The 72,089-nt window shown below is 33.6% G+C and overlaps 2 protein-coding genes and 1 long non-coding RNA gene across 3 annotated transcripts; 2 read left to right on the forward strand and 1 right to left on the reverse strand.

Annotated features, from left to right (window-relative positions):
* Nucleotides 1-5,563: 5,563 nt before the first annotated feature.
* LOC110018984 (U-box domain-containing protein 4-like) lies at nt 5,564-8,150 on the forward strand. Its single transcript, XM_020716498.1, has 2 exons — nt 5,564-5,875; nt 7,045-8,150. The coding sequence occupies exons 1-2, from the start codon at nt 5,613-5,615 to the stop codon at nt 7,910-7,912; spliced, it is 1,131 nt and encodes a 376-aa protein (XP_020572157.1). The 5' UTR covers nt 5,564-5,612; the 3' UTR covers nt 7,913-8,150.
* Nucleotides 8,151-15,749: 7,599 nt separating this feature from the next.
* On the forward strand, nt 15,750-27,034 carry LOC110018968. The gene is made up of 2 exons (XM_020716462.1): nt 15,750-15,968; nt 26,395-27,034. Exons 1-2 carry the CDS (start codon nt 15,807-15,809, stop codon nt 26,950-26,952), a joined length of 720 nt encoding a protein of 239 aa, XP_020572121.1. The 5' UTR covers nt 15,750-15,806; the 3' UTR covers nt 26,953-27,034.
* A 1,688-nt stretch (nt 27,035-28,722) lies between these two features.
* Nucleotides 28,723-37,141, reverse strand: LOC110018886. The gene is made up of 3 exons (XR_002293403.1): nt 36,991-37,141; nt 36,812-36,919; nt 28,723-28,757 (listed from the first exon to the last, which is right to left on the reverse strand). It is a non-coding gene; the product is annotated as an uncharacterized LOC110018886 (long non-coding RNA).
* Nucleotides 37,142-72,089: the final 34,948 nt, after the last annotated feature.

Genomic DNA, 72,089 nt, shown 5'->3' on the forward strand with positions numbered 1-72,089 from the left:
TACGGAAGTAGATGGTGGTCGACGACGGTGAGCGGCGGTCGATGGAGGTCGACGGTGGTTGACAGCAGACGGTGGTCGACCGTGGTCGAGGAGGCTCGGCGGTGGTCGATGACGGTCGTTGGTGGTCGCGGTGGTCGTTGATGGTCGGTGGTAGTCAACGACGATCGACGATGACAGAGATGATGTTGGACTTGAACTCCTTCTCAAAGCCTCAAGTTCTCTCCCAAGCCTCCCCTTCATGTGGAAAAATTATTCTGTGCGGACACCGCATGCAGGCTGCATGCGGCGTCCAATCTCTCCGCTGTCCATCACGGCGGAGATCGGATTTTTTCAAGTTTTTTTTTTAATCCGATCTCCACCGTGATGGACGGCGGAGACCGGACAGCGCATGTAGGATGCATGCGGTGTCCGCACAGAATAGTTTTTCCTTCATGTGAGGGGTGAAGCTCTATTAATAGTGTTTTTGGTGCAATTAATGCAGGAATATGAACCATTTTGATTAGATGGTCCAGAGAGCTTCCCTTGATCAGATGACGTTTGATAGACATTTGAGTGTCTTAACGATGTCGGAATTGAGCAATCTTAGGCCCTTTGGATTCGCCTTGTCGAGACACTTGATTCGACTATGAACTCGTTAGATTCAACATCCGATTGACCTTTCAAATGCCTCCGCAAATCTTCCAAGAGTGGTTTAATGATTTGATTCGGACTTGATCTGACTCGGATTCGACTAGTTTTTATATCATTGGGTCCTTCTCATCGAGCCGGTTAGTTTGACTATAATTTTATTGAAATCAGAGCTCTGAATGACTTTTTATCGAAATTTGAATATTTCTTACTCAAAATATTACCTCGAGATTCGTACTGGATGATAAAAATTTGTTGGTGGGGTATCACTATGTAAGTGAAAAATATGCATATTATTTTAGTATATTTTTGTAAGATTTTTAATTAATGCGTACTCATGCTTATAAAATATATGTACATGGGGAATTTGTTAGCATAAATCCCGAGGAGATCAAAATGACTAAATTAGAAGGGAAAAGACGATGATCAATAATTTGACGAGAAGCTACAAGAACTCATGAAGCAATTTGACTGACTATTGCCAGTCGATCGAAGAACTGCTGATTGACTAGAATCTTGTTTGACTACCCAATGGCCACCGATGCCAACAAGAGACAGACGTCTACACCAATCACCTTAAGACCGATCGGCTACCACTCCCAGTTTTCCAGATCAACGGGCAATCAGTATCCAGACAAAATAGTCAACTCAAACCAGCTAAGTTGACCGACTCAATGTCTTGCTGGTATGAAGGCTTATGCGCACAAAGAGGCCTCAATATCAGCTATGGATATAGAAAGACACCAATAGCATTTAGATTATGAAAATTTGTTAATATTAGTTATGAATACATAAAGGCTTGAATATCATTTATGATTATGAAAATGTGTCGAAGGGGCAATATTGATTTGCAATGCCCCTAATAAGGCAATGCCAAATTTATAAGAATAACAATAAACTGTAACGACCCATGTTGAAGTGGGGGTAAGCATGTATGTTTGTCAATGACCTGTCAATGACCCCTCTATTATTATATATATATATATACACCATTTTTATGAATAAAATACATACTTTTTTCTCTGAAGTGTTCATCGTGTACACTATACTCTCACTCACTGTTTTCTCTCTTCTTCCTTACCCTCTATCCCCATAGTCGTGTTCCAAAGAATAAATCAAAATTAAACAATATACATATTGAACCACATAAATAAGGAATTAGCTTATCAAGTATTATAATATATTTTATATTTCAACACATATATACCTAAGACATTATCCTTGCTCACATTACATAAGAGTCGTCACTCCATTTCCTCGATTACATAAGAGTCGTCACTCCATTTCCTCGATCGATAGTAACATACACAAAATTACAAGTAATATTATAAACTATTGTCTCCTTTCAATTCTAATGCTTATGCATGCTATCTCACTATCAATAACCAATTCTATTAGTTTGCAATCTTGTGAAGGGCCATATTGTGTTATCACTTAATAATGAAGGTGTCATTTATCAAGTAAATCATTATTAGCATATATGCATCCATTATTGTTCATGTAAATATAATTAATTTCACATATCGATGATTTCATATGAAATATAAAGTAACAATAGTTTTTCATGCATGTTTTTGTTTTCTTTTCACAAAAAATATCATGAATACAAGCTTTACACTTTAGTTTTAATGCATGAATATATTTTTTTTATGCTTGTAGCATACCTGAATATTTTCTCATATTCGATATTCATAAAATCCTTATGGAACATAAATTAAAGAGTTCATTTCATGCTCATGTACGGTGATTTTATATATGAATATGAAGGGTTTGATAAAATCTCATTGCATACATTTGTTTTTATATATTTATATATAAGAAAAGTAATTATAGAATAATTCCATAATCTTACAACATGTACAATCATTTATAAAATGTTTAATAACTTTTAGGTAACGAACGTGGATAAGCGAGAAAATAAATTTTAATATATATTTTATAGTCAATTTAGCGTGCATCTTTTACACTTCATGGGTTCTCATAAGTAATACGATCAATTAATTCAAGAGAAATATTCCACATGACACAATACATCTTATAATTCTTCTACTATACCTTTCACATGCCATTGAAATCCATTGATAAATGAATGGTTCACAAGTTTTTAAGCAATTTATATAAAATAGTAACACATCCAATTATATAGGAATTTTTATATGAAAAATTCTATCTTTCAATTTTAGAGTTTAAGATCCTATAAGAAATTGGAAAAATCATTAATTACTTAGATAGATATGCAGTAGCCTACCACATAATGCTAGAAGTTAATCCCAAGATTTGGCATTAAGCAGACTCTCTAAAACCTCTAATGGCTTCCTCCTAAGCTCTCTCTTAATTTCTCTCCATCTTATATTAGATATTATTACCCTCGTTAACTTTGAAAGGATTTTAACATAATCAATAAGAACAAAAGATTCTTAGAATTAATTGTAGAGAAAAAAAAAAATCATGCTATACGAGAAACATTTTTTTTACAGTGATACAATATTCATAAAATTCTATAAATATATTAATAATTAAGTTCATTATGTGGATTCATATGTGATAAAATATGTCTTGCAATTTCAACATTAAATGATTTTAAAATTACAATTGTAAAAGACATGTTCTCGAGTCCTATAATGATTTAATGGATCATACCATTGCTATTACGATGGCACTAATCCACTTGAATTTCAAATACTTATGAAATTCCATGACATGCATGCAATGATATCACATTGATCCATATATTTAAATTCTTAAAATTACATTGATAAAGTCATATTAAAAGAAATTAAATATAATATAACATGTAGATGCAGGATGAAATGAAACGTTTCACTTAAATAAGACAACACCAACAAACAAAAAGAAAGTTAAAATTAGAAGGAGAAGGATGATCACCTAGACACTTACAAAGAAAAGAATAATTGAATGAAACGAGAAGGAACATACTTTTTGAAGAAAGAGGAGGAATTTTTAGATCAGTAGGGAAGGATGCAATGGAGCTAAGGAGAAAGCGAAGAAAAAAGATTGTGGTTGAGTAGGTTCTTCTTTAGTGAAAGAAATATTATAAGATTGAGCATACAATGTGACACTTATAGAATCACACCAAATAAAATAGTAAATCACAAATCCCATCACAAAATCAAAATCGGCATCCAATTGATCTCGACTACCCGCTACTTAATCACTATTTCAACTACTTTGTGAATAAATACAATCATCGACGGCAAAGTTACAACATTCTTGCGCAGGAAAGACCACCCAATTACTACACTAATAGATCTAAGGAAATATAATTTAATATGCTAATACTTAAATCGTGCAAACAAATGGTTTCAAACATGAAGCACATTCGTTCAAAAAAGTTCATAAAGAATTGCTTTCAAACATTCAGTCAAAGGAAATGAAACATCTCTTTTATTTTGTACCGCAACATCAAAAGGTTTGCTAATTAATTTTAATGGAGTCTTTTAACTGAAAAAGGTTCAGCGAGCTGGGATAAGAATGAGAACTTTGGATTATAAACGAAAGTAAAATTTGACGGCAACTTGTTAGGTTCCGCCCTATTGAAAACTTCTTACTGATTGGAGGCTTGGATGCGCCAAGGCCCCACCAATGGGTGGCTTCGCACTCAGCAGCTGAGATGTAGTTTGACTCGGCACTCAATCCCTATAACATATTCAATTATTTCTCATATGTTTGCATACTTCATGCGTTAAATACCAATAAAATTTGGCTTCTTCATAATAACTTTTGTTATGTATGACTCATATATCAGGTAAGGGACAGATGTTGAGAGCGAGCTAGTGGAGCGGATCGGGCTAGCGGAGTGGATTGGAAGTATCTGTCCAATCAGAGGAGTTTCGTTAAGTGGGTTCCGGATGCGGGAGCAACACTCCCATGGTACAATACATGGGTATTTTAGTAATTTTATTTATGAATTTTATGTATATATTTGATGTGTAACCCTATGTGTATGTACTGAATTTTTTCTGTAATAGTGAAATCACCGCTCCCGAGGACGTAGACACAAATTGACGAACCTCATAAATTCTTGTGTTCTTGTTTTTTATTTTCTTATTTTATTTTCAATTTCTTCACTACAAATTTGATAGTAAATTGATTCTATATAGGGTTGTTAATGAATTGAATTGAGTTTTTATCATCTTTTGTTTGAGCCGAAGCTTAATTAATTAATCAAATTTGAGAGGCCGTGCATAACTCATAAATAGGATGAAATTAATTAATATAAAATATAAAAAATATTATTTAAAAATATTTTAATTAATTTATAGTCCAAGCTTTGAAATTTAATATATTTTGAATATATTTTATATTTATATTTTTTTGAAACAAACCGGCTCACGATCTAATAACTCGATCAGGGCTAACTTTGTATTGATTGTTTAGCTCATCAAGCTCAACTCATGAGCCACTTGTCAAGCCAACTTAGCTCACTTAATTCTACGTTTATTTCAACTTTTATATCTTTTAAATGAATTTAATTTTTTTAATCATTTAAATTTAACATAATAAATTTACAAGCTAAACATAAATTGAAAAATTTGGCTCCCATGATGGACTCGTTTACGCCGCGCCCTAGTCAAGGCTGCCACACGTGGTTAAAGCCAGGTGTAACTCCAACGGCTCCCGCTTTCTGAATCTACGGTGGCTTTTTCACAGCCGTTCAAATACCGACCGCATCTAGGAACCACATCCCTCGCCCAGAGTCGGTCGCCGATTTTTTTTTTTTTACCCGATCCAACAAACCCGCAGTCACTATAATCGATTTCTTACCATTTGATTAAAATCCAACGGCTATAAATCCATCTTCTTTCGTTTCGAATAAACATCGCAGTCAGGAGATCGCCGACACGAGCCGTTAGGGTGGCGCGAAGTGTCACGTTTATCGCCGTTACCTTAAACAGTTGTTTTGTATTTAAGAGGCCGGTGAATTGATTCGGCGATTCCAAGGTGTGGATTGCAGAGAGAGAGATATGGAGGCGTGGGTGGCCTTCGAGGATTCCGGCGTGTATGGTGGCGTAGTGGTGGAGCTACTTGAGCGGGTGTGTTCTGTGGACGCGGAGTGCAGGATAGAGGCGGCGAGGGAGATACGATGGTTGACGAAGACGTCGTCGAAGAACAGGAGGCAGCTTGCCGGCGCTGTTGAGGCTCTCGTCTCTATGCTTCGGTCTGAAATTCCGGAGGAAGCTCAGGCGGCAGTACTCGCGCTTCTTAATCTTGCCGTCAAGGATGAAAGGTGAGAATTTGAAACCTTATTGAAAGGGGTGAAGAATATTGAGGTTTCGTTTTCTTTGTTTCTGTGTGTTTACTGAATACTATATGGATCTGTGACGTTGTTGGAAGGAAAAAAAAGCCTTGCTATGTTTTGATTTGAAAAAAAAAGTATAGAGGTTTCGGTATTGAGTTATATGTATTATCTGGTTCTAAAATTGGTCATGATTTGTTGTTTATGCACAAATTTTACAGTTAGTTGGAAAACAGGGAAAAAAAGTGGTTTTATGCTGGATTTAGAAAACGAATTGCTTTTGTTCAATTAAGAAGGGCGTCAATTTGGGAGATTTTATTTACTATTTAGAGTTAATTTTCTGCCGTTGGTTCATTGAAAGTGGGATAAGTTTCAAAGCTATCTTTTTTGAATTACCAATCGTCTTCATCAATTAGTGTTATCCCAAATATTTGCGGTTGGCCTATTTACTATGACTTTATTTTTGGTCGAAGTAAAGTGAAGGAATGAAATTAAGTCCTAGCACTCTGTTGGTTGATTATCTCTCTCTCTCTCTCTCTCTCTCTCTCTGTCGTCATCATCATCATCATCATCATCATCATGCAAACGCAGAATTATATGGAGGAATATCTTCATATAAGAACGATCTTTTATGTCGATAGGAGGAGGGACTCGTATTGATAACTCAAGGAGTGGTGAAAATCGAACATATCCATCTTCATCCTTGGAGTTTAAAAGTGTAATTTCTAAGTTGTTAGATTGTGCTGTGTTTATGTCACAGGTTTTGAATTCAATCCTTATATGTCTATCAGTTCTAATTTGTAAAGTGTCTGTTGTAAAACTAATAAAGTTTTGTTTTTTTTTTTTGCGGTTGTAGAGCTTGAAATTTAATTTTAGTACTTCCTTCTTGGGTTGATGTCCTGGGTTTTATGTATTATTCTATATCCTGTTATCCTTCTAATGTTTTGTTGGATTCGTGCTGAATTGTTTTTTGCAATTTGCTTAGTTTGCTGTGAAGTTCAAGACTTGCCCTTTATTGATGCAATTCCCTTTCGGGTTACAATTTTTTTCCTTTTACATCAGGCATAAGATTTGAAATTATTACAAAAAGGAAGAAAATCCTCTCTATGGAAAAATTCAGCAAATGTTAAACTTAATTTTCTTTTAATTTGCATGTTCAGGAATAAGATCAAAATTGTGCAAGCTGGGGCACTTTACTCACTCTGTGATTTTCTGAAATCATCAGACCCAATTCTGCAAGAATATGCCACTACTTCTATCTACACTCTGTCTGCCTCCTCGATGAACAAAACCCCCATCTGCGCAGCAGGTGCCATTCCCCTGCTCATCATGGTCCTCACAGATGGAACCCCACAAGCCAAGATCGATGCCGCCGCCTCTCTCTTCAACCTCTCCACAGTCAAAGAGAACCTGAGCTCCATCCTCTCATCCCATCCTATTCCACCCATCATAAGCCTTCTCAAATCCATCAAAAAATCTTCCAAAACAGCTGAGAAGTGCTGCGCTCTCTTGGAATCCTTGCTAAGTTTTGACGAGTTAGGCACTGCGGCTGCCTTGACATCAGTCGAAGGCGGAGTGCTTACAGTAGTTGAAGTACTGGAGGATGGCTCTGTGGTAAGCAAAGAGCATGCCGTCGGCACACTATTAAAGATGTGTAAGAGTGATCGTAAAAGATACAGGGAAATCATTCTCAATGAAGGCGTGATTCCCGGACTTTTAGAGCTTACAGTTCAGGGAACTCCCACAGCTCAGGTGAAGGCTCGTGAGATGCTGCAGCTGCTGAGAGAGTCCCCTTACCCGCGGCGGGAACTTCGAGCAGATACACTCGAAAACATAGTGTACAACATAGTGTCTAGAATGGATGGAGATGATAAGGTAGGGTTGAATATGGCGAAGAAGATGCTGGCTGAAATGGTGCAGGTCAGCATGGAGCAGAGCCTCAGGCATTTACAGCAGAGGGCTTTTGTCTATACCCCCTCAGATCTTTCTCTTGGTAGCTGTAGTAATTCTCAGGTTCGTTTGAAGTAGAGAAGAGAGATATTTATGTTACATCTTCTCATCTCTCAGTGTTTTACATATGTTGTAGTAAAAGAAAGGTTAAAGATGCCAGTCCAGGCCATGAAGGTAACTGGTGACTGGTTAGTGTTCATACATAAAGTGTATGGTTACATATGTGCAGGAATTCAGCATAGATGGGATTTGTGCTGAGACCATGTATACAGTACAAAATTTCGTTCAACAATGAAGATTGCAACTTCTTATTTCAGTTTTTTCGTGAATGGAAGCCATGTTTTATAAATTATGATTCTAAATGTGAAAGTAAAATTATTGTAAGAACTAATATTTGATGTTATAATTAATAAAGTTAACTTTTTCAAGTTTATGTGGGGGCTGCCTCAGCTTGGTAAAAATATTATATACAGATTCCGGTTGTATCTAGGCTCCAACAACATTGTGATGCGTGGCATGTCTCCATACAAGTCAGGTACAAAATTTATACTCTCAGGGTATAAATAGGGTACAAGTAGGGTATAAGTTTTGTACCTGATGTACAAGGTACAGGGTACAAAATTTATATCATACTTGTATACTGACGGTACAAATTTTATACTATGTTTGTAACTTGATTTAAATATATCATGCGTCACAATACAATTAAAGTGAGAATACATGTGAATTCTAAGCTTAATATTTTTTTTCTCAGCTTGTGGGGCTCTTGATTGTTCAGGTGCAGCGCAGCACAAAAAATCCGTGCTAATGAATATGTAGCAGGCGCCACGGTCATGCTTCCAGCGCACCATAATATGCCAAAAGAGAGAATTAAAAAAAGATAGAAGAGAGGTATAGGATGAGAAACGGGCTTTGTGGTTGGTGATTAAGCTCCGCATTAGGATATTTTATTCCTGATTTTCTTGTGACGGGCGCCTCCTAAATTTGACTTTCAACTCAGATTTGAGTCATAAGATAGGGAAGATTGGGAAAATCTCAGCTTACTAGTTTTAGTTTTAGATTAATCAGTAATTAATTATTCAATTGAATTAATTATGATAATTAACTTTTTTATTCGAATGGTTGAGATTGTATTGCTAGCATATTAAGATAATTCATTCTGTTAATTAATTAATTACTTAATTATTTATGGTACAAAATTTCAATAAGATTGATTGATTTTTTATTTGAGATAATTATAAGACTTAATCATATGATTAGTAATTAGTGACTTAATTATTCAAATTACAAGATAAATAAGATTAATTTATCTTATTTTATAAATTTTATCATATTAAATACTTTGATTTAAAATTCAATGTACATCTTTAATGTCCTATAGATGATATATATAATACTAATGTAAGAGGTTTAGGTCAAGGGGTTGGATCTCTTTCTTTTATTTATTTTTTTTTTTTCTTTTGGCTCTGCAACTAATTTGAGTGTGATACGCAAGCCAGAAGAAAGCCAACGATTAGGTTGGAAATTATTTGGATTCCTGTTTGGCAAATTTATAATTGCTATTGAACAAAATATAAATTGAGGCTATTTTGGGAGAAATGTTGTGAGAAATAAGGAGACAGAAGGAACAAAATAATTTGTTTTTTAAACATGGAATACTATCATGATTTGATGAAAGCATATTGGTGCAAAAATTATCTTTGTGATTTTATGGACATTTGAGAACACATATTTGGATGGATTTCTTAGTGAAAATATCCAATAATGGCTTAAAAGAGAATAATACAACCATTTTCAATGAACAACTTGAATGAGGATGAGTAAATAAGCGGACAAAGTAGTGGAATAATTTTTAGCCAAAAGCCTTATATTAACAAAGATAAAAAAGAGCTTTGAAAAAATCTTACAATGAAATTGCTTAGAATATAGAATGTTTGAGAAGGATATTACAAGGTTATAATGACATCCAAAGCTTCCATCCAATCAAATAAAAAGACAAAAAAAACTTTGGAAGATGCTTCAAAGCAACTAAACCTATAAGAATGTTGATTTGGTTAGATATTTACCTCAAAGGAGATATTTTGAGATCCATTTTCTTAAATTAGCAAAAAAATGAAACTTTTAGGATGTTATCAATTGTTACTTAAAATCAATAGCTTGAAATCAACGGCTCTATACTTTTTTCCGTAATAAAAAAATAGGAAATGTATAATAGTCATATAATAATTTTTTGTGACATTTATTGAATATAAAATTTGTATATTAAAAGCGTCATTGACATTCAATTCTTTGATCTTCATGAAATTTTATCAAAGACAAGTTAGCAGAGGTAAAATAATAAATTGATATAAGCTATTTATAATTAATTGGGACTTAGTGTATTGATATGTGTAAAGTTTAATTAAATTAGTTAACTAATTATTGTTAATACATTTATTAATTAATTTGTTCATGTTATTTTCCATTTAGCTAGTTATCTCCTCTATCTCTTGAGAGCTATGACCAAAATTTTTTTTTCAAGAGCTATAATGGACTTTTTTGAATACTCCTATTTCTTTATGGATTTGTGATGGGGCTTTTAAAGTGATACTCTTGAGTTGGGATGGCTCCATCGAAGAGCAAATCTTTATAAGGAGTTTTACTATGAATTAGGGTTTAAATCTGTTTGGTTATTTTAATTTGATTAATTAAGAATATTTCGTTACTGTTTCTTCCTTTGTATTTGTGGTAGTTTTGACGCTTGAACAATTTGTATTATCTTTGACCTATTCTCTAAGTGAATATTGAAGTTGGTGAGATTTGATGTTTCTTGTTTTTGTGAGATTGTATGATAAACATTGAATGTGTAAGTTTGCTCTCCATGTACAAGGGGCATGTTTAAGTTTGCTGTTTGTAATCATGTTATTTAGCTTATTCATTCTTCCATATTAGTTAATTGATAAGTCTTTCTATTTGCTTGTTTAAGTAATTCAGTTAACTAATTAGTTTTATGCAAGTTATTTGTTTTCGGTTGCTGCATCTGACATCTATAATCACTTGTAGATCTTAATAAAAATCAATAAATATTAAAAAAAAAGTACAGGTGAAAAAATTTCAAATCAGTCCGATTGAAAATGTTGTTAATTTTGTAGACCATTTGATCTGGTCTTACTGCAAAATTATCAACTAACAGGAGGTTAGCGCAAAATGGTAACAAGCAAAATACAATGAAGCAAAAAACATTACAAAAATAAGAATATGTAAAAAAAGTTCATTTGCACCCACTTTAATAAATCCTCACTAAATTATTATAAGTTAATGACCCAGAGTCCATAGTTGAACTATTTTTTAAAGTATTTAGTTAGATAACTTACACTTTTTTTTGTGTATTTATATAAATTTTTATGTCACAAGAATCGCAAAATCTATCAATCTATCACTCTTAAGCGTACGAACAAATGTGTACTTTAAATTAACCAATTACCCAAAGAATTACCTATTAATAACGTTCGCAAATCAGATAATTTAACTCACATAAATAGCTAACAAATAAAAGCTACTGACCAAAATGTCAACTCATGATTATTCAAATGTGTTGAATGTTGAATTGTCGGTGAATCACACCTCAAGGGAGAAATGAATTATAAAATATCTTGTCTTTTAGTCATTTTACAAAAAAAAAAATGATCTCCCTATTTATAGGGAAAATAGTACAATGTGTTATTATATTTCTAATTCTGCGTTAATGTGGTCGTTGTAGGATATTTTAGATATTTTATATATATGAGTCTATTGCTCGACTACTATATGGCTCGTTCGACAGTGATGGCTTGACTTTGGCTCAATAAAACTGATTCGGTCGATTAGGCTAAGTTGGTGTAATCGGTCAGCTGACATTGATTGGCTTCGAGTAAATAGGACAGACTCAATTGACTAGACATTACAATTCAGTTAATCTAGTTTAGCTATCGACCCTTGATCTCTGGATGAGGAATTCAAGTCAATGGTACGAAACCAGACCATCGAGTAGTGGGTCAATCACCGTAAGTCGATATATGACTCATTTCTTAACAATGGAGTCCTTCGAGATGATTGCGAGACCACTGCATTGCTCCTCCTTGATCCCTGACGGGGAGCTTTAGGGGCATCTGTGGGACGGCTCGTGATGGCAAGGAACTATATTATTTAATAGGGTTGGATCTGCCTGTGGTAGATCCATGCCTTCGCTTGGCTTTCTTGTAGTTGTTAGCTCGGGGGTTGATCTGTTTGTTCGAGTTTGACATGCCCAGGCATTGATTGTTCTTTTTTTTCCTTCTCCTAGATCATTGGCCTTTATCCTTGACTCGAATGGTTGCATGCGAACAATAAGAGGAACCTCTTGGTCTCTTCTAAATGGGATTTTCTTTATTGTACTTCCTTTCTTCTGGTTCGTTGAGTCTCCTCAGGATTCATGCTAACACATTCTTGGTGTACATATTTTAGTTCATTGATGCTCTTGCTTCTTAAAAGCGAAGTTGTAATAAGAATAAGAAAATTAAATGCAAAAGTAGATATCATTTATTTCGTAACTAGAGCTTCGATAATTGAACTTCTTGGATTTATATGCCCACGATTCTTATAAATAGGTCATGACAGGGCTTCTTTGTTATTCCAAATTTACTCTACATCTCTCCTTGTTTGAATCAGTCGGCTTTTAAACAATTTCATGGAGAACCTCTAGAACCCCCTAGATAAACTCCTGAGCAGTCAACCAACTTCTGGAAGCCATTCGCATGTTACAGAATGGTAAGAAGAAACTTGAGGGTGAGAAGAAAAAAAAGAAGAAGAAGAAAGTCACTTTTAAGTATTAACAGACAGATGAGCCAGTGGACCAAGTGTGGTCATCTGATTCACTACAAGGTTCTCAGTGGAGGAAAAATTGGGCGAATGATGGAATCAGGTGGCCGACCTGAGTGTCAATTCGTTAGTTCAAGCTCCTATCGCAACTCTAGGCCAACCAATTGAATAAACTATGTAGAATGTTATTGGTGCTTCGTTCGAGATGTTCATTTTTATTGGATGCATTCATCTGAGCTAAGGATGAAGCAAAACGAACCAGAAGAAGGATAAAAAGAATGATCCAAACCAGGTTCGATCGGACTTTAACAAACATATCAACACCAGAAATAACCTACAAAGGAAAACCGAGTGAGACTACCTATCTCTTGGTAGATCCATCCAGAGGAAGGGATTCGGTTCCTGGCCATCACTAGCAGTCCCACGGATACCCTTGGGGCTCTTCATCAAGGACAAAGAAGCGTTAGTGTGGTAATCTCACAATCAATTCGAAGGACTCCCTTGTCAAGGAATAAAACATCTATCAAGTTACAATGATTCACCCGCTGGTTGATAGCTTGGTCTCATTCTGCAGTTTGAAATTTCTCATCCACAGATCTAAGGTCGATAGTTAAACTAGATTAATTAATCAGTAAAGAATAGCCGACTAAACTAATCATGTCGACCCAAAGCTAATCAAAGTCAGCTGACTAATTGCACCAACTTAGCCTAAGCAACCCGATTGGCCTTACCAAGTTGAATTCACGCCAGCCCTACTGATCGAGTCATAGGGTAGCCGAGCAATATCGTTATGCATGTAAAATATATAGTGTCTTGTAGCAAACACATTAAATCGCTCAATGTATGAGCTATGACCCGTCCATTTTATGGGGTATTGGGCCTCTAATTGATTGCCCAACTGTAACTTATCCTTTAGGTATCTTTATCTGCTCAAATCGACGACACATACCTTACTTGAATTGCTCCATCCAATCAAGGGCATTTAGATCATGCAGTATATAATATCTTAATTCACTTATTTGACATGTAAATAACATATCAAACATAAGTTTGAAGCGCATAAAAAAAAATAAGTGCAAATACTGTTGTGGTATATTGAAATAGAATAGAACGATCGAAGACGAAGCAAAAAATGAAACGAGAAAATTCACACCTGAAAAGAATACACAAATTTACGTGCTTCGACAAATTGCCTACATCCACGGAGTTGCAGAGGATTACGGAGTTGCAGAGGATTTTACATTTTACTAATTGAGGAATTACACCGTTTGATCACGTTGACAATTACAGGATCTCTCACTTGCTCTTTCTCTCTTTACACCAAGATTCAACCAAGAGCAAGAACACCGAAGAAAAAGAAATACATACAAGAGAAAAAAAAAACCTATTTCTCTTCTGTTACAAGCCAACAAGAAGAAATCAAGAAGAACACTAGCCTCTTCCACTATCTTCTTCTTCCTTCTGCCAAGCACACAAAAACAACTAAGAAAGAACACCTTGCGAAAACACATTTTTCTGACTTCTGCTTTCTGTAAGCCTCAAGAAGAATCCAAGCAGGGGATCTCCTTCCCCGTTTCCACAAATTGAAGGAGACGAAGGCTTTCCTGTTTTTGCGAACTGAAGGAGACGAAGGCTTCTGTTTTGCGAACGAGATAGGTGAAGAAAAGAGGAAGTAACCTACTTCGCGAGAGACATAGAGACGGGGATGGGAACCAATTCGCGAAAACGGGAAGAACAAGGTAAAAAGGTGGAATAGAGCATTTTAGGCGGAAGCAGTTATAGCAATATATATTTTTTTCGTTTTACTTAACTAGACTCCACACAACACAGTATACCAGCATCGGAATAAGAATGTCTTTAGACCAAATATATGTGTGGCCCCACATCTTCTCTTTCTGAAGCCATGTATAAGAGCCTTTCATCTACATTTCATTGAAATCTCTTTCAGGGTTTATAAGCCGGCAAAATAAACCAGACCCTACGTCTACTCTCTCCGGACAATCTCTTTCAAGCTCTTCTTCAGGGTTGGTGTTCAAATCCTCTCTTTTTATGTCATTTTACACATTTTTCTCAGGTTGTATGAGTTCACCAATGAAATAGGATTTTATGTCTTGAAAGAATTTAACAATGATATATTATTATTAAATCAAATATATTATAATTAAATAAATTTAATTTAAATAACATAACATATATATTATGAGTTCTCATGAAACTTAATATCAAATATTTGATAAATTATTTATTGAAGAAGAACAGAAAAATTATTTGTGAACATAAAAGTTGAATCATATTCAAACAAATTTCATTTAATTTAACTCCAGAGTTCTAAGAAAAATAATTAAAATTATTTATTTACTAATTTGAGCAAACAACCAATTATGACTTGAGCAGTTATATATGGTTATTCTTGGAGTGCATTGATTCATTTACAACCATTATTATTACAATATAAAAATAAAAATTTAAGCGTTACGTATAGGGGTGTAAACAAGTCGAGTCGAGCTCGAGCCACTCTCGGTTTGAGCTTTATTAATTTTATCAAGTTTGAGCTCGAGCTGGAACTCAAGTCAAAAAGTTTGAGCCGGCTCATTAGCATGCTTGCTTATTATAAAAGAGAGAAACTAATATTAATTTAAGGCAATGCCATAATAAAATAATAAATAAAAAGAAAAATTAAGACATACATAATAAGAAATCACTTAATATAAAATATAAAATAATATTTTTAAAATATTTTTAATACTTTTAAAATAAAATATTCAAATTTATAATATTTTGAGTATATTTTACATTAATATTTTCTTAAACAAATCGGCTCACGAGCAAATAAGTCGAGTTGGGGCTAACTTGAACTTGGCCTGATAACTCATCGAACTCAGTTCAAGCGCTGCTTATCGAGCCGAACTCGAGCCAGCTCAGTGTATCTACTTGACTCACTCACACCCCAAATTAGGCATTCAAAGGTATAAAAATTATGTAATATAATGTATATTTTTAATGTCGTTTATTTGACACGTAAATAACCTATCAAACATAGAATTGACGCGTATCAAATAAATACGCGCAAATACGACTCTTCACGCTATACCGACCAGATTGTGTGATAAGTGCGACCCTACACCTCTCAGCCAGCCACAGAGATTTCCCCGGATAAATGGAGGAAAAGCAGCTGGACTTCTTACTGGTTCCCCTGGGCCTATTTGTCCTCGCTCTGTATCATGCATGGCTTCTCTTCTCCGTCCTCAGGCGACCAAATACCACTGTCATCGGCCTCAATGCCTTTGCTCGCCGGCGATGGGTCCAAGCAATGATGGCTGTCAGAAACCCTCTTCTTCTTTTCTTTTCTTGTTCTGCATCTTGCAAATTTTGTTAGCTTTTATTGCCTTTTGGCTATTTATTGCTTGACGTCTTTTATTGATTCGTGAGATTTATTTTTATTTTTATTTTTTGCTATATGGTTTGTTTACAAGATGCTCGGGGACCAGGACGCGAGATTGATAGATCTTAGCACCGCCCTGTGATTCGTGAAATTTTCTCTTCATATATACTATTGTGAAGGGAAAGTGAATGAGCAAAACTTAAGGTTTCTTTTTCTTTTGCCATTTAGCAATATGTGCTGTTACAGGATTCTGATCCACGGCTAAATATAAAGAACTCTTTCATCCTCACACAATGTTTATGTTTACATTTCTTGCTCTGTTTGATGCGAGTTTAATGAAACCTCAGAAATCACTTCATCTTTCATTTATTAATGTACCATCAAAGCAACAATTGTTGTATTTCTTCTTTTCAAGTGAGAGCCGTTAGGCTTTACTAATGGGGGAAAAGTTTATATGGTCTTTGCTCTGTCTCTTATGTCCTTTATTCACAAAGAAATAAAAAAACTCAATTATTTTTTTTCACATTATTATTCTACCTCTTATTTATTTTTATTTAAAAGAGTTGTTTCCTTTGAATCTCTAAGCACATATTTTGCAACTTGATATTACTCGTTACTTTACTAAACAGAGTATTATCTTCTTCATGAGTATTTCCTATTTTAAGATTTTAATGATCTCATAAAGGTAATTTTATTTGTCTTTTAAGTCTCTTCATTTTATTCTATGATAATATTTCATTATATTTTTTATCTTACAATCATTCATCTTAAAATTTAAAACTAATAATTGAAGTTGGGTACTCAAATTTTCATTTGAAATTACCATTCAATCCGTACATTTTCGACGATTTATTTTTTTCCTAAGAAAATAATCAATTTGTATATTATTAATTCCATTCTTATAAGTGATAACATGCTCATCTCCTTTTTTAAATAAAGTATTAATAATAACAAAATCTTGATCTTAAATTGAAAAGATATGAGAGGATTTAATTTTATTGATGAAAAGGGTATAAATGCCCATAACAAGACTTACTAGTAAGAAAAATAATAAAAACAGAATACAGTAGCAAAAGAAATGAATAATAATAAAATATAAGAGACAACGAATCTCTCTTATTTAAGGAGATAAATAAATAGAGATTCCCAAGATCCCTCATATAATTTATAACCCTCTAAATATAGAGTTATAACAAATATGAAATATAATTATTAGTATTTTCGAGATCTTTCAACACTCCCCCTCAAGTTGGGTTGTACAGATTGTACATGCCTAACTTGTTACATAATTCTTCAAAGTTGATTCTTGGGAGAGGCTTAGTGAGAATATTTGTTGTTTGATGTCGGGAAGGAATGTATGCAAGTTTGACGATTCCTCTCTCAATATTTTTTGAGATGAAGTATCGATCGATCTCGATGTGTTTTGTTCTGTCATGGTATACTGGATTTTTTGCAATGCTGATGGCTTCCTGGTTGTCGCATTGTAGTTTGACAGTTTTTTTAGTTAACATTTCGAGTTCATTGAGTATTCTTCGAATCCACATTCTTTCGCAGACCCGAGTGCAAGAGCTCTAGTTTCAGCTTCAGCGCTGCTTCTTGATACCACTGACTGTTTTTTGCTTCTCGAAGTGACTAGGTTTCCCCAGACATAAGTGCAATAGTCGGAAGTTGATCGTCGGTCTGAGACATCCCTGCCCAGTCTGCGTTTGAGTACACTTCTATACTTCTATCATTATTCCTTTGAAACAGTAGCCCTTTGCCTAGAGTCATCTTGAGGTATCCTAAGATTCTGTATACTGCATTCATGTGTTCTTCCGTAGGGTTGTTCATGAATTGACTAACAACACTAACAGAAAAATCAATGTCGGGTCGTGTGTGTGAGAGATAGATGAATCGCCCAACGAGTCACTGATATCTCCCCCTATCCACAGGTGTGTTATTTTTCTCAGTGACGATCGTCTTGTAGGGATTCATTGGAGTATCGACGGGTTTGCAACCGAGCATACATGTTTCCTTCAATAGGTCCAATGTATATTTCCGTTGTGACACAAATATTCCTCAGTTTGATCGAGCTAGTTCCATGTCGAGAAAGAACTTTGTGTTTTTGAGGTCTTTGATTTCGGATTCCCGAGTGAGAAGCTTTGTCAGATTTGTGAGGCTTTGTCAGATTTGTCTTTGTCAGATTTGTGAGTTCTTCTTCATGATTTCCAGTGAGGATGATATCTTCGACGTATACGATTAGAATTACAATCTTCTTTTCGCAAGAGGTTTTCACAAAGAGAGTGTAATCTGCTGACATTGAGTATACCTGTGTTTTGTCACTGATTTTGCAAATTTGTCGAACCATGCTCGGGGAGATTGTTTGAGGTCGTACAATAATTTTTGGAGGTTGTAAACTTTTTGCTTGGAAAAGATGTTTCTAGCCCGGGAGGTGCTTCCATGTAAACTTTTTCTTTCAAATCGTCATTTAGGAAAGCATTTTTCACGTCGAGTTGATGTAGCTGTCAGTTTTCACTTGCCGCAAGTAAGAGAAGGATTTTGATGGTGTTAAGTTTGACCACGGGGGCAAAGGTTTCTTGGTAATCAATACCTTAGGACTGTGAAAAATATTTTGCTACGAGATGTGTTTTTAATCTCTCAATGTACCATTTGCCTTGTATTTGATTTTGAAGATTCATTTGCATCCGATTGTTTTCTTTCTTTTTGGCAGGTCTGAAATAGTCTATGTACTATTCTTTTGTAGGGCTCTTATCTCATTGATGTTCGCTTTCCACCCCGGGTGTTTGAGAGCTTCATCAATAGTGTTTGGGACTTATATATTGTTAAATGTAGTGACATATGCTCTGTAAGCTGAAGATAGTCTTTCATAGGACGCAAAGTTGGAGATCGGATGCATCGTGTGTTCGTACCTGAGTGGAGGTCGGATGGTCCTAACATCTTTCCTTAAAATAATTGGAATGTCAGAGTCATCAATCATAGGTATAGTAGATTCATGTTCAAGTGTGTTCGTACCTGAGTAGATTTTTGTAGGAGTTGGATCCGGTTCTGACTCTTGGATTGGTGCTGGATGTGTTGGGTGATCTATGTGCGAGTTGGACACTTGAGGAATAGACGGAGGCTGATTGTTAGGTACATCTTCACATGAGTTGGATGAACTTGTTGAATCCGAGTTGGAAGATAATGAGTTCGGTTCATGGGACGAAGATTTGGTGTGTGGTGGTATGAAATCGTTGTCCCCCCAAGACTGATATTCCCTTAAAGTCTCCCCCTGAATATTAGAATTGGGGTAGTAAGACTGATTTTCAAAGAATATGACATCCATAGTGTTGTAGGTTTTTCTTGTGAGATGAGAGTAGTACTTATACCCTTTTTGAAGAAGCGAGTAGCCGAGAAAAATATATTTAGTAGATTTAGAGTCAAGTTTGTTGCGATTGTGTGAATGAATGTGAACAAAGGATGAGCAACCAAATACTTTAGTAGGTAGATTTTGGGTAATTGTCTTGGTGTGGGGAAATGATTTGAGAAGGAGTTGGATTGAACTTTGAAATTTGAGGACCCGAGAAGGCATCCTGTTGATGAGATAGGCTGCAGTGGATACATAAAAAACCCTAGGCACGTTAGAGAAAAACATGAGGCAGCGGGCCACCTCGAGAAGGTGGCGGTTCTTGCGTTCGACGATCCCATTTTGTTGAGGAGTGTCGACGCAAGAACTGAGATGGAGGATGCCTTTAGAGGAGAGAAAAGAGTCGATGACTGAAGCGAAGTACTCTTTTACATTATTAGACTTGAGTGTCTGGATGAAGGTTTAGAATTGTGTTTGGATCATTGAGTAAAATTGTTCAAATATGTGACCGACAACAGATTTATCTTTCATAAGAAAAAGCTACGTTAGTCGAGTGTGATCATCAATAAAGGAGACAAACTACCGAGTCTCGGTACGGGTTGTAACACGGGATGGGCCCCAAATATCGCTGTGAATGAGTGCAAAGGGTTGGGAAGAGGTGTAACCAACACGTGGAAATGACGTGAGAGTGTGTTTGGCAGGTTGAAAAAATTTAAATTGAAAAGAACGAACATCCTTTTTGATAAATAATTTTGGAAATAGTTTTGCAAAATACATAAAATTTGGATGGCCAAGACGAAAATGACATAATATGATCTCAGAATCTTTATTGATACTAGAATTGAAGACAGAATGATGGGTAGGCAAATGTCCGCAGCGAGGTCGTGGTGGTGAAGTACCGTTGATAACGTGGAGACCCGAGCACAACTTAACATTGTCAATCATCGTCTCCGAGTCCACATCCTGAAATTCACGCGTGGTAGAGAAAAATTTAACAATACACCTCAGATCACTAGTCAACTTTCCGATGGATATTAAATTGCAATTTAAAGTAGGAACATGAAGCACAGATCGGAGTAGAATGTTTTGGGTGATGCGCATAGAGCCAAATTTGGTGACTTTGGAGAAAGAGTCATCGGCAACGCGGATGGTGGAGTTGTCTCCGCACATCTCCGCACGACATATAGTAATGGAGAAGAGAGGCATCACCAGTCCTATGATGAGAAGCACTGGAATCGATGATCCACTGACCGAAGGATCCTTGATTGACTATGAAGGCATGGTAGAACGTACCTTGATGCAGGAGCAGGCCAGTGATGGGGTCTGGAACAGCCAGATCAGGTGGTTTGCTAATCCGTTTGTGCAGCAAATCTAGTTGCTCTTTGCTGAATGGACTGGGCGCTGGTGCTCATGGACAGAGACGACGCTGTTGACACGGGGAGCGTGATCAGACTGAGGCTTCCAATCGGCTGGCTTTCCATGAAGCACCCAAATCTAGTTGCTCTTTGCTGAATATAACTTGATTTGCGACAGTGGTCGCACCAGGGACGACCCTTGCGTGATGGGTTATCGCTATGTTGAGGCAGAGGAACCCGAGCTGCAAGGTAAGATGCGTCAACTGAGATATTGGGCAAGTTGGAGATAGGCCCAAACATGACTTTCTAGCGGTTTTCTTCATGACGAACTTTGAAGAAGGCTTCGCGAATGCTCGATAGTGGTTTGAAGCCTAATACACGAGAGCAAACATGATCGAGAGAGTTGTTGAGGCTGAGAAAGAATTTCAATATTCTTTTTTGCTCGATGATCTGACGGTATACGTTGGAGTCCGAAGTGCATAACTAGGCATGGACTTCATACATGTCAACCTGTTGTCAGTAACGTGAGAGGGCATTAAAATATTGAGTCACAGATTGATCACTTTTGCGAAGATTGTGGAGAATTGACTCGATCTCGAAGAGCTTGGATGTGTTATCTGAGTGAGAGTATGTTTCTCGAGCAACATCTCAAATACTCTTTGCCATGCCGTAGAGAAGAAAATTTTCGTCGATCTCGTTGGTCATGAAATTGATTAACCATGACATGACCATGTGGTTTTCTGCATTCCATTTCCGGAATTTTGGGTCATCCTTGGTTGGAGCGACAACATCGCTAGTGATATAGTCGTCATTGCCTCTGCCGCAGATAAACATCATGAGGGATTGAGACCACGAGACCACTGGAGGTAGTTCTGGCCGTTGAGTTTGTGGTCAGTGATGAGGGAGGAAGTGCCATTGATTCCGCTTGGAACTGGGGCAAATGAGGCGGAGGATATTTCTTGGGAGGAAGAAGAAGAAGAAATCGTCATACCAAAGAAGATTGGTATGTCTGATACCATGAAAAGATATGAGATGACTTAATTTTATTGATAAAAAGATGAGTATAAATACTCATTACAGGACTTATTGGTAAGAAAAATAATAAAAGCATAATACAGTAGAAAAGAAAATGAATAATAACAAAATATAAGAGGCAGCGAATCTCTTTTATTTAAGGAGATAAATAAATAAAGATTCTCAAGATCCCTCATATAATTTATAACTCTCTAAATATAGAGTTATAACAAATATGAAATATAATTATTAGTATTTTCGAGATCTTTCAACATAAATAAAATTCAATATGATTATCTTTTTCATCAGGCACCCCCAAATCATAGCTAAAATCATGAATACTAATAAATTTTTTTTATCATTCTACTAACATATCAATTTAAATTCTCTCTAATAAAACTTATTTTTTCAAGGGGTATCATTTTTCTTAGTCTTTTCTTCAACTCATTTATTTTCTTGAATGCATAAGATTTTTATTTTTCTATGAATCATAATATCTACTAATTTCATCAATTTCCCTTGTGAGTGTACCTATATTCCATGTTTATATTTTTTATATTATTTTCATGGACTAACTTCTTTGCCCGAATTCATCCATAATGTGTGAACACTTGCTTAATTAACATTATACCTGGGTGTGACACAATGACCCTTGCAAACTTGTTAGTGTATTTAGGCTAAACAACGCATCATTTTCTAGGCACACCCTAGCATTGATTCAATGATTTAAAAGTTTAATGGTATATTTTTTCAATGAAAATTTTATGTTGATTGTCGGCTACCTAAAGTAACCCTCTATTTTTTGTTTGTGAGGTTTGGGACACAACAATGATTGTGATAAATTTGATCCAAAATTTAGAAGATATTACTTTTTTTATTATAATGCCGATTGTTTTAGCTATAAATTTTAGGATGATGAAAATAAGAAAATAATAAAAATAAGAAAAAAAATTAAATATATATGTAAAAGGCTAGCAGGAATAGAAGGAAACCTCATATACAGAGCAAGTTAAAGTAGAAGAATTAGTTAATTTTGATAAAAGACAAGAGTCATAAAAAGAAGATCAAAATCAGCCTCTGCCAGATACTTCTATGCAGAAGTTAGATTATAAAGAATTTTAGAACCTGTTAATCAGTGTTGCCCTTCTCTGTATTATTTGCTACTTGCTAATGCCGGTGAGTTTGAATGCTCTAAAAAGCTGTGCTTGTAAACTATTCCGTTAAATGAGAACCAACAATAAAAGAAGAGTTGTATTCTCTCTACAAAATCATCTAAATATTGACCAAGTCATCGAAAGAAAATAAATTTTTATATTATAAATGGGTTTATAAAATCAAAGAAGAGCAAAACGGCAATAAAATATACAGGGCGGGTTGGCATCAAAAGGTTTCCAATAGAAGAAAGGTTTTGACTTAGTTTTTTGGATATAGTTAAACTGACAATTATACAATTAATTCTTGAATATTATTGTTGTAAAAGACTTGTACATAAGAGCATGTGTATGTTAAGACTATTTTCATGATGATCTAAAGAAGACCTTGATTAGGTTTTAAATTTGTATGCATTATTATTGAAGAATAAGAAAATTTAATTATTAAGATCAACAAACGTTTATATAGTTTGAAGCAAGCTTCACGCCAATAGTGTTAAAAGTTTGATAAATTCATGCTCAATATTGACTTTCACATATGCATGGTTAATCATTATTGCTTTATAAAAGACATTGTAAAACATTGTACCATACTGCTTTTTTATGTTGGGGACATGTTGATTACAAGGGTTTTTATAGCAAAAATTAATGATCTTAAAAGGAAATTGTTAAAAGAATAATACATAAATGACCTGGGAGAAGCCAAAAAGATTCCTGGAATGTTAAAAGCATTTCACTTGCCACTTCTAATTCTTATAAAGCAACATAATTTTTGTAGATAGATGAAGAGAGAATATTACATTAATGATCTGGGAGAAGCCAAAATGATTCTTGGAATGTTGAAAGCATTTCACTTGTCACTTCAAATTCTTGAAAAGAAACATAATTGTTGTGGATACATGAAGGATTATATGTCTAAAGCCTATCATACATCAATTGTTGGTTCTTTAATGTATGTGATTATTTGTGTATGGCTAGACATTGCAAATGAGGTGAAATCTTTTTTTTTTTTTTTTTGAATGTCAGTGAAATAGTTAATAGATGTAATATATCTAATATTGGAAAGGAATATATGATTGCTATAAAATAGATCATACTAATTGATATGTATAACTAATCACTCATCAAAGTTTAAAATGACTATTTTAAACTATAGTGATATTTTGACATAAATTTGGGATGAGACTTAAATACATGCAGTAATTTGAGGTTTGTCTACTCCTTAGGTAGCACTAGCATCAGTTGGGTATTATAAATAGAAAAGATTACCGCTTTATCAATAACAGAAGTTGAATACGTAGCTTTCACTGAAGCCAATAAAGATATGATTTTGCTAAAAGGCTTTCTAAAAGAACTAAATCAATCACAACTTGTTTCTCTATTCTGTTACAATCTAAGTGTCATTCATTTGCTAATGAATGTTACTTTTCACTCTTGGAAAATACACATAACTCAAATACTACTTCATACATAACTTGCTTGAAGATGATGTTTTAAAGCTTAATGAATTCAAAGAAGCAAGAAATTTTATTGATATGATCACAAAAGCGGGACCCTTTATAAAGTTGAGGCTTTGCAAAGCCTTGATGAACCTTTATGAAATCATGATATTGAGGTGTCGTTTAAAAAGATTTTCAAGCTTTAGAACATTTGAACAAGTAGATTAAAAAATTTCTCCATTGAAGAGTTAAGATGTGAACATAAAATTATTTTTACCTAACTCATACAAAATCTCTATCACATTTGTCTAACCTTTATAAATTCATTATCTACCTTGCTCTACCTAACATCTACATTATTGATACCTGCCATCATTTACTGAATAAATTTACGTTTATTACATATCACCCAAAGCACTATAAAAGATGGCTCTGATGTGTTGGTGCATTTTAGTAGCTAAAGCAAATAGTATATAGATGGAGAGAAAAAAGAACTGCTTAAGCCTTAAGTTATCAATTGAAGAAGCTCTTGTAGTAGATAAAAGAAACAAGTAGCTTTCGAAATCGGGAATGAAAATGGTAATAGCATTTGACAACATTTTCTTCTCTATATCTAACTCTTATTTTGCAGCAGGTGTTTGGATCTATCTCCTTTTTTATATACACAAACTGATATCTTTATCTTTATCCTTGCATATATGATTTTTTTTATTTGGATATATTTCTACTTTAATGCTTAGTGGAATATTTAATCTCTATTTGACAATGGACATATGTGAATATAACTGAACCATAGAAGTTTGTATATCTTGTGATTGTGATCTTTAATATGTTTACTTTTCAACTTCATTAAAATTTGTGCAATGTTACATCATTATTCTAACACCCTTCATTCTGTAAATTTAAAATTGGGCTATGTCCCTTAATTTTCTTTAGAAAATTTTGTAGTTAACATTGAAAATTTGATAAGTTGAATTCCTTGAGTGTAAGCTTTTATACTCGTGAACAAGATAATGATAGCTAGTAAGACTGGAAATCCTTAGAACAAAACATTGGTAAATCCTAATCTGAAAATAAATGTACTTTGGTATTGTCATCTTTAATAACTCCAGAAATTTAATAATTCAGTTGTGAACTCTTTTCTTATAGAATTTTAACATTCTTTCTGATTGGGTTATGATCCAGTAGTATTCAGGATCTGTTAATTTGCATTTATGTTTTTACATCAAGTATACATTACTCCAGTTTGTGTATGATTGGATCATATTGAAAGTATAGCCTATTTACTGTTAGTATAAGATAAGGAAATACTACATTTTCGTTTTATGACTTTGTTCTTCCCTGGTATAGGAAAGGTTATCAACCTAACGCTATAGTGATAAACCAAAATAAATATCATATTAAAAATGCTATAAACCGGAGCTGAAAATAATTAATTGCTATATAAATACTGTTATAATAAATAAAAAAAGAAATTAACATCTCTATGAGGACAAAGTTCTAAAACATACATATTGTCTTAGGTAATTCTTTTTTTTTTTTTTTGCATTAGAAGTTTAGCTGTTTAATTTAAATTATAATTTTCAAAGATTAAAATAGAAACAATTTGCTCCTATTTTTAATTGTTTTGGTGGATGCTAGCATCAAAATACAGCTTTATTTGCTGAAAAGAAATATTAAAAAGGGGCATTTACATACATAGCACAAAATTCCTATGTATTTACATGTATCACAGCTAAACTTTCATATTTACGGACATAGTACTCAAATATTTAATATCACATCAAGAAATGACACTATTACTACTTGAAAGAATCAAATGCCCTTTTTCATGCATATTTTTAAACCCCAAAGTGCAATGTAAATATGAAAGTTTAGGCGTGACTTATATAAATAGATAAGAATTTTGTGTTTGGCATGCAAACTTCCCTATTAAGTATTGTGGCGGTACATTCTGCTCCGATCATACTGTTTCATCTTTTTTATTTCTTGTGATTATAAAATTGCTCAAACATTAACTGTTCAAGAAAAAAATATTCTCATTATCATTATGTTCATCAGGATTCCTTGAAAAATGGCGTGCTTGCGGTGCAAACAATTCGCAACAACATAATGGCATCGACTGTGTTGGCCACCACCGCAATCACTCTCGCCTCCCTCATCAGTGTCTTCGTGAGCGCCACCTCCAAATCCTCAACCTCTTCAGCATTGGTGTATGGCAACAAGACTTCGCTGGCATCTTCGACGAAGCTCTTTGCCATATCGCTCTGTTTCATCCTCGCATTCCTTTGCCACATACAGGCGATAAGATACTATGCACATGTTAGTTTCCTGGTGACAACCCCACCTTCAGTAATTGATAGTAGAGGAGACTTGGTTTCAGTGAAATATGTTGGTAGGAGTTTGAATAGGGGGAGCTTGTTCTGGTCTCTTGGCCTCAGGGCATTTTATGTGTCTTTCACTCTTTTCCTGTGGATTTTTGGACCAATACCAATGTTTGTTTCCTGTATTGTTATGTGTTCTTTGTTGTATTTTTTGGATACAACAACTGAGCATACGAGAGACCTCCATAGATCATTTTGTCCCATGGAGAATGAAGAGGCTGAACATAATGTCTGAGGGTTTTGATCTGTATGGAAATTACTGAAAATGGGAATTATTTTCCAATGCGTTATTAACAATTTTTTTTCTAATTTTATGAAAGTTTGAAATAATTATTTTTGGAGCTATGTTTATTTGATGTTAATATCACTGTTTTAATTTGTACGGGAAATTTACATGTACACGACACAGTTGCTATGTATTTACATAATTAACCCCTAAACTTTAATATTTATATTTATGACACTTTAGTGTTAAAAATTTATGAAGTTAATAATAGTGCTGTTATTGATGTACGATTTGAGTGCTATTTATGGAGATATGAAAGTTTAGGTTTTTGATATATAAATATACAAGAGTTGTTTGATATGTATTTAAATGCGCCCTTGTTGTTAATGTTCTGTTGAAGTAATGACTTAGGGTCTGTTTGGGGGCTGTAGCTTATTGAATGTTGATAAGCTGATTAATAATCTGCTGATAAGTTAGGTGCGGTGACTATTATAAATTTTTATATTTTTTGAAAAGTCAGCGGTTGTCAATAAGCTTCCACCGCACTAGATAAGTGCGGTATGAAAACGATGTTTCTGCGTTTTAAAAACACACAAGCTGCCAAAACGTAGTTTACCCAAAAAGGTCAGGTGCGTTTTTAAAACGCCACCGCACCAAATAAGCTGCCCCAAACTGGCCCTTAATCTCTTCTGTTTTTTGGAAAACTGTTAAGAATTGGGGGAATGTTTTGTTATAAATTTTCTTATGTGAGTTTTGTTTTATTATTATTATTATTTTGCATTAATATCAATATACGAAGCTATAAGAAACTTTAGCTGCTGAAATTAAAAACAATAATAAAAAAACAATACAAAGCATCATCTAGGGTTGAGTTGGTTTGTGCTCAGCTCCATTAGTTGCTCATGAGTGGAACTAGATAAACTAACCAATCACAGTTAAATTTGACTTAACTTGTTAGCTCTTGAGGTGGCTTGTGCAAGACTTTATCTTTAAATTATTGAAAGAAAAAATAATATTTTATATTTTATATCAAATGATTTTTTATTATTTATCTCTTAATAATCATTTTATTTATATTTTATTATAATATTGACTTGAGTAAACAAATTGGCCCGTGAGTAGATGAACTCCTAAAATTATGCTCGGACTCAAACTTGAAGTTTATTAATTAATCAATCTCAAGTGCAGGACCGAGAGTAGCTCAAACTCGACTTGACTCATTATAACCTTATTATCATGAATACCATGTCTAAGTCTCAACTTTATGGTTGCAATCCACTTTAGGTACAATATAAATTTTAATTATGTGTCCAAAATCATCGACTGGGCTGAAAAACATTCTAAATTTGGTGCCTTAAATAGCTTGAGAACGGTATGGGGTTCAATTTTTTTTTGCATTTAACATAGTAATTTGAACACTAGTAACCGCACATAGACTAAATTTATAGTTAGAAGATAAATTGGTACATAAACATAAATAGATAGAGAGAGAGAGAGAGAGAGAGAGGGGGGGAGAGGGAGGGAGAGAGCAGAAGACAAGGGAGGGAGCATATGCTGCAGCTTATTGAATAATCTGCTGATAAACTGATTAAAAATAATTTGATGATAAATTAGGTGCAATAATTATTACAGATTTTTATTTTTTTGGAAAAGCCAGAAAAGCCAGACCGTTGCCAGAAAGTTTCCACCGCACCTGTGAAAATGTTGTTTTTGGCGTTTTGAAAACGCATATGCTGCTAAAATAAAGTTTACCCAAACAGGTCAGGTGCGTTTTCGAAACGTCACCGCACCAAATAAGCTGCCCCAAACGGACCCTAAACGTTTATGACAACTATTGTGTCAATGCCTCTTTGACCATTTGACATTATAATTATGTACATAAATGCCCCATACATCAGCTATCTATCTATATATATATATCTGTGTGTGTATGTGTGTGTGTGGGATAATTACATACAGTGCACAAGAAACAATGCTATTTACAAATCAAGCACCAAGGTGATTTTTTGAAGTATGAAATCGACACATTTATGCGTGTCATTATCAAATCATTGTGAATTTAATAAAAAACGAAAAATATGGGCAGGGGTTTTATCATGAACTTTGATATTTGACTGAGAATTTGAGAAATGTATGAAAAAGGGTGATTTATTTGTACATAACAATGTTTTGGGTGCTCCGTATGTAATATATATGTAACATCAAAATATAAATAAAAATATAAATAAAAATTAAGAAGAGGTTGTATTTTGAAAAAAAAAAATTACAATATTTCTAAAAACTAACATATGTTTATGAAAAGCTTGCACAACAACAACTTTAAAATCCAAAACTAATGATCCATGGGGCGGTGAGGGGGTGGGTGTGGGAGGAAAATAACTTCTCAAATGAGACCAAAATATATTCCAAATATGAATGAATATCACCACGACAATATATTCTTTTTTCATTCAGTTAAAAGCACATGGATACTTTCAATAAAAGAAAATAGTGAAGGCAAGGGCCAAAGACATAAAGCACTAGTGATGTCATCAAAAATAGAATTTCAAAAAAAAATAAAATCTAAGTTTTGCATTCTCAATCCACTTAACATTCCATTTATATTTTATAATTTTGAGTGCCACTTAAAGTATAATTAAAGTACTAGTTGATGATAAAGAAGATCCTTCTTATAAAATACTCTATTGTGCTTTTTTTATAATATAAAGCAATGCACTAATAATAAGAAAATAATCCTTGTAAATAATGGATTGGTTGCAATCATTATCTTTTTGTAAAAAAAATAAATTAAAGGCATATCTAGCAAGTTAAAATGATCATCAAGGATGAGGTTCCTCAATAGCAACATTAGTTCACAAACACAAAATAAGTGATCACAATCTTCAAGTTAATAGTTGCATGCCTAAATTATAAATTTTAATTCATTGTAAGACAAACCTATAAATCAAGAAAAGAACCTATCCATAAAATAATAACATGCTAAAAAAACATTTAAATCACCCAAAGTTATTCTAACTCGTCATAATATATTCACCATCACTATGTTGTACTAATTTTATTTCTAGAGTTTCTAAAACATAGTTCTCATTCTACATCAATATTATCCCTTGGAACACTTACTTAAAATTAAGGCTACATTAATTTAGTGTCAAAGACAAACCCTAGAAGAGGTAGAAGGCTAAGTGGAAAGCATGTAAAACATAAATTGAGAAGACTAGCAAGAAAATCATTTATAAATCTATTAGTAATGATTTCCTTATACTTATATTTGGCCAATCAACTTTTCATTCTAATCATTTTTATAAATTATCAAAATCTTAATGTCTCAATTAGGTAGCAATTCATTTTAAATATATAATTATATAATTGAATTGTAAAAAACAAAAAAAAAATTTTATTATATAAATCTATAATTATATATAAATATTGAAAGAAAATAATATTTTTTTATAATGTTAAAGAACCAAAGGTTAAATGAGAAGCTTGTGAGAAATTTGAAAGTAATAATAAGTTTAAGCCACAAGAGTAGTTAAAATTAAAATAATTGTTATCCAACATACTAATATGATTGTTATAATTAAAATAGATGTTAGAAAAATATATTTTATCTAACCCATTTGTGGAAGAAGAGAAACTCTCTTATCAATGGTATGACATTTTGATCTTTTATCAATTCCAAAAGAGTAGTTATAATTCTATCATAAAGTCTATGAAAAAAATAATGACCAAAGGCAATCTATTATTCTCATGTCATCATTTATATCATATATTGTAGTTTAAGATAATTATTACAATTTTATATTTATTTATGTATACATTTTGGGTTATGTATTTGTCTTCTAAATAATGCAAGGTTTGCTAGAACATGTATTTACTCTTTCCAAAAGCTAAGTTACATTAACTTTTCATATGGTGAATTGCAATAGTATAAATAAACAATAATAATAAAGCCCAATCAATTTGAGTGTCCAGCCAAAGTTATCCCAAGTGACTTCTATTTTATGGGAAAGCCATGCACTACAAGAAAATGAACTAAAACCGACAGCAAATCCAACGACCTACATTTACGTCGAAAAAATGTTTCATTTATTTATGGTGTAGCGGGATTATGATTTATGTAATTTGCGACGACATAACAATAGAACAAGCCGTCACTTATAAATAATAATTTTTTTATGATGACTTGACTTTAATTGTTATCGACTCGTTAGGTCATTGGTTGTAAAGCAAATATTAATCGACGACCATATTGCCTACGTTATACACGATCCGTCATTTGACGTGGTGCTAACTGACGTATTTTTTTATTAAGTGACAGTTTTTTCTATCGGTACTAATGTAGATTACTGAAGGTTCAACGATGGTATATGTTTGGGTTATTTACTATGACATAACTACAAATTGTCGTCGGTTATCAACAAAAAATTTTTCTGATGATTTTTATTATTAAAAAACACAATAAACTATCGGTTATATTATTGACGCTTATATGTCTTCGGTTATCTTCGAACTTGCCATTTGGTGGGAGATTAACCTTTGCCTTTTTATAGTAAGCGACGAGTACCGTTAGTAATAGAATTCACAGCCGACCGATTGTAAGTCCTATATAAGCAGTCGGAAGTAATCCTTTATACCACCAAATTCGCGACCCTCCCCCTCCTGCCCTAATTCCTTTTCCCTCGTTCCTTTGTATCGAAGCCTCTCTGAATCCCTCTCCTCTCCCCAAAACCCTCGCATCTCCCTCCCCCCTCTCTCTTTTCTTCCAAAACCATTTCCTTCGTCGTCGAAGCCTTGGGTATGATCTTTATAGAAGCTAGCTAGGAACGCACCGATGGGCTCAAGGTTTATAGTGACTGCAAAATCAGATTTTTCTCCTCCTCCCACTCCTCTCCTACCCAAAAGATCGAGGAAGGTAACTCCTCTTCATTTACTTTTTTATTTTCAATTATTTCCAAAAAGCTGTCTAAAGTTTAGGGTTTAGCAAGTAGTATTAAGGTGTTGTCTAACAATAGCTGGGATTTAATTTACTAGGATTTAGTAAATCCTGTAAATCTGGATTTAGTAAATCCTGAGAGAGTTAAATCCCAAAAGCTATTTGGCAACGAATTTAGTAAATCCTGTTACATCTAGAAAAACTATTTGGCAATTTCTTGAATAATTTGTCTTAAACCCGCACCGCGCGAAGGTAAATCTACCTATTTGTTGGATTTCATAAATTCGGGATTTAGGGGCAAAATCAGTGGAATCCAAATTTACAGTAGCGTCAGATGATTGCATAGCAAGATGTCACTTAAATTCTGCCTAAATCGTTGTCTAAAGCCATTGTCAGACAACCCCTACATATTTTCCTATTTTAGTTGGATTACATTAGGGATCAGCTTTAAGCCCATACATGTTTGCTTTAGATATAGATGCTCTTACTAGGATTTATATGAGGATTTACCTTGGTGTATGTATTTCTCTTGTGATATCCTTCTTATGGATAACACTAGGGAAAGTGTTTAGGGGTTGTATGGCAACAAATGCGATTTAAGTTATTAGGATTTAATAAAACTCGTAAATTTGGATTTATTAAATTCTGAATGGGTTAAAGCTGAAAATATGTGTGGCAATGGATTTACTAAATTTTATAAATCTGATTGAACTATTTGGCAATTTCAGCAAGGAATTAGAAAGTAGTTATGGACGGGGGAGACAATCGGGAGCCCGCGAAGTTAAATCCCAAGCCCATCAAAGTTAAATCTACTGATTCACAGGATTTAGTAAATCTGGGATTTACGACCAAAAGTTTTGATTTCGAGCTTTACAGTTGTCAAATCTAAAGAAATCCTAATCAAAATTAAAATCATTCGCGGCAATTGTTGTTTCATTTAAGAAAAAATAATTCCTACAGTTTATTTAGACTTCCTAATATCTTTTTCTAATATTACTTGAAACTGTAGCTACTCCAACCCTATCACGGACATTTTGTTTTGTATTTTGTTTCCAACTAGAAAGCCAATCCTAGAGTTAAACATTCTCGTCGTTGTAGCCCCTTACGCAATTGGCTACACGCCTTAAAATATGTTCTTAAGAAAAAAAAAAAAAAAAGTATATGATATAAGAATATTCACTGTATCCTCCACTGTGAAGTCTAATTTCCAACACCAGAATGACATTTCACCTCGAAATCTAATTTGTCGGTTCCAAGATGGAAATTCATATCAAAATCTAAATTTCATTTCCACAATTCTCATTTTGATAATTCAAATTAGATTTCGAAGTGAATTTCAATTTTGAAACTGACAACTTGGATCTCGAAGTGAATTTTAGAAGGTAATGGAAATTAGACTTCGAGTATTCCTCTATTTGTGATGCCACTTCTACAAATTCCTCTATACCATTCAAGAATTCATCAATGAGTTCTATCTGTAAGTTCAGAAGGAAATGTTCTATTTTGAAATTAGACTTCGAATGTACAGTTGTGACGTCACTTGTACAAATTTCTCTACACCATTCAAGAATTCATCAATGAGTTTTTTTTTTTTTTTTTTAGGATACAATCTATTATACATCCATGATATCAAATTTTGAATATTTATTAGCAATATGTGTGTAGAATCAAAGATTAGTACTTCTAAATATCAGTCGTCGATACATTCCACTCAATTCTCATGTATTATATATTTAACACCTAAGCTTCAAATTTTAGATAAATCCCAATCAATTCATATAACTAACGCCTAAACTTAAATTTAATTTTTACATACTTTCCACTCAATTCTTGTGGATTACATATCTAACACATAAACTTTAATTTTTACATACATTGCACTCAATTTTTATGTATTACATATCTAACACTTAAACTTATATTTTTGGCATACAAACCACACAATCCTTATGTATTACATATCTTACACCTAAACTTCAATTTTTGCATACATTCCACTGAATTTTTATGTATTACATATATAACACCCCAAGTTCAATTTTTACTGACAAAACACATAATGAATATGTATTACATATCTAACACACGAACTTCAATTTCTTACATACAAACCACACAATTCTTTTGTATTAAATATCCAATTCCAAAACTTCAAATTACATACAAAATACACAATTCTCATGTATTACATATCTAACACCTAAACTTCAATTTTTACATACATTCCACTCAATTCTTATGTGTTACATATCTAAGACCTAAACTTTAATTGTTACATACATTCCACTCAATTCTTATATATTATATATTTATCAGCTAAACTTCAATTTGTACATACAGACCACACAATTCTTTTGTATTACATATCTATCACCTTAACTTAAATTTCTTACATTTTACTCAATTCTTATGTAATACATATCTAACACACAAACTTCTATTTTTGGCATACAAGGCACACAATTCTTATGTATTATATTTTTAAGACCTATACTTTAATTTTTACAGAAATGCCACCCCATTCTTATGTATTACATATGTAACACGTAAACTTCAATTTTTTTTATACATTCCACTCAATTCTTATGTATTACATATCTAACAACCAAAATTCAATTTTTTTAATACGAACCACACAACTCATACGTATTACATACCCTAAAATAAGGAAGGAGAAGGCCCAAAACAGAGAAGAGAACATTACCTAAGCTTGGAGAGGAGGGATACTCGTCAGAGCAGCAAAATTGCAAATGCATCGGACGCTCGCTGGAGAACAGTCGTCGCTGAAACCCTAAAGCTATTAAATAGTGGAAATGCAAATGAGGCTCATTCACATTGGATTAGAATTTTAGTGCATGTGCGTTGAATTTGCTTCGGCATTTGCCAACAAACTATTTAGCATCGGATGCACCGTCTGAACGGCCAATACTAATAAAAAAATCTTATTACATCAAAATTTGTTGATGCAACTTTTAATACAAACAGTTTGCATCGACAAAAAATGGCACAAAGGCCTTCCCTAATCAGTATAGATAGACGTAGATCAGATGCAAATCCGACACAAAAGTTTGCGCCAGAAATTTTTGGACTCTAAAACTAACACTAATTAATACCTTTCTTGTAGTGTCTCCTCATTTTATATTAAAGATTTCTGCAATCTTCTATTAAAGTATTTATGGAAATAAGGTTTGGCATCAAATTGGCCAGATTAGGAGTTCTACAATCAATTTTTAATTTTATTCTTAATCACCATCTTATATCTCTTAAAGTTCTCATAAGCTTCAATTTACATTTTTAAATATTCCTAAAGCATTTTAAGTACAATTTTTAAGATCAAAAGCTCCAACTATTAGCAAAATATAAGCCCTTGGAACATTAAAATCTAATTAAGGCTCTATATATAACCAAGAGTCACTAAAAAATTGGAATTGTTATAGCCAATAGAAAAAGGGTAACCAAAATCTCAAAACGGTCGCAAGAGGTATAAGTACTTTTGAAATGAATAATTTTTTAAAATTGAGTACCAAAAAAACCCATAATCTCTCTTACACCAATTAACTAAAAAAATACTATCATATTAAATCCTCTATATAATTTTATTTTATATATACAACTAAGTGTAGAAAGAAATAAAGGTCAAATGCAATTTTTTAGTTGGCAAACCATAAAAGAAAAATCTTGAGTAAATCATAAAATTACATTTTTAGTAAGGCTAACAATTTATGTTATGTACAAATATTGATTGAAGATTAAATTAATGAAGTGAAATTTGGCTAACACGGATAATGTTTTGTGATTCTAATCCTTTAACGAGCCATAATTTTTTTTTAATCTTGGAGAACAAATGTTGATTATTAACATTCCCATAGCAAGAACTAATAAAATATTTATATTTCAATGGGAAACAACCACACTTTTAGATTTGATAATATTGGCTTCCAAACCTATGTAGTGAACAAAATGACCAAGATAATGATGAAAAACACACTTGGTAGCTTCGATATTAGCATGATCCAAAATCAAAGGATCATTACCATATATAAGGTGATTGGTAGTAAAGTTGCCATTGATAAAGAAGCTTAATTTACATATAGGATTGAAATATCCATCATTGACTTCCTTCTATAAGAAAATTAAAATAGTGTTCATTGCCAAAGTGAAGAGAAAAGGGGATAAGGAGTGGCCTTTTTTAAATCATTAGAATAATTACAATAACTATAAATCTACTCATTGTTAATGACTAAAAGGAGAACATAATTGATGTAGTTGCTACCTAATCATGATAGAGTAAAAAACCTTTAAGAATTATGCATTAAGTAACAGAGTCTTACTTCATAATATTAAAAGCTTTATTGTGACATATATTTCCACAAAAATGTTTTTTCAAATATATATTTAATCTATTTATTTTGAATGAGAGCCGGTTGCAATAGATGTATAATAAATGATAACTTTTTTGAGAATGCTAATTAAAATTTTAATAATAATTTGTGAAATGAATTATATACGATATCGGATAATAGCGACATATTGTACTGGCATTTGCACTCTAGGAATGAGTGAAAAATGTTATGTTTAGACATGTCAAGCAAGATAGAACTATGAAATAAAAGTTATAAGCGGCTAGTTGGAATTGTTTTCCATGATATCATAGGATTTTAAAAATATAGTCAATCTAAAACTAAGGATGATTTGTATTTCTCAATGATAAATATGATATTCTTAATCTCCAAGTCCAAAACTTGGGGAGCAAAAAAAGCACATAAATATTTAGGGATGGCAGAGTGAATATGAAATACCGATAGCAAAAAACCATTAAGTGATTTATGACTTTCTTAGCAATGCGACAAAGATGATGGAGATTAATTGCCTTGGTAGATAAACATCTCATTTATCAAGTTTTGATAAAATCTTTAATTAAGGAGAAAATATTACCTGCGGACAATCTTAAGTTCAGACAATCCATCATAGAAGTCACACCATCATGCATGTGAACTTTCGCTCACATGATCCTCTGTTATTAGGTGTTTGGGCGTGCAAAAACTGCATGTAATATTTTGTCATGATTATGACACTTATCGAGTCGAACTAGGTTATTATCCCATTTAACTAACCATGCAACCTTTGCCCTTTGATCCACTATAATTAACTTTTCAAAGCAGCTTGGATCAACTCCACTTGGCTACGAACCTGTGGCAAAAAAGACAAATTAATAGGATTATTTTCAACTTTCTCAAAATTTTATTTCTATTCACCCTAGTTATAATGAATAATAATAGAAAATATATCTAAATATGATTTTTTTAAAAAAATAGGCATTATTAAAAGGATCCCCGAAAATTAAGTCACATACTTGATGATTTAACACACCATTTTAAAAAATTATCACACATAGACCAACAGAACAATAAGATTTATAAATTAATCATTCTAAATTATCAAACTGATGTATTTACATATGCGACATCAAACCATTGAAGATTTGATAAAAATGAAAAAAATAATAATAATAATAATTGATTTTTGTAAATAACAAGTTTCAAATAAAATAGGAAAGCTTAGTACGCCCTCACTTTATGTCGGGAACAGCAGTAAAACAAAAAAATTAATATTTTAAACCAAAATAGGAATCATTTACGTAAGAGGAAGCCAGGCCTTTCACTACATGTATATATAAATATATAATAATATAAGTCATAAAGTTGCTAAAAAAGAATATATCCAAAGAGAATTGCTATCTTAATATGCGCCTCTCTACCCTTCTGAAGGGGTAAAACGCCACGCCACCAACTGCTTTTATCCAAAAAGAAACTCATAGCGTCTAAAGCTTAATAATGCTCCAACATTAATCGAAGATAAAATAAAAGTTACATTTAAGATAAGCTTCACTCTCGCTCCAAGTCCCATCAGTTTATATGTATGTTTTAATGTGATTAAAACCTAACATTGGTTAATCTGATGAGAAAGGCATAAGAAGTTTGGCAACTGTGAACGCCTGCCTTGAATAAAATCATATGGATTAGTTGGCAATGATGTCCGCTTCATAATCTCACCATTAAATTCCTCGAACAATTTCATATTTATGTTTTTATCATCATTTTATTGCGGAGAGAGAGAGGGGGGTGTGAATGAATATAGGATAGAAGAATGAAACATTATTTGTATAAATGACCTCTATAAGCAAAATTAATGGCTACACATATTGAATATATATACCACTATAGGAAACAGATTTGAGTTTTATAATAGTAATATAGTTTACACCTTAGTAAATTGGGATGAATAGAAGAGATAAGAAAAAATAATTAAGAAATATTGTCATAAAACAGTATTCAAATTGTGGGTTTGAGCATCCCATACTATCCTCCATTCTTCAGTTTTAAGAGATGAGGAAATCTCCAATTGAACTGTACATGGATTTTGAAAAAAAAATAAAAAACAAAAAATAATAGCATAATTCAACAAAACATAGAAAACATTACCCTTATTAAAACAAAAACCAAAAAACAAAAAAATAATTTGAAGAGTATCAAAAGAAAAAATAAGTTCATATACTAACCTAGCTATCAAATGATCTGCAACTAAAATCTATATGTATTTATTAATGAAAACAAAAACACACAGTTCAGTTACTGAATAAAAAACACATAAAAGAGAAAAAAACAAAAAGCTTTCCAATCAATTTCTAGCACCATGAAAACAATAAGAAAATTTATTCTAAGAAAATCTTTAAATGGTAAGTTGAGAAAAAATAAGAAAACTCAAATGAAGAGCATATGAAAGAAAACAAATCAAGTACAAGTATTTCATTCAAAAATAAAAACTCTTTGCTCTGCATGATCATCCTCTATATCCAAACCCTAAATTCAAGAAGAGATAACTAAAATTATGCAAAGGAGCAAATAATAAGATGATGACAGAAGTATAGAGAGCACAAAGGGGTGAGATGCAATAATTCATGCAACTCAGCCTCTGTGCTCTCTATCTTCTGTCAGCACCAGCACCTCGCTCACTAAGCTTTTGAAGATCATTAACTAAAACCTAGAAAAAAGTCAAAAATAAATGAGAAACTACGAAAAATATATATGTGGATATATAAGACAAAACATGCGCTTAGCAGGTCTGTATATACATATAATCGGTATGTATCGTTGTGATAATTGCACGGATAGGTCCTTAGTTCTAGTTCTATTTATAGAAGGGAAAGGGGCTCCATTAAAATACTAGAAGAGAGCTCCAGTGGTTAAGAGAAGTGGCAGCTCGCAAGCTGATAATGGGATTGCGGAATTGCGTGATTTAATTAGATATTGGAATTTGATGGTTCAGATTGAAGCCGTACATCAGCCACATGAAGGTCGGGGCCCATGCATGTTGTGTGATTGAGCCGATGAAAATCATGCAACTGGCCACTTGAAGAGTATTGAAGCGTATTAGGAAGGTTTTATGGAAGATTTTAGTGGGTGTGTAAGAAAATGATTGGGTGCTAGTTTTAACTGAAAATCCAACGCAAATTCGTTTTGAAAATTTTGATTTGGGTTAACCCAACTAACTTCTATGGGTGTACTTGAGATTAAGACTTTGACATGTTTAAGGTTTTGGGTCGGGGTGTATTTGAGCTTAAGAGTTTGGCATGTTTTAAACTTTTAGGTCGAGTTTAGGTTATCCTGGAGTAAGTGCAAGTTGGGTGCATTTTACTTTGGTTTAGTTATGGTTCACTCTGAAGTGAAGTTAGAGTTGGAATAAATTGTAAAGTCAAAGTAGGCTTAAGCTAAAATAATTTGCATAGTTAATTTGGTTTAGTTTAGCTTTGATCTTAGGTTAAATTATTTTAACTTTAAATTTAGATTAGGCTATATTGGATTCTTGTGTCTAACTTAACGTCCAATTGACTGTTGTATTTAATATAGAATTGAACTTAAATAAATTTAAGATTTAGTTTAGGCGTAGTTAAGTTAAGTTTTAATATAGCTTCTCAGTAAAGAATCATTTGAATTTAGTTTGTGCAATTTTTTTTTGTCTTGACTACATATTTTATATTGTTTATATTGATCATACATGGTCCATATTGCCTAAAAGAAAACAAAAATTGATGTATCTTTGTAGAATTATAACAGAGGTTTACATTTTATGGGAAATAGTTGTGGTCATTTATGATATTGCTACAAAATAAAATTTTAAAATGAAATTCATCCTGATGTGAACTATAATTTACTTATTGAATGCTATTGGGATAATGCACTATGAGAAAGTTATCTTGTCCATATTCTATGAATCTATCAGAGAAATTTATTTTTAAATATGACAAAAAAATTATGATTTGGTTGTTATTGAATGTTTTTACTTAATGATCACCTAATTAAAAATTTAAGATGTCTTTCTAAAAATAAAGCTAAGTAATCAAGGCCTCTGCCAATGATAATCAGTGATGACTTATGACAAATGGTTAGTGTAAAAGCAAAGATTACTAATTCTCTAAAACCATCTATAAATCACCCCACTGATCTTGGTATTACTCATAACTAGAAAAAACTGAGTATTTTCTTGGATCTTTCTTATTGGAAAACTAATTTGATTCGACATAATCAAATTAGTTTTGATAATATCTTCAATACTATAATAAATCTGAATAGCAAATATAATGATAACAATAAAATCAGATTAGATTTGGAGTGTTATAAGAGAAAAGAGTTAGAGCTTTGAGAGACATTTCTTAGTAAAAATAATGCCTAAAGTTCAATATGATCTTAATTTATATATATATATATATATATATATTATGTAAGGAGCAGAGCTACAATTCATTAAAGAAACTATATATATTAGTTAATATTTTTTTATGAACGGTTGTATCCACCAATTTTCTCTAGTGGATATGCATCTAATTTGAACCTTATGTTGACTTGGGAGGTGAGTACATAAGATATTTGACATGAAAAATCATGAATGTTACATTTTTATGCAGTGTTTACTATTTATTGCATTTGGTATTTTATCAATTTAGATATTTAATATGTTAATTAAAATTAGAGCATTATTCAAAACTTTATGTGCAGCTTGTTTTAGTGAGTGTTGATGCATGAAGACAACTTAAAGTGAATATTCAATTGATTCTGTGTAAAATTAAGTAAATTTTTTTTATTGAGTTTTTTTGACTCGATGGAACATCTATCTATACATCTATCATTTGAGTCTATAATATAAGACCCAATATAGTACTAGTGAATTTATCTATTTGAGAGATATGTCTTTTAAATTTTTAATTATAAAATTTTAATAAAATTAAAATAAATATGAAAAATAAAACATGGCCTGAAGACTCAACATGTAAGCTATACATAGTATAATTAAAAAAAAACTTTAATTTTAATGAGAAATGTATTAGGCATATAATTTGTCCACCTATAGTATAATTAAGAAGAAAAACTATACTACAACATTTGAAAAGAACCTTATTAGTATAACTTAATGCTTAATGAATATAATTATTAAAAATAATTTTGGTTATAAGAAATGAATGCTTTATTTTATGTTAATATGTTGAGTATATGTATATATGTATATATGTATCTTTTGAGTTATAGTCTAATCATCGCTAATCTTTCTTATAGGTTTATCAATAAATAACAATCATAAAGATGATCCCCATAAATGTTGGAGAGCTTTCTTGTTAATATGAATAATTATCTAGTTAGGAATATTGATTAATTGTTACTCAAATGAAAAATTATATTTTTTTGATCTAATATTTTAATGAATATTAACTAATCTATAAATTTTTATTAAAATGGATCTTGAAACATTAACTTAGTAGTTTATACAATTGCATCCCCTATGTTGGCTTATATGCAGCTCAAATTTAATCATTAAAAGAAAATTGAATTTGATTTACAAGATGTCATCGCCACAAATACAGTTACATCACAGTTTCGTTTGTGTTACTTATCTCTATCAAGATGTGCTCCATAACCTGAGTTTCATTATAGCCAAGTTCTTTCATGCTTGTATCACATCCTCTCTTCATAACTATCAATTTCTACATGTGCTTCACAAGCTTTCTTTTATCATAATTATCTCTTTATAAACCTACATCATAATCTTAAATGTGTTATACTTATCTTCTTTGAAATTTGCAAGACAATGTTGCTTATGTTATTGTTGCCATTGCATTTTAACCCAACTTAAATTATCACCAAGAACACTGCATTTTTATATTTGTATTATAATTGTGTTACAGACATCTACTTAAATAAATATGTCATAACCTCACTTTTGTCACAAGCATCTCTCTCAAGATGTTATTTATAACCTCAATCAAGTTATGTGTCATCTGCTTGAGAACTTGAACCATAATCTCACTTTCTCTATACTCATTTCAATATTGATGGAGATTTTAATAGCTCTTAATATATATGATTAATAGAGGAATTGGGCACGCTAAACTTATTAAAATATTTTCTCTTAGATGATAATAGTGAGTATAATTTCTCTAAACATTAGCTTCTCCATACTTGAAAAATCTTAGTTCATAGCTAATAAGCTTGAATAAGTGTATGTTTCTAGATTTTACAAAGGATACTTTTATCTCTATCACAAATAATTGAAAAGCATGTATAGAACTTGCATCTTACAATACTTGGAAAATGGTTGAATGAAATTACTTCATTATGCTAGTTGAGATCACGGAGTTGGGAAAACAAATTACTTCATTATGCTAGTAGGGGAAAAAAATATGCTTTCAAAAATTACTTCATTATATGACCATCAATTTGATTATAAAAATAAATAAATTGATGATTTGTTCTTTCTAACATTTATGTATTACATTATTAATTATCTGTGATTAAATAAAATTTTTTTTCTTCAAATGTAAATATATATATATATATATATATATATAAAGCAATTATGTACTTGAGAAGATAAGCCTATAACTACAAAAAGTAGCTTTTTCCCTCATTCTAATGGACAGACCACGCCGCTCTTACTCTCCATCCACGTGACGCACTCCCAAACGGTTTGATCAGCCGCTTGCAGCGAATCTTTCCCTCTATGGACAGAATCCTCACCGCCGGCGAATAATTTCGCCTCCCAACTTTCCGCTTTTTAAAAAGTTCTTTGTCCGCAAACAGCGAATGAGAACCAACGAATGCCACGCATAAAGTAGCGGGGACTCCAATGGACGGTCATAACGTACTCCTCTTCTAAACGAACGGTGATCGTCGGTGGAGCCGCATCTATCGTCAGCATGCAATCACTTTTTGCATTTAGTGCAATCCCGGGGTCACTTCGACTTTTTTTTTTTTTTTTATAATTTATATTCTTTATTTTTTAATTAGAAAGTATGGACGATTGAAACTACACGCTCTTTCTGTGTGCAGATAAGTACGCAACTTTTTATTTCCTTAACTCGAGAGGACAATTGTGATTAAAAATAGCCCACCAGGAGCCAAATATCACATCAGCATAAACTTCCCCTTGAACAAGTGTATACAACTTACTAAATAATAACCCACGAATCCTCTTGAAAAAGTGTATACATTAGCACAATGGCCAATGTATACTCCCAAGTAGGAAAATTTATTGTGTATATTCATCGTACGTAGAAATGCATGCAATGAACGAATCAAAATACTCTCTCTATCAAAAGTATAAGTCGGTGGGCCCCACTTAAATTTTTTTCAAACAACACACAAATTGTGTGCGCTGTCCGCACATAATAATGGCACCTCAAATAGGGAGAACCATCAAACTCCTTGAAATAACACCACGAATCCTCTTGAAAAAAGCCTAAGAGGCCATTCACGGCCATTAGCACCTAATGAGGTAGCAATGGAAACCTCTGTAACGGCTTTCCTATTCAAGGGGTGGAGTTACCTGTTGGATTACAATAAACTGTCCTCTGTCAGACTGCCTATCCTCATCTTAACAGCAGGATTCTCGTCCAAAAGGATTAGAAACTACTAATTGAATCTAGAGAGTCAACTGACCAAAACCCATAAGTTGGCCGACCAAAGGTCTATATCTTGGCCGACTGAAGGCTCATAGCTTGGCGAATTATGGACCATAATTTGGTCGATCGAAGACTCGTGCCCTGGACAACCGAAGAACCGCAATATGGTCAATCTAGCCGATCAGTGACCCTCAGTTCAATCAATCAAATGCCAAGAGTTCGGTCTACCGAAACCGCATAGTCCAAGCGACTAAAGAACCTCTGACAAACTGACCAAAGACTAAGCCTCAAATGACTAGAGGATAGAATAGGCTAACCAAAGATTTTTTCTTTTCACCACAGGAATTAAGCATAATTGCTTCGGTTAGATCAGATAAAAATCGGATGCAAAATCTATAATATTTAAGGATTAGCGTCAAATTTGCATCTGATTTCATTTTGATTTGTTCCGACGTTAAATTGGACTCGGTTATTTTACTTCCATCTAATTTACATAGAAATATTCCTACGTAAATTATTTGCATCAATTTTTACATCGTATTAGCTTCAAAATTGATCATGTGTAACGTGCATCGACATTTGTATCAGAAAATATGTGACGATGAATATTAATATCGGATTACCGTCTCATTTGTGTCAAAAAATATCACAAAATAACAAAATATTATGGTCATTTTAGCGTCAAATTTACTTGAAAACAGATGTAAATCCGACATAAACCTGTTACAAAAAAAAATTAGAATATCAATTTTGTTTTCACAACTTGCACAAAACACATTCCATATCACATACCACGTTAAGCATAGCAATATCACAGATAATAACTCTAAACAATATCATTAATAAAAGAAAATTATTGTCACAAAATCGTCCCAAATAAGAATAATAAAGTTAATTTGAAAAATTCTAAAATAAATGTTTGACATAATGCATACAAATAAAAGAAAATTTTTCATCATCTCCATCCTCCTCCTCCTGTACGGATGTCATCTCCTACTTGCCCCAATTTTCTGCTAAGGTCTCTGCAATGCACGTTATAAAGCATCTACTCGCGGAATTGGTGAATCTGCTCGTTTATGGCAACCACATGCATGGCAAGAGTCTCCTGGTATGGTTGTGAGAAGCTCGAAGAAGATAGAACTGAACCACAAGAGAGCTCAGCCTTGAAGGTTTTTCCCTTCACTCTAAGGCCATATACCCTCCTCTTCTTTCTATTTTTTGCTTGGGTCCACAGCTCATACTTCGAATATGTAGTGATTGACTGACTATCAATGCTGTCAACATCATTTTAGGCCTGAGTGGAAAAGTGCCTCTTCTGGAGCTGCTCAAAATCCTCCTGCATGATGAAAACAAAATTTTATTTGACACTTTCAACAGCTAGAGAAAAAAAAACTTTTAATTTAAGGTTTTTAATTTACAGCAACCCGTCAGGAATGCTTTGAGACCCACTGCGCAGTCCTCGGGCGTCGATGAGTTTGAATATGTAGCTCCACAACAAAGGGAGCACAGCTCAACTCCTTCTCCTATGTAGCATACAAAAATGGTTAGTGCTAAGAAATTATTTCAAAATTTTAACTAGTGTTTAATCTTACTAGTCTCCTATAGTGGGGGGGAGCGATCCGTCAATATGGAGCGTTGCTCCAATGACCCCCTCTGTCGCTAGATTCTCTCGGTTCATCTGCCTCTTCCTCTCATAATCAAGAGAGGCCCAAGCTATGGTCAACGGACACCAAAGCCTCTCACCAATCCAAGCAGGCTGCTTGATCCTCTGGCAGGCTGTCGTGAACATGTTAGCAAGGTAATGCTTGCCCCGAATCTCAAAGATTTTGTGGATCTGCTGGTGATGCTCTGAGAGATAGGTGAAATACATATGCAACATAAAAAATAATCCATGTGTAGTATAAGAAATTAAATAAAATTTATAAATCTTACTCAAATTATATGATCGTACCTCAAATTCCTTGAACCACATGTCCCAAGAAGCTATATATATATATGCTTTCATGACAGATAGAGCTCATCGTACCTGCTCCTGATAAACTTTGTGATGCAGGTGACGGGCAGCTTATAGGGAATGAATATGTATAAGAAATAACTTAGGTACTAAAAAACAAATAACATGAGAATAAACATTATACAATGTTAAAATAACTTATGAGTTATCCTCTGGCAGTAACTATACCCTCTAGGACAGGAGTCGACAAATTAAGCTCAAGAGATGTATCAGCAACAAGTAGAGGAGAAAGTGCAAAAGCATCAGGCATCAAAGGAGGCGAGCCAACATTGGGTGTTGGATTAGGTGGAGCGACGGATGCAGAAGGAGGTGCCGCAAGAGGTGTAACAACAGTCGATGGGGGAGAATATGCCACAGGAAGTGTAGTAGCAGCAGGTGTGGTAGGAGGTGCTAGAGTAGTTGAAGCATCGGTAAGAGTAGATGACCTCCTCTTCTTGGTATGGTACGTTGTCTCAAGGGTTCCCATAACAAGGTCTATGAGATGACTGACCGCTGACATCACTTGTGGCCATATGCAAATCAATGAATGACATTAAAATGATTAGTACTTGCAAAAAAAAATCATAAGAAGAAAAAAACATGCATTAAAGGTATAACACAGTTAGATGTTATGTCTAAAAATAGAAAAAGCGAGTGTAAGTAGCTATGCCTCAAAATAGTAAAAGAAATGATAGAAATTAGTTGTAGTAATAACTAATCTAAAATTTGTGTACCTATGTTATAAAGTTTCATCAGAAGAACTCGATGTCGAAGATGAACATAAACTTTCTTCTTCACTCTCTTCATCATCCTCATCCAAATCATAAGCAACCTCTTCAAAAATCTATGTGATATCCTCTAGCATAAACATTTTACCATTTGTGCAACCTTGAATATGGAAATTTGACATACTTTTCTCTTGTTGAATTGGCTCTATAGAATTATGTAGTTCAAAAGTTTTTTTGGGTTTATTCCACACAACCACAGCCCAATCAACTTTATCCCTTACACTATCAGGGTATTGAAGATAATAAACTAATGTAGCTTGGCGTGCCACAAAAAAAGGATCAAATTTCACATATTGTATGTTCAACTTAACCTCAGTGATATCATAAGGCGTGAGTGTTCTAGTTCCTCGATTTGAAACATGATTGAACCATTGATAGTTGAACAAGTATAAAATGTATCTAGCATTACCTAGATATTGAAATTTAATGACTTCGTCAAGTACGCCTTAATAACAAATCTTGTTGTTTGTGTGAGTGTTCCCTTTAACAGCTATAACACATTTTATGTCTTTTTCTCTTTGCACTAGGAACTCGTATGGAATGCATAATTGTTTACATAAAATATTTGTCATGTTGTCACGCTATGACTAGGCCTATAGGCAAGATCTAATAATATTTGATCTATGGTTATGTTGGATATATTGTGAACTTATAACAAATAGATAATACCATTGGTATGACTTTAAATGCAACGATCATATTATGCACATGTGATTAGAATTGTTCATTATATGTATGTATAATTTGAACCATTTTGAAAATTCTGCTTCGAACTTTTTGCTTATCAAAGACTCGTCTTCCATGTCTAAGCTATCGCTAAATAATCTGCTCATAATATTGTTATTTATATTTTCAAATTATACAGTATTTAAATAAAATTCTCAATTATAAATGACAATATGTATTGAGTTTAGGGACCGTGAGTATTAATATTTAAATGGCCAAACTTTGACATAATTTAACAAAAAGTACAATGCACCTTTCTGAATCTCTTTGAGTTAGATATCGTGTGTCATGCCTCCCTAATGAGTCACCTATATTTGATATATGAATAATTCTTGTTGTGGAGGCACGTCACCAATAATATGAAATCTTTGATGGTCTTGCTCAAAATAATACAAGAAAAAAGTTATCGTCTCTTGTAATAGATATGCTTTGCAGATCGATCCCATATGATGTGCTTTTTTCTTACCAATTTTTTTTATTTTATTTAAAAACTTGCACCACATAAATTTTACATTGAATATAGTGGTAGTTTAGTGTGGAGTAAAATGTTATTTATAATATATGCATCAAAAGGACATACCTCTTGAAGAGATACACCCTTCTGTACTACACTGAACCCCACGAGTATAGCCTCATAACATAGATGTATAGGCAAATGCTTCATAGAAATAAAGAAACTAGGAGAAAATGTCCACTCAAGTTTACATATAAGAGAGGAACACCAACAACAAGATGTCCCAATAAGTCAACATTCAGTGTCTCCGCACACAACTCCTTGAAGAATATGTTTACTTCGAACAGAGGATCAAGCACCAGCTTCAACAGTGCATGGAATGTGATGGTTAATAAGTACTGAAAAAATATATAACAGTCATGAATCTTCATGTCAAATACCTTACACGTTCCCATGTCAAAACATTAGCTTAAATTTAAAACACAACCACAAGAAAACTTTAGAGAATTCACTCACTAAAAATTATCCTCCATTGATTTGGTGTAAAACAGTATGTAGCTTTAGGCTTTACTAATTTACGTTTGTTTGCCTACTAAAGCTCTAAGGTCCTCTTTATGCAACACTCTTTCAAGTTCGCTCTATCTTTTACCTTATCTTTTGTCTTACCCTTGATATCCAACACAGTGTTGAAGATGTTATCAAAAAATTATTCTTTATGCACATAACATCGAGATTATGTCTAATAAAAGTATTCTTCCAACACTGAAGATTCATGAATATTCAGTGCTTCGTTAGAAGTGTGTGACACTGAAGTCAAGAAGACAATTTGAAGCTAGCTTTGGTCTCTTGGTTATCTTCGGGACTTCACTGATCATCTCAAATATTTTAGTTCCTATAATCACAAGGGTGGAATTGATCTCTCAACCTTATTTTTGAAGAATGCATCTTTGTTCCTTCTAAATAGGTGATTTCAGTTTTAAAATCTTTTGTAGTCATCTAAACAACAGTTTTTTCCTGCCATATTTTAGATTAAATGCCTTCAACATATCCATGCAGTAAATGCAAGCCAATTTTTCGGTTGTGTTCCAACCAGCTAGCATCCCATAGGCTAGGAAATCACAAATTGTCCACATAAAAGCCGCTCTTAGATGAAAGTTTTGCTTCATAGCTATATCATAAGTAACCACACCCTTCTCCCATAACATTTGAAGCTCTTCAATCAAAGGCTGTAAGAAGATGTTGATTTTCATCTTTGGGGTACGTGGAACTATTGTGACCAACATCAGAAATAAGAACGACACAGTCATGTGTATATTAAGGGGGAAATTATATTGTGTGATCATCTTTGGCTAACATGAGTACAGGGATACAGCTTGACTGTATGAGATGAAGTCAGTCGCACATAACCCAAGTCTAACTTTGTGTAACTCAGCTGCAGAATCTTGGTAAGTACGATGAAAATATCTCCAGACCTCACCATGTGATGGATAACTCATTAAGTTAGTAGCAAAAAATCGGTAAGTCATCTCGACTGCATTGGCCTTGTAATTAATCATGCACCCATTAACATAGCAATCAATCTTCTGGCATTGTAACCCTAACTTTGAAACTAACTTTTTCGTTTTGTATATGTCATCCGACACTAAATTCCCTGCAGTGTTAGTCTCTTTCAATAAAGTTGTTACCCGATTGAATGCTTCTCTGGGCACGTTAAAATCAAATTTGATGGTCAACATTGTCAATGTCACTGATAACTCTATATGTACCCGATTGAATGCTTCTCTGGGCATGTTAAAATCAAATTTGATGGTCAACATTCTCAATGTCACTGATAACTCTATATGTGTAGTGCAATAATCCCATAAATAATCTTATGAAGCGTTCAATAAGTTATAGAACTGTTGTAATTCATTATTTGATGTTTCAAGTTCATGTTGAACGCCACAAATAATTATAGCTTTCTGAGAATTATGAACCATTTTTTCATATGTGCTAGGATCAAATTCCTTTACTGGGCGGCATAACTTGTCAAGGCACCTTCTTGATTGAATTGAACTTCAGGTTATTACTCACCATGCGCAGTCCAGTATCAATAATTAGGTTTGAATCTCTTACAATAAAGATCCAACTTAACTTCTTTGGGTGGTAGAAGTGCTTAATTTTTGTGCTTTGCACAATGACATTAGTACTTACCCTCAAAGCGAAGATGGGAATTTGTGATGCCACTTGCACGAGCTCATCAACATCATTCAAGAACTCATATGTGAGTCATTTTCGTTTTGGATATAATCTGTTTAACATCCAAACTCTCACATTACAAATATTTATCAATTAAATTTAAGTGGAATTGGCGAAATGAATCTTTTTTCTCCATTATGTCCAATTGAGTGTCAAATCTGAAACATCTACCGATCTCCCGCTCTTAAAATAAGTCAAATCTAAAACATCTACTCTCATACTTGGGTCATCAGTAAGTCAACGTTTAATGTGACCAAATCATTTAAGGAGACACTCTCTAATCTTTTATGCCAATGGACCTACTCCAACAATTTCATGGTATATATGTTTCTTATGTGCGGCTGACTTCTAAAATTAGGTTATTTGCGTGGGATTTACATTAAATTTGCGTCGGTTTAATTCGACAATAAAAAGAAAAGAACCCATAGGTTCAAACGTCTCATTATAAATCTTCAAACACCAACACCTCTACACAAACACAACTACCACCATGTCCGCACACTACCATTTCCACACATCCACGAACACATTCATCAACACAAACACAACAACACACAACACACTCTCTAATCTTTTATGCCAATGGACCTACTCCAACAATTTCATGGTATATATGTTTCTTATGTGCGGCTGACTTCTAAAATTAGGTTATTTGCGTAGGATTTACATTAAATTTGCGTCGGTTTAATTCGACAATAAAAAGAAAAGTACTTGCAATGTTTTTTCAATGCAAAGTTGACACAAAATCTATCACAAAACCAGAAGAAGTTTCACCATTATCGGAACCTATATGCTGACGCAAAAAGGACCTGAATTCCGACGCAAATGTCATAAATTATTTTTCGCCACTTAGTGGTTGTAAATCCATCATTAATATTTGCGTTGGAAATATCGGACGCAAATGTTGAATGCCAATTCCATCTACTCCTGTAGATGTTTATTTTAATCATTAATGTATTTATTTAATAACAAAATGCAATGGGACGTCCTTATTTCAAATTGAGGTAAGTCGGTAATTGTACACTTCGGGATCATTTCTATAACAAAAGACTAATGAATTATTTGAGTTGACCTAGTCTCTTTTCCTATTTCTCTCTCTCTTGCCCTCCTAAGCTCTATTCCTTGGTTGTGTTATATATATATATATATGAACATTTACATACATATCACATATTTTTTTTGTATTTATATATGTAACACCTAAAATTATATATATATATATATATATATCATTTTGTTTTTGTTTATGATGAACCTATGCATTAGAAGGTGTATTTTATTAAAAAAAAAAAGTTAATAATAGTGATATTTTTTATGTGATGTTGATAATTATCTAAACATGAAATTTTTGGTGGTAGATATGTATTAAAAAGGTAAATGTGTTTTTGTTATATATATATATATATATATATATATATATTCACTTTATTTTTATGTATATATATATATATAAATACACACACAGATATATATATATGTGTGTGTATTTATATATGTATGTATGTATGTATGATTAGTTATATAATTAATTAACTAGAATTGTGACTAACTTTCAGAAAAATAAAAAAGAGGAAAGGCAGCTGATAAAACCAAGTGTTCGTTTAAGAAGATGCCGAACTTTCACTATGTTGTGGTGGACGTCGGCGCTTGCGAAAGTTTGCCAAACCAGTGCCCACAGTTTTGGGCAGGCAGAACAACTACTCAAAAAAATTTTGCTGAAAGACAAAACTGTATCAAAGGAAGCCTAAATCTATCCACAATGGGCACGTTACAATTCCCCGTTGTTCGGTTCTTCCAGATGTCATCTTGTGAGTAGCCGCAGCTCGTGTATGGTGGTGGAGAAAACTTGGACGAATGAGAGCGTGAGAAGGGAACCTATAGATGCAACCTGGCAACGACAAATGGAGTCTATTTTGTAATTTAAAACACATAATGCTTTATTGAATCTGTAAAAAAAAAAAAAAAGTTTAATCAATAACTGTATGCCATTTTATCATATCAACTCGTTCTCTTTATTCTTTTGGAATATTTTTGCTTACTCATAATGGCACATTATTTATTTATTTATTTCTTCCAGTCTTATCTGACAGAACCACCTTTTCTCACCTCATGCCAGCGTCGAACAGCACTAGGGTGAGGGCGACGGGTTTGGCTGTGCATGGGGCTCTAACTTAGTTCGTTTTATTAATTTAATAGCTAAGCATGGATAATCTCTAATTAAAAGTACTAATTAATATAACTGTTTTATAAAAAAAATGTTAAATATACAATATTCTTATAATTCTTATAATTTTTAAAATTCAATTTTAAAAATTACTAGTCTTGGCGATCAAAAAAATCCACCAAGTGTAAGTTCTAGGATTAAATTTTACCTTATGTTATATATATAAATATTATATTTATAGTTGATGATAAGCATGCTCCCATTTTGTCGCTGTTTTTGAAAATGTTGGGCTGTGGAAGGATAAACATAAAGAACTATAACCTTGATGTTGATGATGAGCTTAGGGATGTTCCACTAACAGCCATTTTTCACGAGCAGCGTGTAGATAATCCATCCACTTCAGACAGAATAAATATGCATGGACTATTACATGAACAAATAAAGACTATGAAATCATGCTACTTTTAGTTATGGATATGTATGGTAAATTTCCCTTAATAAATCATGATACTATTGTATATATATATGTCTATACATAAAATTTGTGTGATATGTATGGTTAATTTCCCTTACTAAATTATCATATGACATACTTTTCCATAAAAGAAATGAACATCTATTTTCTTGTAGCTATCACTCTCTAAGTAGATATATTGTGAATATCTCATTCTCATAACCTAAATTTATAAAAAGCACCAAAAAAATTGAAACACTGTAAGAGTATGACAATGATCTGTAAAGTAAAGATTTGAACATACTACCACTAAAGCATCCTTAGCCAAACAATGAAAAAAGAAGTGAAAAATATTCCTGTGATAATTTGCAATAATTTAAAAATTATTTTGATCAAATTTAATTTTTGCTGTTAAATTATGCTATTTAATTTGATGTGTAAATGATTGAATCAATAAGATGGAAGAGATGATTGTATGTTTTTCTAGCTCAATTTGGGCTTGTCCTTTGAAGGAGAAAATATTATGCTGTAAGATGAAAAGATTATATGACGCAGCAATTCAGCGTTACCTATATTTAGTAATTTTCACTTATTTCACTGTTATTAGTAGTTTATGCATATACTATTTATGAATCAAATCATTTTCCTTTGGAATTTTCCCTTCCATTTCTTCTCTGTTTCAGCTTGCTGCACCATAAATAAAAAATATTGCTGAAAAACAAAAAATTGTTACATAAAATTATTAAAGATCTACACGGCTTGTGCTCAATAAGATAAATAAACAAATAATTTTGAATGTGATTTTTAACTCTGGTTACTTTCAATGACTATAGTCTGTATAACTAATTATGATTTAAATAAAATGATACTTGTGACAATTATAGTGGAATCACGAAAAAGCTTTATATTAAGATTTTTTTGAATTAATAAATTAATCCGAATGACACTCACAAAGTATGAAATTTACGTGAAAAATAAAAATGAAAAATCAACAATTAATCAATATATGTTCTATATGTATTTCAATGTAAGTCTTCCAAATTTAAAATTCATTTGTTCATTCGATAAGAAGAATCTGATTCTTTTTTTGTCCAAATACAACCCAAATTTTGGAGAAAATATATTATGTACGTTGTAAGTGTGTTGTCTGGACTATGGTGTGGATCGTACCACGCGTCTGTGCAAATGACGTGATGTGATACAGAACGTTGTATGCACATCCAATTATCTAGATATACTATTTTCTCCTAACGTGAGATTAATTTTTGAACTTTCTTATTAATAAATGAGCGTCGAATAACTGCATGTTAAAATTTATGTTAGGCCGAGTTTTAATACGCTTGGACAGAAAAGTTCGCAATAATTAAGGCTTATTATTCCCGCCTATATATATGATATTTCCACTAAGTTTTGGTATATTAAGAAAGTCAGATGTCAAAGATGTCAAACCCTAAAGTCTCCACTTTGTACCCATCTTTAAGAGCAGCGAATTTTCTTCCATTCTACCCGTGGTTTTCTCACCCGTAGTTTTTCATGTCTTTGGTTTTTCACCTAAATCTCAAGTTAGATCATTTGCATCTTTCAATTGTTCATGGCCGTATGGAACGCTTGGTTGGCAAAAAATTTTCTGATGAAAATTTTGGGGCGTTTAGGTACCTACCACCCGTTTACTATACATTTATATATCTAATTTGAAAGTATTGTTTTTATATTTATGCCATGTGAATCTTTCATGTCTTATTAAAAACATCATTATTTTTAATACTGACACACTATTCGGTTGTTTGGATAATGCTTTTCACCGCCTGCTGTATGGTGGGACCGCCAATCTCTCCCGTAATCACAGGTACACGCATGCAATATCCTAACCAACTCCTACTAGGTATATTACCTCCGCCTTCACCTAGCTAGAAGCATGCAATCCTCTAACTTTTTGCAGGCTTGAGAGATGAGAGGTTGATAGATCTTGTTTGGAGACGTATGCGCATCATGAAAATCTAACAAATTTATGGTGTAAATGAGTACAAATTTGGTACGAGATTACTGTCTGAAGAAAAAAATCTTTTAATTTTGGCTTTTGTGTTAAAGTAAATGATAAGTCCGTCGACGAGGTAGACTATCATGGGATTTTGAAAGAAGTTGTTGAATTATCTTATCTCGGCTCTATTGGAGGACGCGTATTCCTATTCAGTTGTACTTGGTTCGATTCTGTTTCTAATCATAGAGCAAGGGTAAACCAACTATATAATATCATAGAAGTGTAAGTGAATAGAAATTTGATCCTTTCATTCCAGCCTAACGGGTGAGTCAGGTTTACTGTCTTCGATATCTACATAGAGTAAGAGAAAACGTAAATTGGGCCGTTGTCATTTCGAGTAAACTAAGTGTCACAATTAATATTCAGAATAACATTAAACCCACCCATCAAGAAACTAAAATGACATGTTTCTATTTTCCACTTGATGCAATCGATGAAGAGCATAATCAAGAGGTTGCTTTTGGCAAATATAAAGAAATTAATATCTATGATCGGTACGACTCTGACGATGTGTTTGAAGAAGAGATTATGACTACAACCTCTAGTCACTCTTCAAATGATGTTGAATAAGATGAGTATGTTTATTGTACCTTTCGTTGAATTTCATATTTCAGTTTATTGCATAGTCTTGTGTTTTTGGTTTTAGTAGTTGGATCTTGCATGTCACAGTTTTGTTTACTTGTTCACTGTATACTTATGTGTTTTATGTTTAATATGTGTTGTTCTATTTTTATTTTATTACATAGTATATTTTATGTGCACTAATTAAAAAAAAACTAAAGTATATTTTATGTGCACGAATTAATAAATCTATTTCTCCTAGTTGCCAATGTTGACTAGAGGCAGGAACGGTCTCCCTCCCCACTCGGGGATGTTGGACCACAACGCTATCCGACAAAGAAGAATGATAGGAGAGGTCGTCCGACTTCGACACCCACTCCCACCCTCGCTCCTATACCCAACCCTGCCCTTACAACCCCCACAATCACCCTCGCCACCGCCCTGAACCCCTCTCCGCCCTGCCTATGCACCCGCCCTCACCCTCACCACCACCACACTCACCATCACCACCGTCTTGAACCCCACCTCCGCACCCGCCTACGTACATGCCTCCACTACCACCCTCGCTCCGCCTCCCCTACCATCCCCACACCCACTGTGACACCCACCTTCACCCACACCCCGTGCTCTGCCCCACCCCTATCGCCACCCCGACTACAACATGTTTGAGTGCATCAGAGTCTCGCGCTACCTCTACCGGACATGAGTTGACAAGCAGCAGCTACCGCATCGATCTTGTTGGGTAACACAGAAGTTTTTTTTTTTAAGATATTGTCAGTTACCTTTTTATTTTTAAAATTGAATATAAAAATAACAAATTGTTGTTTTAAGGTTTTACCCCCCCTCGCGACTGAAACTATTCATGTCATTCATAATATCAGTTGGAGCAAGTAATACTCAACATACTTGGTGTGGAAGGAGATCCTTATGGCCATTCATAATCTTTAGTTTCAAGAGTTTCTAGTAAGTATCCTTCACAAATAACTTAAATTGCTTTTATTTATTTATCAATCGAACATAATCCATACAATATTTGCAGAAATTATTCTCCTAGCGCCCTGAGCGCAAGGAGCACATCCGACACAACTTCGAGGAAAAAGGCAGCGAACGCTTATGGGACATGTTTAACGATACCCGAAAATCGCGACAGATTCCCTCTATGATTCGTAAAGGATGTTTTTGTCTCAATGCTTAGTGTCTGGGATTCTCCAAACGACCAGAAGAAGAGGGAGCGGGCAAACAAGAACATGTGGTCGAACTGTGAAAGCATAAAGCCCTCCAAGCACACTAGTGGATGCTCTCACATACAAAAAACAAGCGAAGATGGTAAGATTTCATTTATTCTATGTCTTTTTAATAGTTGAACATGTATTCAAACAATTTCTTTTCATGAATAGGCTGTGGAGATTGGATAAGAGCCCTCCGCCACCGATGTACATGAGCAACCCACAAAAGACGGTCTGGTCACTCTTGAATCGACGATAGATCTCGTGAGACCTAAGTAATTGACGAGCTAAACTAGTATGATATTAATACATATTAGCTCTAACTAACTATAACTACTTTTGTTTGCATGCAAGATTTTAGCAACTGAAGAAGAGTCAATCCCAGGCGTTTGTAGGTATTACGATTCACGAGCATGATCTTTCCAAGTACAACCTATGGAGGGAGGCTATTGGAGGGAAGAAAAAGGGTCGAGTCTATGGGCTCGGGTCACAGAGGTTTGCCTACCACGTTCACTCCTTCACCAGTGCATTTACAATTTCTACCTCTACTGCACATGACGAGGAAATCTCCAAGTGTGTTACGACATTCTCTGCTGAGATGGAGACCCGATTTTCTCATATGAGGTCAGAGCTGAAAGCCAAAATGGAAACTAAGCTAAAGGTTGATTTGGATTCCTAACGGTAATGGATGAGTGAATGTGGCAGGCAACGACAAAATTGCAGGAAGAGAAAGCGGCAGAGGACGATGAGGATGAGGCTGACGAGATAGAGGACGATGATTAGGAGAGGGTTTTTTTAAACTTTATGTATATTTGGGCATATATTTTTTAGGTTTACTGATGTACATATTTTATAGTAAATGCATTTTATTTATTTCAGTATTTGATTAGATAAATTATTGTTTGACAGGTATGTTATTTTGTTAAATGCTTGAAATTATGTAATAGATGTTGTGATAGTAGTTGTGGTAATATAAATATGAAATAAGGAATTTATTTTTTTTTCCTTATGCTACATGTTTCTGACGGCTTACTGTCGGTTTTGCGATGGTTCCAAACTTATCCATATGCAAAACCGATGACTAGCTGATGGAAGTTGTTACAAACGCTTCATTGATATATGACCAACGACTTACGGTGCATCGCACAAAAAAGATGGGCACAACACTCTGACAGTTAACACATCGATTATAAAAAGTGACACATAAATGTTGCTTAACGGACGGTTTTCACCTCCATTAAAAAACCAACGGGTGCAATACATTTCGGACAATTAACCCGTTGGTTATAAAACAACACATAAGCATAACCAATGATTTTGCCTACTTTATAAATTGATGGGTGCGATATTTTTTCGACATGTATGATGTCACTATTACCAATGAGAGAACTGTCGGTTATACGAACGGACGATTACCAACTACTCAAATTTTCTAGGAAAAATGTACGACATTAAATTATTGCATAACCATATATAAATTTATACTGTCATAATATTAGTCGGTTTCCGAAAAAACCTATGAGCCTGAAACTGTCAGTAACATTAAAAGCAAAGAATTTTCTCATCAGAACCGACAGAATGTAGCCACCGGAAAAAACCTAAATTTTTGTAATGGGAAGCTCGGCATAAGGTCGCCTCATTGCTCAAGGCTACAAACAGGAATTCAATGTCAATTAATCCGAGGCCTTTAGTCCAATCATTAAAATGGCCACTCTCTGCACTATCATAAACCTTTCCCTTAACAAGCAGTGGCCACTACTCCAATTTGATGTTGTTAATGAATCCTTGCATGGAACTGTTGAAGACACAATTTATATGCAACAAGCCAGCAACTGATAGGCTTCAAAGACCCCAACTTCTCAAATCATGTATGCTTACTCAAGAAAGCATTATACAGCCCAAATTGATACACCAAAAATATATGCATTTTTAGACCCATATTTTATACTCATTTTTTGTGATATTGCACTTTAATAGAAGGTTTTGTTTAATATTTTTTTTGTAAGTTGTTGAATTTTAGGACTTCGAACAAAAAATGAAGCAAAAATGATGAAATTTGGAGTCAAAATAGAGGAGTTAAAAATTTGTTCCGCGCCAACGGTACTGTTTGACAGAGAACATCGAATTAAATTACGGACCACTGGCGCCGACAGCGCCAAAATGGGCACCGATGGAGCCAGTGTCGGTTCAGACCCTGTTTCTAAAAAATTTGACGAATTTGGACGTCTTTTAAAGAGTTTTTGAATGCACCTATTGGAGAACCGACTCTATGCTCTATTTGGGGTCGAAATTGATCTGAAAATTCGCTCCTTTTCGTCATTCCTCGCCACCATTCATTCTCTTACATACCATACACTTTTCCATCTTCATTCCACCACCATTTTGGAGTCTATTAGTGATTTTTCTTCAAGAATTTAGAGTTTTTGTGTTGAGATTAAGTGTGAATCTTTCTCTAAGAGTGTTGGAAAAGGAGAAAAGTGAGAGATTTCTTCTTCCTATATTTCCTAGGAAAGGCTACAAGGGATTTGCTTTGAGAAAGAGTTTCAGATAGGTGTTGTTTGTTTTTTATAGTGTTGTATGAACTTTCTTTTATATATGAAATTTATGTTTTGTTGTATTTTTCTCATGAAGTCTGAGTAGTTTTCTTTATCTTTCTCCCTACTCCGAGATATGGTAAAATGAAGAGATAATATGGATGTGTCAATGTTAAAATATAAAATAAATTGTGATGATGTTTCAACTCCGAACTTAATTTACTTTTCGATCTGACCAATTGAATTGTTAAAACTTGTTGTGAAACATATGATCCGGGAAATGGAGTATGAGTTCTACAATAGAGTGAGGATCACATTTGATTCCATAAATGAGAATTTCGTTCATAGAACTAAGTGCAAATAAATAGGGAAATATATATTGTTGGGTGTAGAAGTGGAAATTTTAGGGTGACAGACTAAAATTCTCAATTCGTGTTTAAGAACTAAAGCAAGAGTTAGCTTTCAGGTGAACGGAAGTAGGAGCTCTAGAGTGGGAGTCAGTGTCCTCCTAGCCTAGCCACGGATTTAGGGACTAAATCTGGGATTAGCCAATGATTTTTTATAACATTGTATCAGGGTAGAGAATTAAAATTGCTCCTATTTGGCACAATACATCTTAAAACCATTAATCTCATCTCATTTTACCAAAATCTCATTATAGTGGGAAAGATATTTTTTTACATAAGAAATCTTCATCATATAAACAAAGTTTAATAGTTTGGTAGTTATTGTTTAAACTTTGCATTTCAGTTTTGCTAGTAGTTAAATAATTTAGTTCTGATAATATCTTAACGTTAAAAATTAGTGACAATAATTTTGTTTTACTTTCTGTGAATTTCCTAGTTAATTTATCATTTCAAATTTAAACATTCCCCGCCGTGGGATCGAAACCTTTTTCGTGGGATCAATATTTAAGGCTTAAATAGAAAGTCATTTATTACTTGATAACGATACGTATACTTGCGTAGAATCCCAACATTAATTTATTTATTTTCTTATTTATAAAAGATTGCATCAAGCTTTTGGCACTGTTACATAGCGGAGTCAACTTTATATATTTTGCACAATTATATTTCATCGCGGATCAGTTTGCCACCTTCTCTACATTTTTCATCAAACGAGGTTTTCACATCAACAAATCTAATCCATCGTTGTTGCTCTACTCCTCCAACAAACACAAACTCTTCATATAACATCGACAATCCACCTTCCCGATCAAGTTTCTCGGTGAAGTATCTAAATTCTTGGGCATCAATGTGAACTATCAGTAACCATCTATAAATTTATACTGTCAAAATATTAGTCGGTTTCCGAAAAAGCCTATAAGCCTAAAACTATCAGTAACATTAAAAGCAACGACTTTTCTCATCAGAACCGACAGATTGTAGCTGCCGGAAAAAACCTAAATTCCTGTAGTGGGAAGCTCGGTATAAGGCTCACCTCATTGCTCAATGCTACAAACAAGAATTCAACGTCAATTAATCCGAGAAGTTTAGTCCAATCATTAAAATGGCCACTCTCCGCACTGTCATAAACCTTGTCCTTAATAAGCAGTGGCCACTACTCCAATTTGATGTTGTAATGCATCCTTGCATGGAACTGTTGAAGACACAATTTATATGCAAGCCAGTAACCAATATGCTTCAAAGACCCCAACTTCTCAAATCATGTATGCTTACTCAAGAAAGCATTAGGCCTACGGCCTAAAACAATTACTTCGTCAATGATTTGCCACCGTCTCTACATTTTTCATCAAACGAGGCTTTCACATCAGCAAATCTGATCCATCGTTGTTGCTCTACTCCTCCAACACACACAAACTCTTCATATAACAGCTACAATCCACCTTCCCAATCAAGTTTCTCGGTGAAGGGTCTAAATTCTTGGGCATCCATGTGAATCGCACGAAAGAGTTTTTGTCTCTATCTCAGCATCCATGCCTTCATCGCATCCAACGAGACACATCTATGCTTGATTGCAAACCAGTTGCAACTCTGCTTCTTGCAAAGAGGTATGAAATTGCTGCTCACAATAAAGCCTTTCATAATCCCATTGAATATAGGATCACCAACGCCCTTCAATATCTCAAGATAACATGCTCGGATATTGTCTTTGCCGTCAATTCTCTTTGCCAACATACGCATGCCCCACTGGTCTCTCACTATCAACTTCTTACGTTACCTAAAAGTCTCAATTGGATTTGCTCTTAAATTTTCTCATGGTCCTCTTACACTTCAAACTTGCTCCAATGTGGATCGGCTCGCCGACTCCGACTCCCTTAACTGAAATTCAATCACAGGCTTTTGTACCTTCTTGGGTGGAACACCAATCTCGTGGATAACCAAGAAATAAACTATGGTCGCTCGCTCCTCCGTGGAAGCCAAATATCTTGCTTTGGCTGCTGCTGCCGCAGATCTTATTTGGCTTCGTCGTTTGCTTGCTGAATTGGGCATTCCACAGGAACAATCAACGTCACTTTTGTGCGACAACATATCAGCTATGGCCATTGCCAACAGCCTAGTTGTCCATCGTTGCACGAAGCATCGAAATCGATTATCACATCATAAGGGAACATATTCAGTCCGGTCATCTTCAACAACACTACATACATACCCAGGATCAACCGATGGATATCTTCACCAAATCACTACATAAGCAACGTCATCAACTCCTTCGCACACAAATCCTAACCAACTCAGGTAATGCTTTTCACCGCCTGCTGTATAGTAGGACCATCTCTTTTTCCCATCATCACATGTACACGCAGACAATATCCTAACCAACTCTTACAGGGAATTTTACCTCTGCCCTCACCTATATATGAAATAGTCTTCTCTGTAACAAGGTTTAATAGCTTTCTTACTCACATACAAAGTAATCAGAATTTCCATCCTTTGTTCTATTCCTGTATCTTCTTTATTCTTCCGTTGTTATTAATTTTAACTTTTAAAAAAGTCAAACACACATGTTCGTGCATAGCCAAGATGGTGTGTGAAAGTTGAAGCTTAGGTGTTAGATATGTAACTACATAAAAATTAAGTGAAATGTATGTAAGTCATCCGAATATTTAAACCAGATATTAATTTGCATTTATTCCATTCAATTCATATTGTTCTAGCTGCAGTGGAGGTAGAATAGCCTTTATAGCCCATTTCGTCAAAAATTTCGGCTATATGTTTCCCAAGTTGCCGACCGAGCATTCGTCAACTTCAAATCATGAAGTGATTTACCACATCTCAAGAATGTTATTAATAATTTAAATAAGATAAAATACATTCGAGTTATAAGAAAATAAAAGAATATAAAAACACACACACACATATATATATATATATATATATATATATATATATATAAATGATAAATTTCTTCTAAAACAATATTTTCGAAGATTATCAGCTTTGAGAAACACATATTTTAATCTGATTTTTATCTTATGTAACTGCATATTTTTGAGCTTTAGCACGACTTGCTCTAAAACTTGTTACGATAGGACTAGAACAAGCTATAGGTGCATATTCTAAAAAATATGAACAAAGTATCGTAATTTCAATTTTTATTTTATTACGATTAAAGTAACATTGATTCATAACATTTTAAATTTGCTTCACAAATTTTCACTAAACATCCTACATTTTTTTAGTTTTTTTGAGAAAAAATAGGGTCACGCCACCTTTATTGAAAGAAACACAAGAAATAACACCGAGTTATAACATGACGACCCGATTACAACAGACAAGATAAACAACCCTAAAATAAATACAATAGAGAACGCTAGACGTAACCAACAACAAACATAAACACTAGACGTAACAAAAACTACCCGGCAAAAATTAACCAACCACAATACAAAAATACTTAACCAACAACAAACATTGACAGAAGCAACAACATAGTCATCGACAGAAAAAAAAAACAGCAACCAATGAGCTCTAAACCTGCAAAAAAATAAAAAAAGAAAGCACCAAATCAAAGATCAAAACAAACAAAAAATTTTAGAAGAAAAAAAACAATGAAACACAAACGTCTAAAAAACCAGCAGAGTAAACCATCAAAACAGGACAGCTAATCCATGCTTGAAAACATCCTACTTTTGAGTGTGTTTAAAAAAACCCCATGCTTAGCTAGGTTTTTTCTTTTTTTGCCCATTAATTAAAAAACGTTTTTTTTTCCGTAAAAGGATGACAAAGTTACCATTTTGAAAATCATGTTAGAATGAACTGCTAGCCTTTGGAAACAAAATAATAATAATAATAATAAATGGTGATAATAAATTTGCATTTGTAATTTAGTCGCATGAACATTTTATATATCGAAATGTCTTCAAAGAGTTTATTTTTTTCCATCAAAAAGGAACTATTGTCCATGTTTAGCATGCCTATTACAAATAAATTTTTTGTTATTGTAAATTAAAAACACTTTAAAGTGAGTGGAGGTACTAAACATGAAAATTGAAGATTGGGAAAAACATAAAATATAGCCCGATTGAAATAATCCTAATAGATTTAGTTATATATTATAAAAGATATTATTAACCTTAATTAAGAAAAAATTTTGCATACTATAATAAACATGAATAACCAAAAGATATCTTCAGATGAAAGTAAGAGTCTTAAGAGACGTGAGTTATTATAAGGTAATAATGGGAGATTATTCTATTATTTCTTCTTGGGAGATAATCAGATTATCGAGAAGATGAAGTCAAAAGTTTGTTGTTAATATATATTTGGCACTAGTTAATAGTAGGCTTCGAGTGATTTTCGTGTATGTGACAATAAATAGTTTATTAAACTGTTTTTTTTACAAGGGAAGAGGTTGGTCACTAGAAAAATGAAGGTCAAACATCTATGCTTTATAAATGTGATTTGTAGATGTCAAATGGTGATTGATTAGGAACATCGATTATTAAGTGATAACCATTTATTTGTTGTGTTCTCTTTTTTGGAGGCCAAGAGACCAACAATTAAAAAAGGGGGGTTAGTTGATAACAAATTTCAAACATTTGTTAGCATCAAAGGATGGTTAATAAAAACATCATACGTTACATGATGATCGATATTTATCTACTTAATCATTCTCTTCAGAATAGTGGAGAAGCATGAATAGGAAAATGGGCATCGTGAGCTGAAAAATGTTAGATGTTATCAAGCTTTGAGTAATGATGAACTAAAATTATAAGATATTGAATGATATCAATTGATTGACTCGTCTGCTTCTCTTAGAGAGATTTGTAACCATTAAGTAAAGCATATATAATATGTCAAACTATAGCATGCATCATAGAAAGATTGACTAGGGGAATATTAGATGTTAGGTGACGGTTAATAGTTTGCATGTTGATTAATGATCTACTAAGTATATAAATTTTTGTGTGTTGACCAATGATCTGCTTGCTTATTTTTCTTGTAGAAGTGATACTAAGAAACCAGAAAGACAAACTGCATAATCACAAATTTTAATTCTTGGAATGTGTAGAGTGAACCCTAAACCTACCTCTCTTGCATTCTAATTCATATATTCAAGGGATGCAAATAAGTCCTTGTATTGGCCGAGACGATATAATTATTATAAGTAACTCTAAAATTGAAGAAATGTTGAATGATGAAACTACAACATTTTATATATATTCACATTCTGTTAAGTATTTCTAAGGATGTTATGACCTATCTTCAAAATTAACAGTAGTTGATTTGTTACTGAATTATAATGCTAAATTTAGTATTTTAAATTGTTTATAATTACTGTTTTTAGCTTATTAAAGATATTAAGGCCTGATGTAAGAAAAAAATATATAGGTGAAATGTGCCGGACTAACCAAATGCTCAAGGCACAGTGCCAAAATGTTCTTATTTAATAAAAAATACATTCAGTTATCAGAATGTGTTGTGCTTAGACGCTGGCTACAAGTAAAAAAATTCTAAGTGGTGGACTCAGATGCTGTATTATTTCATTGACTCCAAAACTTGAGAAATTATGTATGACAAAGCACTCATAATACAATAATTGATAATTTAGAGAAACAAAAATTTTAATTGTGTCTCTTCATGGAAATAAATATTACGGGCCGAGAGATTGTCTATATGCGGGGTTATTCGCACATACGGACAACCAATCATAAGAGAGCAAGCAAGCCAACAAGCACTTGAACTTGCTCTCCTATTATTGGTTCTCTGTATGTTTTGACATCTCTTTCATGTGTTGATTTGGATATGATCTTTAATATTTGTTTAATTAATAAATAATTATGTATTTTTTTAGTAATTTTTAAATCAATTACTAAAATAGTAAACGGAAGTATTGTAAATAAAATTTCTTTATATTAATCCTTTGGTTTTTTTTTTCTATATGATCTATGTGTACGAAATTTGTACATAAAAATGTGTCTACATTGATCTCAAAGAGATCGAAAGTTCCAGAAGAAAAGAGTACGATGGAGATAGATCCATTACAAGGAGATCGTGAGGCCCATTTAATCAAATGTGCCAAGCCATACAAGCCATGTTAACCTGGCCAAAACTGACCAAGCTAAAAGGCGGACAAGAAGAAGACCTGATGATCAAGCGTGAGCCATTCAACCGGAAACAAGACAACTGAGCTTCTAAGCTACCAGCTGTAGGAAAGCCAGCTTGATGCAATAGTCTATCCCGTTGTGGAGTCGACCCAATGGAAGAGCCTTCTCCGCATAGTATCTCTGATCATCCCACAGAGACACAAAAACTCCTCGCCATGGATTGAAGACAGTCAATAGGCTGGAAAAGTCAATCGAATCTTACCTACCAAGCTCAACGGGTTGAGTTAACCCCGCCAATCCAAATCAACTAAGCTTAGCTGGCTGAGCCAGAAGGTTGTCAAACGATAAGCCAACACTTGTAAAAATACCAGAAATACCCCAAATGAGGGTAAAAATAAAATAGCACTTTTATGCCATCTCCTCTGTAAGCAGAGAAAACTACTTCATGAAGATATATTGTAATTATGAACTTTGTTGATTTAGAATTCTATATTTTAGTAATTCATTATTCTGAGTTACTTTCATGAATGGATTATTATTAATAATAATTAACAATTACGTGCAGTTGGATTCGTAATTTGTGATTTGTGTGTGGCGTGTGATAAAGTGATGTGATTTTTAGGTGGAATTACGTGTTATAATGAACGTTTGTAATTATAACACAGAAAATCACTATTTCTTGAACAGACAAAATTTCAAATAGAAAAATTTAACCAATTAGTAGTAGTTTTAAACACCACAAATTTGGGAGAGCATAACATCCTCTCAAACGGTCTCTGAAGCCCATCTCTACAGTAGTGAATTTGGAAACTACGGCAAAAGCCAATAAATTCATTAAGTCCATAAATACCACGGAAGCCCATAGGTGAAGAACTATTCTAAATTTGAAACATTCCCACTTCAAACTCTAAACACCAGTCCTAATATCTAATGTTGTAGTCCGCAAAAATGAATAACCACTATTTTAATTGAGAGTTATCTCTTTCAAGAATGTAATTAACTAAATGGTTTGCCTTCTTAGACCCAAAAGTTAAAATAAATTCTGTTTTTTTTTTAAGGATAGGAGAAAAAATTCTGGTTTGTAGCCCCACTGAATAGTGAAACAATCACTTTGAGATTGGATCTATCGTACAAAAGTATTTTCATCCATCGTGCTGATACACTGTTCCTTGATGTCATATGCTTGTGCGTAGTGTGTATCTTAATTTAAACTAAACTTAATCATTAGAATATTGATCCATCAATTATGTTGGCCTCAAGGCATTAAGATTTCTAATACAAATTCCAATAGCCAATTTTGAGTTTTGCTGAGATTTAGTTGGTATTCATGCCTAACTATTAGAGCCTTGTGAAGGGGGTGGAGAAATTTTTATTCTATATATATATATATTTTGAAAATCGGTGTCAAGTTGGAGATTGCTAAATTTGTGACCTGAATTTTGTGGGTCCCTTTTTATCATCTCATAAGGATATTATGATCACACAAAATGAGGCTTCAAAAGGAAACACTAGTACACGGATCGAAGGCTTTGACCATTAGATCAAGTTTATAATAGTCCTTACATTGCAGTCTATTTGCAACAGTCTTATTGTTTCTTTCTAATTATTTCATATAAAGGGATATTGCTAAAATCTTAAATATTCCTCTTCTGTTCTATGCAAAATTCACTCTTTACTTATAATCACTTATTTAATGTAGTGAATTCTCCTCTCATGCCCGTACTTCTTGTGATCATAGATTTTCCACCAAACTTTTATTTACTTTATTATTTTTTATTCGATTAAATATTAAATTATTACATCTATTACCCTACATCCTGTGCATAACACTTAGATCTCTCCATTTACTTATCAACTCTCTCAAGTCAATCGATAATAGTATCATTCACGCGTACGAACTACGTCACCAGCACGTCTGAATTCTGAAACGGTAAAAGCGGCCTCCATATGGCATGATTATTTATTAAAATTAGCGTTACGCGAATAGAACCAACAACACTCTGCATCATTATATAGTTCAATACAGAACTGCAGACCCAAGCTGAAGTCTTCCAGATGGAATCTTACAACTCTCTCTGCAACAAGTTTCTCCTGCCTGCTTTCCTCTTTCTTCTGCTCATCTGCCCTAATCCATCAGCCAGATCCACCACTTGTGCTCCTCTGAAGATAGGTCAGTCTCTCTCTATCTCTCTCTCTCTCTCTCTCTCTCTCTTGTTTTAAATATTTTCTTGGAGAAATGAAAACATGTTGATTAATTAGTATATAATCTTAATTTCATACTTTCAGACGCTTCTTGATGAAATATTTACAATTATGATATTTCTTTATTACTCTAATTTTTGCACTCCAAATTAGTTGGAAGTTGAAGGGTTACCAATTTAAATGTCCTAAATTTAATTTCATCATTCGAAGGCATGATTAATTCTATTTACTCAATATTAGAAGGGGAGCCAGAGAATTCTAAGGGTAGATTTGTAATTCTCGATCGATTAAGTGCTCCGTCGAAGTGGATCGAATTAGATCGTTTAGCAAAAGTTTTTAATTACTGTTATTTTATTTTAACAATAAGTTTATTTAGGGTGATTTTACATATTTATAATAGAGGATTTGTAATAAAATTGATTTTTTTTAAAGTTATAATTGTTCTATTTTAAGAAAATCATATATTTTTCTTGCAGCTGCCATATTTAAATAGACCGATTGTTAGAAGTTGTTTAGCATAAAAAAAAATCTTTAAATAATTAAAAAAAGGTGTAGTCAAATAAAAATTTGAGAGCAATCTAAAAAACAAAATAATGCAAAAATTACAAGCAACGCGTGCTCGAACTTTCTCTTAGGTTTGCTCGTGTTTGGCTAGTTAAGTAGTCTGTGTTCCGATCATTCTTTAAGTAAGTGAGACGAACATAAACAAATTTAAGCTTGAATTATAAACAAGTTGAACACGAACAATCCTATGTAGGATCACATTCAGCTCGTTTGAGCTAGAAATAAGAAAATTACATATATTATATTTGTTTATATATTAACCTGTGTGACCATATGATTTTGTGCTTTTTATTATATAAGAAAGGCACATGTTTGAATCTAGCACTTTGTATTTAATTTTTTAATTAATTTAAACAAACCTATTTGAGCCGAATACGAGTTGAACAAGAACATGAAGATTTTTTTGGGCCGAACACGAATTATTTATTCATAAGTCATTTCAAGCACAAGCCAATTTCGAAACAAAAAGAAAAAAAGTATATAAATGAGCAGAACACGAACACATGTTCAGCTCATTCACGTCCTACTTTCACTTTTCTTTATCTTTTTCATAGAATTAAACTATTTTGATGAAAAATCTGTTTATATGAAGATGTCTCAAAATCATTAAACTTACTCTGAAATAACTAAATATATAAAAATCAATCAATTTTTATGTTTCAGTACCTTGAGATCAATCTAACAGCTGCACAATTTATCCTTCATAAAAAGTTGTATTCCATAATTGTTTTTTTGTAAGAATTTATTTGGTGATAGATATGTGACTTGTAATTGCAGAAGCTGGTGGGTTGATTACACGTTATGGGCATAGAAAGCTAGGGAGAGAAATGCAACCATTGCCTCCACCACAGCCCAACGTCGTCCCTGAACATCCATCCCTCAAATTACCCTAATTAATGGATTCATTATCAAATTATCCATTCTGTTCTTCTTTTCAGTACATTTTTTGGCTTATAATTTCAAATTATATGGCACTGTTGTTGACTGTAAGTTATTGTGTTCTGCGTGGCAAGGGTACAGCTTGCTTAGTGAGTTTTCTTTCTAGTGGAACGCTTTCGTGGGTTTAGTTTGTTGGTTATCAAAAGAATTATAAGTTTTTAAAGTGTTGTTGTTATTTACCGTTGTTAAATCCTGATTTATCTGTGAATTACACTACTATGAATGGAGTATAAAAAGAGAGAAAAAAGGATTGAACATTAATGAAGAGAAAATTATATCAATCATATTGATCTTTTATTCTTTAGCTAAAATTGTGTATCACTATATATGAAAATAATGTCTCTATTTATATGGGAGACTTGATTTTTAATGAAAATTGTACTATACGATGATATTAAATTTATGTTTATGCTTTATAAGGGTTGTACATGATATTCTAGGTATTTTATACAATAAACCGTCTCAGCCTAACTAACTGACCCAACACACAACATTACCAATCCCTCAATAGACTCTTATGCTACCTACAAGAAACCTCACCCCTCAGCCTAACTATCACACTAACAAAACTCCACCTCCAAGCATTTGCTAATGCTGATTGGGAACCCAATGGATTGTCGATTAACATCAATATTTTGTGTTTTTCTCGTGTCCAATCTCATCTTTTGGTCAACAAAGGAACAACCAATCATAGCTCACTCCTCCACCGAAGCTGAGTACCAAGACTTAGCAACAATCACCTCAGAGATCCGATGGCTTTGTCGGCTACTTCAAAAATTTAAAGTACACCTAACCATGGCAACACCACTGCTCTATGATAGTAACTCAACCATATTACTACCTATTTTCCACAGTCAAACAAACCACGATGAAGTATATTACCACTTCACCTTTTCAAGAATGAGAAAATCACAATCAAACAAATCATGATGGCAAATCGGGTCGCTGACATCTTCACAAACCCACTCTTCAGCCATAGTCATAACTATCTATCGCAAAAGTTGACTGTATACTCTCCTTCGCTCAGCTTGAGGGGGAATATAAGCCCATATGCAACAAACTCTAAATCATAATCAACTTATTCACGAAATGCCAATCTTTAGAATCTTCCCTCGAATTTTATCTAAATAAGTTTAGAGCTGAACCAGTATGTAACCCTTAGCAAAACTGTATAAGAATAGATGAAGTATGTGAGCATGTATGTCTGCTGATGCGTGCTAGAAAATTCGCAGCGGTAGAGTAATGAATTATTGTCTTAGCGTTGCATGAAAATTCAGCACACACTCAGATGAAAATAAATCAAGCTGTAATAACATAAGAATTTTTTACGTGGAAAACCCATAAAAGGGAAAAACCACGGGGACTGGCCCAGTTGTAAAAATCCACTATAAGATGATGATTAAAAAAATCTCTTGTCCCACAGACGCCCTTGTCCCACAGGCGGGAAAGGGTTACTAGCTTTCCACGTTATAACGTCGACTGATTACGTCTAGTAAGTGGTGGTTGTCGGAGGTCAGCGGTGATCGGCGGCGTTCAACGGTGGTCGGCAGTGGTCGACGGTCGTTGTCGACGGTTAGTGGTGGTCGCCGGCGATTGACGGCGACGAGGATGATCTTGGACTTGAGCTCCTTCTCAAAGCCTTAAGTTCTCTCTTAAGCCTTCTCCCCCTCATGTGAGGGGTGAGACTCTATTTATAGTGTTTTGAGTGCAATTAATGCAGGAATATGAACCATTTTGATCGGACGGCTCAGAGAGCTTCCTTTGATCATATAGCGTTTGATGGACATTTGAGTGCCTTAATGGTGTCGGAATTGAGCAATCTTGGGCTCGTTGGATTTGTGTTTTCGAGATGCTCGATTCAACTATAAACTCGCTAGAGTCGACATCCGTTTGACCTTTCAAATGCCTCTGGAAATCATGCAGTAGTGATTTAATCACTTGATATGGGCTTGATTTGACTCGGATTGGAATACCTTTGATATCATTAGGTCCGTCTTATCGAGTCGGTCAGTTTGACTATAATTTTGCTAAAATTGGAGCTCCGGATGACTTTTAATCGAAGTATGAATGTCTCTTATTCAAAAAATTGCACTGAGATTCGTGTTGACTGATGGAAAATTGTTGGCAGCGTATCACCTGCAATACCCAACAACGTATCACCTGCAATACTCACTTGATGCCAATTAATTCGCACTACCTTTTGTTTTAAAAAATAGGGTGTCATGCATGCACACATCCATGAAAAAAAAAAAGAGGAAGCAGAAATTGACCGATCATTATTACTCAGATTGCTCTAATTTGGGAATAGCTCCACAAAATGGGTCTTTCCTTATAATTTAAAAATATTTAATTACACCATGTGAAAAATAAAAATCATAAGTTGTGTTAGATATAGGGCTGTCAAGACGGCTCATTGTTCGCAAACAGCTCGTGTTCGGCTCGTTAAGAAGCTTTCGGCTCGTTAATTTCGTTCGATAAGTTAACGAGCCGAACATAAACTAAGATGTGTCGTTCTTGTTCGGCTCGTTTTGGCTCGACATACTACTCATCAATTATATATATATATATAGTTGTATTTTAAAAAAATCTAATTGACTACAAGGCTAATCAATTAAAATATTGATTAAGAAAATAGAATAAAAAATATTAAATTAGATCCAAATGATGTTTTAATATAAATAATAATTTTTAAATCTTGCTCAAACTCTTGTAGTCTTACGGCTACATTATTAGGGTTGTTAAAATGATTCTTCGTTCGTGAACAGCTCGTGTTCGACTCGTTAAACAAATGAGCCGATCACGAACACAATTTTTGAGCTCGAAATATAAACGAGCCGAACAAGAGCTGAGCATGGCTCGCTCGTGTCGACT

This window comes from Phalaenopsis equestris, unplaced genomic scaffold, assembly GCF_001263595.1.
Source record: "Phalaenopsis equestris unplaced genomic scaffold, ASM126359v1 Scaffold000036, whole genome shotgun sequence".
NCBI classification, from domain to species: Eukaryota; Viridiplantae; Streptophyta; class Magnoliopsida; order Asparagales; family Orchidaceae; genus Phalaenopsis; species Phalaenopsis equestris.

Excerpts from the sequence above, each read along its gene's own strand:
- LOC110018984 (XM_020716498.1), top strand. The coding sequence starts at position 5,613 with ATGGAGGCGTGGGTGGCCTTCGAGGATTCCGGCGTGTATGGTGGCGTA. Across the intron at positions 5,876-7,044 it reads CTTGCCGTCAAGGATGAAAG|GAATAAGATCAAAATTGTGC; the intron begins GTGAGAATTTGA and ends TTGCATGTTCAG.
- LOC110018968 (XM_020716462.1), top strand. The coding sequence starts at position 15,807 with ATGGAGGAAAAGCAGCTGGACTTCTTACTGGTTCCCCTGGGCCTATTT. Across the intron at positions 15,969-26,394 it reads GGGTCCAAGCAATGATGGCT|GATTCCTTGAAAAATGGCGT; the intron begins GTCAGAAACCCT and ends TATGTTCATCAG.